The sequence below is a fragment of the Ahaetulla prasina genome, chromosome 13 (assembly GCF_028640845.1).
Source record: "Ahaetulla prasina isolate Xishuangbanna chromosome 13, ASM2864084v1, whole genome shotgun sequence".
Classification (NCBI taxonomy): domain Eukaryota; kingdom Metazoa; phylum Chordata; class Lepidosauria; order Squamata; family Colubridae; genus Ahaetulla; species Ahaetulla prasina.
Genome location: NC_080551.1, coordinates 20,762,387 through 20,832,967, shown reverse-complemented (window position 1 = coordinate 20,832,967; position 70,581 = coordinate 20,762,387). Strand labels below are relative to the sequence as shown.

Sequence of the window (70,581 nt, the reverse complement as noted above, 5' to 3'; positions counted from 1 at the left end):
CAACCTGGAATTAAGGAGAAATTTCCTAACAATGGGGACAATTAACCAGTGGAACAGCTTGCCACCAGAAATCGTGGGTGCTCCATCACTGGAGGTTTTTAAGAAGAGACTGGACAGCCACTTGTCTGAATTGGTATAGATTCTCCTGCTTGAGTGAGGGGTTGGACTAGAAGACCTCCAAGGTCCCTTTTCAGCTCTATTCTGATTCTTAGAACTTCAGCCTATCCAACAGTATTGGCCCAAAAGTAACTGAGCAAAAAGTACCTTCATCATCATATATTTTTTTTAAAAAAAAGGGAATTCAATTCTGAAGCAAGCGAACACAACGCTAATCCATGCCTAAATTAAAATGACTCTTTGATACGACTTGTCACTTGCAGAGCTGCCAAAGATGGCGTCTGTTTGTTTATGTGTGTATCCACACAGACAAATCCATGCAGATTTTTTTTTCCTCCCGACTTTTTCAAAGCCCGGATGCCCTTGCCTTCTTCCTAGGGCAGAGAGAGGGTGACTGGCTTTGTCTCTTTGGAAGGAAGGACTAGAACGTAAGGTGTCCTGATAACCACTAAAGGGGCTCTCTGTGCTAAGATCACACGGTTTATTTCGGAATGCAAGGGCCTAGACAGCCCCATTGCTTTCCTATCATGTGAATATTTGTGGACTTTCCTGAAGGCGCCTGGGTCAATATACAGGAAAGAGGATAAGTCACCCAGTTTGGTTTGCTGTATAAAGGCAGGACTAGAATTCCCAGCTCTCCATTTCTAGCCTGGTGCCTTTAAACCAGGCAAAATGATCAAGGACTTTGCACAATTCTAGCCCAATGGATTCCCCAGTTTATAACTTATCAGGTCCGGTGAGATTTATTCTCCTAGCAAACAACTTCACTGAGGCTTCACATTTAAAGGGAAGAGCTCTCTTGGTCTACTCCAGAGGTCTTCAAACTTGGCCGCTTTAAGACTTGTGTACTTCAACTCCCAGGATTCTCCAGCCAGCATAGCTTTTGGTCAGGTCTTATTTTGGGGGAAAGACGGTACTAAATGCATCCGTCTGGCTGACAATCTTAACTGGGTCTTATTTTGGGGGGCAGGGCTTATATTACAAACATCTTGAAAAATCATGCTAGGACTTATTTTCCGGCTGGGTCCTATTTTAGGGGAAACAGGGTAGCAAAATTCCCATGATAGCAATTATTATCTTCCCCCTCCCCCACCTTGATCTAAATCAGAGGTCTTCAAACTTGGCCACTTTAAGACTTGCGGACTTCAACTCCCAGAATTCTGGAGAGTCTTAAAGCGGCCAAGTTTGAAGACCTCTGGTCTACTCAGTGCCACCCAGTTTGGTGCAACTTATTGCTCCTGGCTCAGCTGGGAGAGAAACACCAGCCTTCAAAACTGTACAAAAGAAACCCTCCAAGCTGTGTAGTTCAGAGCTCCTTCCCAAAAGATTGGCCCCGGGAGAAAACCCAGACAAAAAGCTGGTTTCTGTAGGAAGCAGCTAATTCAAGAAACTCTTCAGAAGACCCTTAAGACTTCCAAGAATGAATAGAAACACAGGGCATTTTAGCTATCGGGGATTCTAAGAGGCTGGAGAAAAAAATCGGCCCAGTTCACAGCTTCATTCAGAAGCGCAGAGTAAGCATCTGGTCACCTCCATCCCTCACCTTTTTCTCCCCTCCCCTCCCACCCCAGTCCTCCCCCCTCCAGCTCTGTGACTTAGACCCTTCAACAATCTGGTTCTTAGCCTCGCCCTCGCCCCCCTCCCCTTCAGATTGGGGGTCTGGTTCTGGCTTGCTTGGGACTCTGGTCGGTTTCCTTCACGAAACGCCCATTTTTCCAGCTCCAGAATCCTCGCCCCTTCCCTATTTCTTTAAAAGTTGGGCGGAACCTTGCTGGGACTGCGGGAGGGAGTGGGGGTCTTGGGACCCAGGGACTGGGCCAGGGCCGTGTTTGTGGGGGGCAAATCCTACAAGCAGCCTCAGCCCGACAGAAATAGCCCCTTTCTCTTTTTTTAGAGTTCCAGCCCTCCCAACGCCTTGTACTCTGGGGTAGCCTGCCCCTGCAAGAAGTGGGGTGTGAAGGGGAGGCTCCATTTCGGCCACTTGGCTTTTACCCAGAGTTCTCCCGCTCGCTTGAATCGGCTTCCTCCTCCTCCTCCTCCTCCTTCGGAAACTCGTTAGAGCAGCGACCCGCTTCCCCAACCCCTGAATCTTGTGGCCGCGAATTCCGCAAGTACGGCTCTTCCGACGGAGTCCTGCGTCCTACCACCTTCCAGCCTGATCCGTTGAGCGGGACAGAGGCTTCCCAAGCGAGGGACACGTTGGGACCCTCCGGAAAGCGCCTTTCCTGCTGAAAAAGACCCCTCCCCGGCGCCTGGCAAGGGGCGCAGCGCCCTTTGGCTTTCAAGGGGGCCCTGAAGCTTCCTCGTCCCCAGCGGATCCCTCTTTCCCCTCCACGGCGCCCTACCTGCTCTCGGGGCGCACGCTAAGCAGGTAGCTGCGCCTATCCGGCCGGTACTCCACCAAGGGTCCGTTATCCTCGCCATCGCTGCCGGGCCCGGGGCAGTACCCCAAGGAAGACCCGTTGCCCGAATAGGAGCGGCTTAGTGGTCTCCACCGGGAGCCCATCGCGATCAGCCGGCAGTGGAGCTTGGTCCGTCGAGCGGGGAGCAAGGCAGGCAGCTGCGCGCACAGGCGGGGGGTCCCGGGCGGCTCCCAGTCGGGGCTGAGTGCGCTGCGGGGGCCGCTCCGCGCAGCCCCAGCGCCGCAGCCGTCAATCACCCCGGGCGGGCCGCGACCCGGCTATTTATAGTCGGCCCACTTGGGGCCGTCACTCAGGCGGAGCCGAGGGGGCTGCCCGGTTGGGGGCTCGGCCAGTCGGCGCGGCCGGGATACGGCGGGCCCCTCGCGAGGCAACAGAGACCGTCCGGGGGTGGGAGGTCTCTTGCGCTGCAGGGAGGTCGCAGCCGGTCGCCTAAAAGGGTCTTTGACTCTCCTTTTTTTTTTTTTTATTTACATTTATATCCCGCCCTTCTCCGAAGACTCAGGGCGGCTTACAGTGTATAAGGTAATAGTCTCAATCTATTTGTATATTTTACAAAGTCAACTTATTGCCCCCCCAACAATCTGGGTCCTCATTTTACCTATCTTATAAAGGATGGAAGGCTGAGTCAACCTTGGGCCGGGCTTGAACCTGCAGTAATTGCAGGCTGCTGTGTTCTAATAACAGGCTTCTTACCAGCCTGAGCTACCACGGCCCCAGCGCTTGTTCCGTAGCAAGAAAACTGACCGTCCTTCCCACCCACCCCCGAACTCTGGATCGAGGCAAGTCCAAAACAGATAAAAGAATCACCGAGTGGGAAGGGACCTTGGAGGTCTTCTAGTCCAACCCCCCCCCCAGTGGTTCTAGTTCAACCACCCCTTGCAGTTTCTTGCCCTCCTTGTTAGGGTGGCGGCACCCCGACTGCCTCGCTCTTCCCCACCCAGTGTTGTCCTCTCCCTTTCGAGTAACCTGCTTACTTAACCGTGAAGACCACGAGCAATGTATTAATAGGAGCGCATTGGAGCTCCGGGTAGCTGGTTTTCAGGTTCTTTTCACTGGAGAGAAATGCCCAGATTTTGCACCTAGGCGATGGCTGACACAACTGTAATGACCTAATGGGTTGAGAACACCTGATAGAGTTCTCTAGGAGACAAATTTCTCTCTCTCTCTCTCTCTCTCACACACACACACACACAACATACACAAAGTGCAAGGAAAGTGGGATTAGGTCAGTGGTGAAATCCAAATTTGTTTACTACCGGTTCTGTGGGCGTGGCTGGTAGGCGTGGTGTGGCTTGGTGGGTGTGGCTTGGTGGGTGTGGCAGGGGAAGGATACTGCAAAATCTCCATTCCCTCCCCACTCCTGGGGGGAAGGATATTGCAAAATCTCCATTCCCAACCCACTCTGGGGCCAGCCAGAGGTAGTATTTGCCGGTTCTCTGAACTACTCAAAATTCCCACTACCGGTGCTCCAGAACCCGTCAGAACTGCTGGATTTCACCCCAGGGTGAGGTCCTGCTGTAATGGAACAGTAGCCTTGAGGTTATTTGGAGGATTGTTTCTTTGCATTCCTTCTATGTTCAAGATGCATTGCCCAGATCCTATTCTTTTGGGATACTCGGAGTATTGTTGGAGGACTACCTGGGGCGGAGGGGGTAAAAGGGTTAAAGCTAGCAATGGCCAACCTGTGATCCTCCTGTTGTGCATCCCCAAACCTATAAGCCCCAGCTAGCATGGGTCCAGCTTCCAGAACCTCACACTTGGCCCCTTCCCCATTAGCCCAACCGCCTCTCTATCGCATTTCTGGCTGGGATTGGCTCCTTTGGGATTCAGTAGGCCATGCAATCCAGCCAGCCAGTGAAATGACCAGATGACCTGTTCGGCTGTGAGGTTAACTCCGTTCAACCCTCCATTGCGTGAATGGAGCCAGTGGGTGGGTGGGGAGAAGCCCCCCAAGGAAGCGTTCAGCTCCTGTTGTTATTTTTTGTTTTAATTCTTGCATTACAATCCGATTCAACAAGACCCACTTTAAGCTGCATCATGTGCCGTGGGGTATGCCGGAGGGAGAGCTGAGCAGAATGTCTCTTGCGTCAGCGCCCTGGCTAGCTGCCCTCCCTGAATCTACTACCTCTTTGGATTCCCTGCCTTTGGCTGGTACACTTGTAAATTTTAGGAGCTGCGAAATGCAGCAGGCATGCCGGATGGGTTCCTTTTCTAGCGGATTAAAGAAGCTAAGAGTTTCTTTCCTTACAGCTTAATTGTGCGTGGCAGTTTTATGAGCCGTGTCCACGGGGTAGTGGGGTTGAGAGATGGAGGTGATTTAAAAGGGTCCGTGCAGGCAGCAGGATGATAAAACTCCTCTCGTGCATCAGGGAGGAATTATGCAGTTCACACCACGTCGACGTGTGCTTTGATCTTGATCCTTCTTTTAAAAAAGATACCTTCCTCCAAGGGAACCCTGGTCCAAATTTAATCTCTCTCTAGTCTCCGGGGGCCTGATAAAAGTCTCCAATTGTTCTTGGCTCCAGAATCAAAGCGAAACTTTCCCCTCTTGAGTTCTCTACCCTACAAAACTCCTTGCGATTTCGACTCCGCTTCCTGCAACCTATCCAAACAAAAACCATCCTTTGCAAATTGCAGCAGATAGATTTTGCAAAGCATGTTGAGTCACGCTGGAGCAAATCAGTTTTTGGCGTGGGCTATGTTAGGGAACGCCAATTTCAGGAAAAGTTTCTTCACTCTTAGGAATCTTCCTTTGGAAAGAACCCTTAGCCTATCCTCCCCGTCTATATGCACACACATACACAAACACACACGTAACACTGTGAAGGGCAGTGGTATCATCTTTTTGGCAGATGTTTGGAATCCCAAATGGAACAGGACTGGCTTCCTGTATCTTCAAGTAAGAGAAGCATGATCAATAACATCTGGCTCCATAGGATAATTGGAAGGGAATCCCTACTTCAATATGTGCATACGCTACAATATAAAAATATACACCCCTTTACAAATACTACAACCCCTCCCTACTCCAATCTCTTAACACACAATGTCTTGAACCACAAACTGAGCGACTTTAGCAGGCTTTTCACTACCCAACTGGGTAACGAAGTTTTAGCACTGATGAGATTCCCTTGTTGGGTAATGCAATGTTTGCAGAGAAAACAACCAAGCTCGGAGCGCACCAAAGAGCCCCTCATTTCAACCCTGAGCTACAAAATATTCTCCTTTATCACTAACTGCATTTTAACCCGTTGTGCTACATATACGAATCCAGCTTGAGTGATGAGTTTATCATTCAGGCTGTGTTGTCTGAACCCAGAGAATGGGACGAATGCAATAAACCAGTGGTCACCAACTGGTGGTCCGTGAGAAATGTTTGATGATCCACAGAAAAATTATTTGCCTTTTTTATATTGCACTAAATCAGGGGTCCTCAAACTACGGCTCCTGAGCTGGATACGTGCAATGAGTGCTTGTGTTGCTGCAGAGTGTCTCCCCCTTTGGGGTCTTTTTGTGTGGGTCAGAGGGGGGCAGAAATTCTGACTTGGGGTCTGCTTCAGCTTCCTGGTGTGGGGCTTTGGGCGAAGGCTGGAGGGAAGCGCTGCTGGTGGCGAAGAGCCGGAGGGCCTTGTTCCAGTGGGACTGCCTCATGGCCTGGAACTGGCTGACCATCTCAGCCCGCTGAGCCTCCGGGTGCCGGTACCTGGCCTTGCACTTCTGCAGGTCTTCCCTCTGCTTGGAAAGCCTATGCTCCTAGTCCTCAGTGAGGTGCTTCTGCTGAATCTCCTTCTCAGTCAGAGGTGCCCCTCGACGTGAGTGACATCGAGTTGGCCACGCCCACCCAGTCACATGACCACCTAGCCACACCTACCCACCCGGTCATTAAGCAGATCATCTTAGTGGTCCACGGGATTTAAAATTATGAATTTAGTGGTCCCTGAGGTCCAAAAGGTTGGGGACCCCTGGACTGAATCGTTAACCATGTGTGAGTTGGACATCCATATAAATTTGTTTTTTTAAAAAAAAAAAAATCAGGATGAAGTTAACCAGCCTAAAACTAGCTAAGTGCTTCTCTATCTTAGAGAGATTCTCTCATTGCATTGTTAAAAAGTGAGTTGGGGTCCCGAAACAGTCAACATGCATGAGAAGAGGCCTGGAACAGTTCAATCCAAGTCATTTTTTTTTCTTCCAAACCAAGAATTAGCATGTGCTGACCCCAGGTGGCAGCTGTGGGGATGTGGCTCCTCCAAAAAGGAGGAGTCTGTCTAATCAACAATTACACATAAGGCAGAAGCCCAAGGCTGCAAATGCTCATGCCATGTTTAGAAGCCATTACACATCTATTATGTCTGGATTGGTTCTGCAACCCAACAAGACAAACACAGAGGATCATTAGAACTGCAGAAAAAACCATGGCTACCAACCTGCCTTCCATTGAGGACTTGTATACTGCACGAGTCAAAAAGAGGGCTGTGAAAATATCTACAGACTCTCACATCCTGGACATAAACTGTTTCAACTCCTACCATCAAAACAACACTACAGAGCACTGCACACCGGAACAACTAGGCACAAGAACAGTTTTTTCCTGAATGCCCTCTGCTAAACAAATAATTCCCTCAACACTGTCAAAGTATTTACTAAATCTGCACTACTATTAATCTTCTCATTGTTCCCATCACCCATCTCCTTCCACTTATGACTGTATGGCTGTAACTTTGTTGCTTGTATCCTTACGATTTATATTGATATTGATTAGTTCCTGACTGCTTATTTGTATCCTATGACTATCAAGTGTTGTACCTTATGATTCTTGATGAATGTATCTTTTCTCTTATGTACACTGAGAGCGTATGCACCAAGACAAATTCCTTTTGAGTCCAATCACACTTGGCCAATAAAAAATTCTATTCTATTCTATTCTATTCTCACATATGTTGGACATATATGAAGGCAAGAAAATACAGGACGAAAATATGCACATGATTGGAAAAGACAATTAAGCAGCATATAGATTTAAAGCTAGAAATATTTTGATTAGGTATAACACCAGAAAGCTATGATAAAGGAACTATGTACTTAATGTTTCATATACTGACAGCAGCGAGAATTGTATTTGCACAATATTGGAACAAGGAGAACACCCCACCAGAAGAAAATATAATTTGGAAAATGTTGAACTGTGCAGAGATGGATAAATTGACATTAAACATAAAAGATAAAGGAGGCACAGACTATTATTCAACATGGGATAGGTTTTATCTGTGGTTAGGTATAAGAGATAGAAGTAGGAAGATTATTGTTATGTGTATGTAAAAGATTAATGTTATTTATGATTAAAAGCATGCTAGTATAATTATGATTACAAATTAGCTAATATAACTATAATTGCTATAATTACTATGTATATCTCTTTTATTCATTAAACATGAAACTCAGTCAACTGGACGTTCAAAAATGTGTCACAAATACCACTGACTGGTGCTAATGGTTGATACGGGTTGCTGCCAGTGTCCTAGATATCAACCAAGTATCTTCTTAAAATATATGAAAAAAGGACAAATATAAAAAGTGGAAAGAGGGGCAAATAACTAAGGCAGAATATCAGCAAATAGCCCGAGCCTGTAAAGATGAAGTGAGGAAAGCTAAGGCTCACAATGAACAAAGGCTAGCGACAAAAGTAAAAAATAACAAAAAAAGCTTCTTCCAACATGTTAAAAACAAGAAAAAAGTCAAGGAAACAATTGGCCCATTGCTGGGAGAAAGTGGCAAGAAGATGACAAGCAACAGGGAGAAAGCAGATCTACTTAACTCATTTTTTGCATCTGTCTTTACACAAAAGGAAAAAACAATCCAACCTATCAAAAACAGCACTACAAAAAACAGATTAGAAACACAAGTTAAAATAGGGAAGAAAATGGTAAGTGAACACCTGTCTACCCTAGACGAGTTCAAATCACCAGGACCGGATGGATTACACCCCAAGGTTCTGAAGGAACTGGCAGACGGATCTCAGAACCACTGAACTATATCTTTCAAAGATCCTGGAGCACAGGGAGCTGCCAGAGGACTGGAAAAGAGCTGATGTAGTTCCCATCTTCAAAAAGGAAAAAACAGATCCAGGAAACTACAGACCTATCAGTCTGACCTCAATACCGGGGAAGATTCTGGAAAAGATAATCAAGCAACGAATCACCGAACACCTAGAAGCAAACAAAGTAATAACCAAAAGCCAACATGGGTTTGTCAAAACAGATCATGCCAGACTAATCTTATCGCATTCTTTGACAAAATGACAAAATTAGTAGACCAGAGGAATGCTGTCGATATAATTTACTTGGACTTCAGTAAAGCATTTGATAAAGTAGACCATAACCTACTACTAGATAAAGTAGAAAAATGTGGGTTAGACAGCACCACCACCAGAAGGATTCGGAATTGGCTGACCAACCGCACTCAACGTGTAGTCCTCAACGGAACTACATCCACATGGAGGAAGTATGCAGTGGAGTACCCCAAGGCTCTGTTTTAGGCCCAGTACTCTTCAACATCTTCATCAATGACTTGGACGAGGGATAGATGGGGAACTCATCAAATTTGCAGATGACACCAAGCTGGCAGGAATAGCCAACACTCCAGAAGATAGGCCCAAGTTACAGAAAGATCTTGACAGACTTGAACATTGGGCGCTATCTAACAAAATGAAATTCAACAGTGAAAAAAGTAAGGTTCTACATTTAGGCCAAAAACAAAATGCACCAGTACCGTATATGTGGTACCTTGCTCAATAGTAGTACCTGTGAGAGGGATCTTGGAGTCCTAGTGGATAACCATTTAGATATGAGCCAGCAGTGTGCAGCAGCTGTTAAAAAGCCAACACAGTTCTGGGCTGCATAAACAGAGGATAGAATCAAGATCACGTGAAGTGTTAGTACCACTTTATAATGCCTTGGTAAGGCCACACTTGGAATATTGCATCCAGTTTTGGTCGCCACGATGTAAAAAAGATGTTGAGACTCTAGAAAGAGTGCAGAGAAGAGCAACAAAGATGATTAGGGGACTGGAGGATAAAACATATGAAGAACGGTTGCAGGAACTGGGTGTGTCTAGTTTAACAAAAGAAGGACTAGGGAGACATGATAGCTGTGTTCCAATATCTCAGGGGCTGCCACAAAGAAGAGGGAGTCAGGCTGTTCACCAAAGCACCTGAGGGTAGAACAAGAAGCAATGGGTGGAAACTGGTCAAAGAAAGAAGCAACTTAGAACTAAGGAGAAATTTCCTGACAGTTAGAACAATTAATAAGTGGAACGACTTGCCTTCAGAAGTTGTGAATGCTCCAACACTGGAAATTTTTAAGAAAATGTTGGATAACCATCTGACTGAGATGGTATAGGGTTTCCTGCCTGGGCAGGGGGTTGGACTAGAAGGCCTCCAAGGTCCCTTCCAACTCTGATGTTATGTTATGTTATGTTATGATGTTCTGAGTAGCACAGTTTTTTACAGTTCTGCTGATGTTATTGCAGGAAGCTGCAATTTCTTGATGTGTTGTGTAAAATTCTTGGACATGGTACCAAGTGCCCCGATGACAATGGGTATCACTTTCACGTTCCATCCATAACTGTGTAGTTTCAATGGCCAGGTCGCAATGGCATGGCTTGGCAGGGCATGGCAGGGGAAGGATACTGTAAAATCTCCATTCCCTCCTGATCAGGAGGGACTTGGGAGGCAGAGAATAGATGGAGGCGGGGCCAGTCAGAATTTATACTACCGGTTCTCCGAACTACTCAAAATTTCCACTATCGGTTCTCCAGAACTGGTCAGAACCTGCTGAAACCCACCTCTGGGTTATGCCCAAAGAAACACAAGTAATCCTTGATGTATGACCATATTTGGGACCAGAACCTCTGTTGCTAAGCAATGCAATTGCTAAGCAAATCGTGCCTGGTTTTATGAGATATGGGGTGTTTTTTTCTTTTTGCCACCATTGTTGCAAGTCTGGCTTCTCATCCCGGCTTATGGGCGGAGCAAGAAATTTGCGAGATTGATGCCCGCCTTACAAGATACACCAGATAGGAAACATGACCAGATGAGCTAATTCTACTTTATTTGTAAAACTACATGAACATGATACTCAGATGATACTCAGCTGTACCTTTCCACCCCGGACCACCCCAACGAAGCGGTTGAAGTGCTGTCCCGGTGCCTGGAAGCTGTACGGGTCTGGATGGGGAGAAACAGACTCAAGCTCAATCCCTCCAAGACGGAGTGGCTGTGGATGCCGGCACCCCAGTACAGTCAGCTGCAGCCGCGGCTGACTGTTGGGGGCGAGTTAGTGGCCCCAAAGGAGGTGGTTCGCAACTTGGGCGTCCTCCTGGATGGACGGCTGTCCTTTGATGAACATCTGGCGGCCGTCTCCAGGAGGGCCTTTTACCAAGTTTGCTTGGTCTGCCAGTTGCGTCCCTTCCTTGACCGGGATGCCTTATGCACGGTCACTCACGCTCTGGTTACATCTAGGTTGGATTACTGCAATGCTCTCTACATGGGGCTGCCCTTGAGGTGCGCCCGGAGGCTACAGTTAGTCCAGAATGCGGCTGCGCGAGTGGTAACGGGAGCCGCTCGTGGCTCCCACGTAACACCACTACTCCGTAGCCTGCACTGGCTTCCTGTGGTTTTCCGGGTGCGCTTCAAGATTTTGGTTACCACCTTTAAAGCGCTCCATGGCTTAGGGCCCGGGTACTTACGAGACCGCCTGCTGTTACCTTATGCCTCCCACCGACCCGTACGCTCTCACAGAGAGGGTCTCCTCAGGGTGCCGTCCGCCAAACAGTGTCGGCTGGCGGCCCCCAGGAGCAGGGCCTTCTCTGTGGGGGCACCGACGCTCTGGAACGAACTTCCCCCTGGCTTACGTCAAGTGCCTGATCTTCGGACCTTCCGTCGTGAGCTCAAAACACACCTATTTATTCAAGCGGGACTGGCATAATAGTGTCAAATTTTAATTTGGGGTTTTATTAATATTTCTAAAATTTTAAAACTAAATTTTAATATTCAGCCTTTTTGTAATTTGCTAGGTTTTAAATGTTTTAATTTGTATATATTTCGTGTTTTATCTCGGCTGTACACCGCCCTGAGTCCTTCGGGAGAAGGGCGGTATAAAAATTTAATAAATAAATAAATAAAATAAAATAAAAAAACAGCATTTTGCAAGTCTGAAAATACAACCTTCCCCCTTCCTGTCTCCTTTACAGCCCAAGGAACTTGGGAGGGTCTCTTCTGAGCTTCTTGCTATGTCCATATGACAGCTGTGGGCTCACCTGCCTTTTATCAGACCGCTCCAGAGTTGTATCTGCTCGCAAGATCATTCCCATAAATCATTCTACCAAAGCAGATAAGCTCAAACTTCTAGGAAATTATAGAACAATGCCCATTGACAGGGCTGTGGTAGATTAGTGGTTGTAATCTATCACAGCCCTGTCAATGGGCATTGTTCTATAATTTGGTTTGCCTGCAAACATTCCCAATGCCGCTTATTTCTGTAGGTAAGAATGCAAAGGAAGAGGCAGTCATCTAAAGCAGGGGTCTCCAACCTTGGCAACTTTAAGACTTGTGGACTTCAACTCCTAGAATTATGGGAGTTGAAGTCCACAAGTCTTAAAGTTGCCAAGGTTGGAGACCTCTGATCTAAAGAGCTGAAATGATGGAGAATGAGTTCCAATAAGTACTGCAGATGTCAGATGAGTTCAGGACCATGGAGAGCAACTCTGCAGCTATTGAGCAGACGTTATTCTAGCAGTATTTCCCAATCTTTCATATTTTCAACCTTTCCTTTTCAATATTTCATATCTATGGATTTCAAGTCCCAGAATCCTCAGCAATGGGGTACTGCTGACTTGGAAACTTGGGGTACTGACCAAGTTTATAACTTGGCCAGGAGAGTCCTTTGAGAAATCCCACTCAAGTGCTGAAGCTGGCTTTAAAAAACCCAGATACAGGAATTCCTCGACTTAACAATCCCAACTGAGACAAAAAAAAATTGTTTCTAAGTGAGACAGTGGTTGAGTTTTTCCCCATTTTACGATTTTTTCGTAAAATGTTGTTAAGTGAATCGCTGCAGCTGTTAAGTTAGTGAATATGGTTGTTAAGTAAGTGTGGTTTCCCAGTGGCTTGGCTTGTCAGCAAGTCGTAAAAGGTGATCACGTGACCTCAGGACACTGCAACCATCATTAATATGAGTCAGTTGCCATGTCTGAATTTTGATTACGTGACCATGGGGAGACTGCAACGGTAATGTGAAAAATGGTCATAAGTCATTTGTTTCAGTGCCATTGTAACTTCAAAGGGTCACTAAATGAACTGCTGTAAGTCGAGGACTATGTGTATCCCATTCTTGGTGGTTCTTGATATCTCAGGTGGCAAGGAGTGGAAAGGTGAATTGTTTTAGTGCCCTTCTTTGGCAAGATTTGGTTAATCAAGAATCCCACCACTGTTAGAACCAATGTAATTAATTTAATACATTTTTGAAGAAACCCACTACCAATAATTTATCCGGATGCTAAAGTAACAGAACAGGGGGGAAAGGTTTAATAGAATAGAATAGAATAGAATTTTTATTGGCCAAGTGTGATTGGACACACAAGGAATTTGTCTTGGTGCATATGCTTTCAGTGTACATAAAAGAAAAGATACGTTCATCAAGGTACAACATTTACAACACAATTGATGGTCAATATATCAATATAAATCATAAGGATTGCCAGCAACAAGTTATAGTCATACGGTCATAAGTGGAAAGAGATGGGTGATGGGAACGATGAAACAATTAATAGTAGTGCAGATTCAGTAAATAGTCTGACAGTGTTGAGGGAATTATTTGTTTAGCAGAGTGATGGCCTTCGGGGAAAAACTGTTCTTGTGTCTAGTTGTTCTGGTGTGCAGTGCTCTATAGCGTCGTTTTGAGGGTAGGAGTTGAAACAGTTTATGTCCAAGATGCGAGGGATCTGCAAATATTTTCACGGCCCTCTTCTTGATTCGTGCAGTATACAGGTCCTCAAAACTCTTAATTATGAGATTGAAGCAAAGTTCCTTGAAATATTGTCACATCAGTGTTCATTTACCACCACATGCCATCCAAGTCAGTAACAATTATTTAGAATGCTTTTGCCCTACTAAAAGAAACAGCATGGAAATTAGCAGACACATTACAAAAGGGCACATTTAAAAAGTTGGGTCTGCACCAATTTCGCTTCTTTTACTATGAATGCTAATACCCTTGCCGCAGAAGGGCATGCTTTTACAACATGTTTTAATGACAAATTCTCCAAGATATTGGATGAACATTTTGCATCTAACAAGACAGCTTTGAATCCAATATCGGCATAATATTAATGCAATCCCCTGTGCATTTATTCAGAAGGAGCCATACCGAAAACAGTGGAGTTTATTCTCAAATAAATGTATACAGGAAGTCTTGACCGTAGGGAGCCTGCCCATCATGGCCCTAATTCGTGAAGCTCATAAACTGAGTCACTCACCTACTCCCCATGTTCTTTGAAGAGTCATGACGCCCACGTATGATTTATCACTAGACATAAGGGCAATGTGCCCTCCTCATGAGGCATCGAGAAAACCTTCAGAGTTAACCAGATTTCACCCAAACACAAGCACAGATGGCAATTTCAGAAATACACACACACACAAATTAAAATCTCTTGGGTTTTCTGCTTGCATTGAGATTTTTGTGTCTATGTACGCGCACCTCAGTGTCAGGCTGATGGAAGAGGGAAGCGATTAAACCCGGGGTGAAATCTAATTTTTTTTGGCTACCGGTTCTGTGGGCGTGGCTTGGTGGCGGGGTCATGTGACTGGTTGGGCGTGGCTATGTGACTGGGGGATCAAAAGACAGAAACTCACTAGCAATGTCCTGCTGGAGCAGGGTTGGACTAGATGATCTCCAGGTCCCTTCCAGCCCTGGATTATCCTCTGAAGCTGCGTCTAGTGCCAGGTTTGTACTCCTTCCTTCCTCTCCTCCTCCCTCCCTCCCTTCCTTCCCTGCCTCCTTTCTTTCTCTCTCTCTCTCTTCAGGGAAGCCTGCTGGGAGGAAAAACGGACTCCTACCCCCCGCCCTGTTTTTTAGCTAGCACCCAGCTGAGCTGTGTGATCATCAGGGTTTTTTTTTTTTTTACTTTTAAAAGCATTTTTTCAACTGGGCATGTGGGGGGGGGCAGGGGATTTTTGCTACCGGTTCTCCGAATCAACCGCCGCCATCGCTACCGGATCGGGCAATCCGGTCCGAACCGGGAGCATTTCACCCCCGGATTAAACCCTACAGAAAATTGAGATAAAATGTGCTGCAAGAAGTCCCTGCTAGGATGTTCTCATTTTGGGCAGAAAAACAGTCTAATAAACTGCTGTTTCAACCTGCAGGGAAAAAAAACAGAGGGGGAGCTGTAGAGTTTTTTTGTCAAATTCAGTGCCACTGGAAAATTTCCGTCGGTGTTTTGTTTAGAGCAGTGTTTCTCAACTTTGGCCATTTTAAGATGACTAAACGTCAACTTCCAGAATTCCCCAGCCAGCATAGTGGGTAATTCACCCATCTTAAAGCTGCTAGGATTAAAAATACCTTTGTATCAGGGGTGAAATGCTACTGGTTTGGACCGGTTCAGCCGAACAGGTAGCGACGGCAGCATGAGGCTCCGCCCACCTCCCCGATGTCATTAAGTAGTCTGTTTTTGACATTCTGCGCATGCGCAGGCAGCTTTGCGCATGTGCAGAAGGTCCAAGCATGCATGCGATGTGTGCGCACAGCAAGTGCACTTCCAAACCGATAGGGAAGGTAAGTCGATTTCACCCCTGCTTTGTATCTTTTATTGTCGTTCAAGCTTCAGGTAGCCATAATTCTTCACATCATCATTTCCTCTGCTTTTCTGATTCTTAGAAGCTCTTGTGTGTCTTGATGTGATAGCATGAAGCCAACATCTCTTCTTTCTGTCTTTTTTTTTGTATAGTCTTTGACTAAAGCATGGCTGGTTGGGGAATTCTGGGAGTTGAAGTCCCCAGGTGTTGTGTCCTCCTCACCTCCATCCGAACGATGGCTTAATTAGCCGGCTCTTATCAGCTCTGGCAGCAAAAGAATCAGCGTCTGCCAAGAGCCCTCGATAGCTGCCAAGACGCTGGTGAGTCACAACCTTCAGCTCTAGTCAATCCATGGATTTGCCCGATACAAAGAGACACACCAGTTCTTGCTGCCTTTTATATCCTGTGGGGTGTGGCTCCGTGACTCAGCACTTCCTAGGCCTACCCCTCCCGTTTCTGTAGTTCCCTTCTCTCCTGCCTACAAAACCTGGGATTGAGCCAAGCCTGATTGCTGTCAGCTGGGTCTGCAGGCGTGGCCTGGGGGGGGGGAAGAGTCAGGAGAAGGAGGCCTTGTTATCTCTTTCACTTGGCCTGCTTCTGGCTCCTGGAGCTGATCCAGGGAGGCCGGTGCTTCCGAGGTAAGTCCCTTCTCCCTCACTGTCCAAATCACTTTCTGGCAGCAGGCCCGGCTCCAAGGCACTTTCGGGCACGGGGCCAGATTCGGGGATGGGAGCCACAACAACAGGTCTTACGGGGTACCAAGGTTTGATACTCTTGCATCAGTCTTCTCCAAAAGCCTAGACTTATAGAGTAGTCTACACCCTCAGGTGTGAGGGCGGAGGTTTGTTCTCCGTGGGTTGGTTTCCAAACCTTTCTTTACCAGGCTAGGTAACGTCTTCAATATTCATCCTACACCTGAGCTACAAATATTTGCCACTATCGCAAACTCTAAAGTGTGTTTATCCTCATCAGCGTGGGCATTGCACTGTTCTAGAAAGCAATCCAAAAACCATCTCGTAATCAACATTAGGAGCGATGTTGTGTTGTCTTTTCATCTTCTTTCTGGACTTTTTTTCCCCGCCTTGTCTGTTTTACTATCTGGGGAAGATGTGTATTTAAACTAGACGACTGTTTGGAAGGTTTTTATATGCTTGTTACATTTTACTGTGTAAATTATCCAGGCTGCAGACCATGCAAAGAGCTGAAATAAATAAATAAGCCATAACTTAGGAGTTGTTGTTGTTGTTTTTAATCACACTATGCGAAGTTAACAATAATAGTGTTGTACTTATGGCTGAGCACAATATGCGTGGCAGGCTTTTAATGCCTTATTCAAACATCCCGGTTGAAATAGATTTCCTTAGGGCATTGCATAAACTCCGTGTGTGTATACACTAAACTTACGTCTACTTATTGGCTGGGTTTGCATAACTAATGATAGCTTGAGTGGAGCATGATGCGCTCCGAGAGTTCAGCTTAGTTAATTCTGTGTGGCTTGGCATCTTGTTCAAAGCCAGACCCGCTTAGTTGGTTTCTCAAAATCTTGTGCAACAATACACCTCAAACAGGTTAATTCAGTAAGCAAGAGAGGCATATTCCTGTAACCTCAATCGCTCTGTATTCCTAATCACCAAGCCATGAGGTGCGCAGCTAATCACAAATTTTCTTATCTCCCCTTGTTGAACAGATAAAAATGAGCCCTAGAATGTAAGGTTGGAAGATTTATCGAGCCCAATGCGCTGCCAACTGCCAAAATCTTTCTTGCATTAAATTATTAAAAACAAAGAAAACAAAGGTAGCAACAAGTGATTTCCGTGTTAAATCACCCAGCTAAGCCCAGCACTTCCCACGCTGAGTGGCGACATCCTTGGTTCTAGTTTTCAGACAGTATTGTAATTGTAATTTTCATTGTTTCTATATTTATCTTTTTACTGTTTGTAAGCTGCCCAGAGTTGCCTTATCTCTGAGGTGGGGGGCATGCAAGTTTAATAAATAAATAAAGGATGCTTACGTGCTTTAAATTTCATATGGACAATCTAATATCATAGAATCACAGAATGCCCAGATTGAAAGGTACCTTGGAAATTGAGATTGATTGATTGATTGATTATGCTGCCTATCTCACTCTGAAAAGCATGAGATAAGGACATAATGGTAGTTATCTCATAATGGTTATAACATATCATATATATTATATATATATATTCCCGAACGCCATCACTCTGCTAAACAAATAATTCCCTCAACAGTCAAACTATTTACTAAATCTGCACTACTATTAATCTTCTCATCATTCCCATCACCCATCTCCTTCCACTTATGACTGTAACTTTGTTGCTTGTATCCTTACGATTTATACTGATTTTGTTTCCTGATTGCTTAATTGTAGCCTATGACTATCATTAACTTTTGTAAGTGTTGTACCTTGATGACGGTATCTTTTCTTTTATGTACACTGAGAGCATATGCACCAAGACAAATTCCTTGTGTCCAATCACACTTGGCCAATAAAAAAAATCCTATTCTATTCTTCTATTATATATAGTTATATCATAATATAATATATAATAATAATAATAAAAGGACATAATGGTAGTTAATGTTATTCTTTATGGGGTTGTGGTTATGGCTGAGAATTGTTAGTTTTTGTTAAATTCTTGTTGGTTCTTACCTCTATAAACTGCCATAACTAGAGTCACTTCAGGCAATCATTGGTCTTACGAATTGTTTGCGCAGGCAGGTAGACAGACGGATATTGGTCTGACTCCCAGATCTGCCTCCAATGATAACAGAGATCAGAAGAGACACATGAGCTCTGTTTACACAAACACACACTGGCATAGCCTGCTTAAGTGTGTTCTATCCAAGGCACCCGCGATTAGGTCACGCAGCCAACGAAACGATAAAGCTACAGCTGAGAAACCAGAATGGCCGAGTTTACACACAGCACGCTAAACCACAAACAAGCCAGACCCAACTGTGGTTTAGCATGTTGGGCAAACCTTACCGATAAGACCAGCAAGCAAGAGGTTGAGCAAACCTAACTGACAGACTAGTAAGCAAAAGGTTCGGCAAACCTTACCGACAAGACTAGTAAGCCCAGGCAAGATTTCCAAATCAATAATGAGAACCGCAAAGCTACATTTCATTGTTAGGATGACTGGCCCTGCTGCCTGTGGAAAAAAAACGGGAGTAATTAAGAATCCCATCATTTTAGAAATCAGAAACTTTCTTCGCTGCGGGGACCAGTGGCCACCAGAACTCTCTAAACCCCCATTGTGTCTTCTTGAAAGCAACTTGATGGGTTGGAGAGAGAGGCTTGAAGCTATAGAAGCTGGAGCTGACATGATGCCAGCCTTCTCTCCGAGCCCCCCAGAAACCCTCCATTTTCAGAGATAAAAGAAGTCATTAGCAAGGCACAAAAGGGCATCACAATTATGTCAATGTGCCTCTCCTTTGAAATGAATAGAATAACCTTTTACATAATCCCATTAGCATTTTCAGGGGGGAAATGGTGGCATTTGAGCTGATAGTTAAAAAAGAACGCTGCTTCTTGTCTTGGCAGAAAGGCCAAAAGTATTATCTGATTTACTACCTCAGAATTGATATTCAACAATGTTAAGAGAGCCTGGAGTGAACAGGGAGTCCGCTCCAACCTACTAAGAGGTTGGGGTTTTGTTTCTGTTTGTTTGTTTTTTGCAAAATATCCTAGCTGCATTTTCTCAGTAAGAGAAAAGTTTGAGAAGACTTTGTAAACTTAATGTAACTACTGCCATTAGTACACAAATAAAATAAATAAATAAACAATGATTGTTTGATTATGAGCCATCAAGTCATTTCCCGCTTCTGTAGTAGATGTCTCCTGTTTTTTTTTTCCTTCTTCTTGGGCTACTGGGTCTTTTGATTTACTTAAGTTGTTTTGGTTTGTGTGTTACTCAGTTGGGTAATGAAATGTACTCAAGCCAACAACCAAGCTCAGAGAGCACCAGACTCCACAATTCAACCCTAAGCTACAATTATCCTCTTCTAGTATAACTCTGCTTTGTTTTCATGTGGTTCTTCCCTTGCTATTTGTTTTGGATTGGTATCTCTGGACTAGGGTTACATTCTGGATCTTGGATCTGGATTTCTGATGTCATTTTTCTTATGAAATGTTTTGGGAATATCCTGTTCTGTTCAGTTCTAATCCTTGGCATACCTAATCTGGTTTGCTCAGGCAGTTCGTAGCATGAAGGCGGCCACTGACCTCATTCAAACACAGATCACAACGGGTAAACATTTGACCCCACCCTGCAAAAGATTTAAGATATCCATTTCTCCCCTTAGTACCCCACCCCCAAATGGATCCCAGGCCCCATCACCAACCACCCTTGAGAGTCCACTCTTTGACATGATGTTCAAAGTCTAGCTTCCAGAAACTGGGGATGAAGAAGAACGCTCTCAGCAACATGAAGTGTGTAAAACCATTCACGCTCCCCATACTATGAACTACAGGTAGTCCTCGACTTACGACCCCAACTGAGCACATTTCTGTTCTTAAGTGAGACATTTGTTAAGTGAATTTTGCCCCATTTTACGAACTTTCCTGCCACAGCCGTTAAGCGAAACACTGCAGTTGATAAGTGAGGAACACGGTTGTTAAAGTGGATCTGCCTTCCCCCCCCCCCCGTTGACTCTGCTTGTCAGAAGGTCATAAAAGGGGATCATCACGTGACCTTGGGACACAGCAATGGTCATGAGTATGAACCAGCTGCCAAAGGTCTGAATTTTGATCACATGACCACGGGGCTGCTACAAAAGTCATGGCATGAAAAATGGTCATGTCACTTTTTTCCCGGTGTTGTGACTTTGAACGGTCACTAAATGGAATGGTTGCAAATCAAAGACTATCTGTAATAAAAGATAACGTAAGCTTTCCAGCTCTGTTCTTTTAAATAAAAATAAATAAGGCATTCGAAATATACATTCTAATAAGCTTCCAGGAGTCACTGCGAGTGAGCGAGGGAGGCCATATAAAATTTCTGAAATAAATAAATAACATCCGTTTCAAAGAACTGTACTGTTCATAAGTGAATCAAGGATTATTATCTACAATAAACTTCCTGCGTTGGACAGAAAGAGAGACAGAAAGAGGAAGAGAGGTGTATTATGACCAAAAAAAAAAAAAAGATGTTTACTATGAGTTCTTGGCATAATTGAAGATCTTATTAAAACAGAATCCCTCAAAAGAAATCAAAAGAGCACTTAAGATTTTAATTGCAAGATGCTAGCTGCGTAGCCTCCACCTGTCTGGAATTTTCAGGCAGCTTCTTGGCACAAATTGGAGCTGATAATTGAAATATTATCTACGATAGCTTATGCAAATAAATCGGGGAATTAGAACTACTCAGAATAATTTAGCCTCTGCTTTCCTTATAGACTGGCTCATATCAAACACCTCAAGGCAATTCACAATAATAAAATCCAATATAAAAATCCAGTAATGATGAAAGTAAACCATATCACGTCTTACAAACAGCGATAATTGAGCAGCTGGGGAGGCACCAGCTTCCAAACATGACTAAGACAGGTTCATGCCATGGTGGAGTCAGGAACTGGGGCCAAGGGTAGTGTGGTCCTCACATTTTTTAAATGCAGGTGGGTTCAACGTGACACACATCACCTTACAATGGTCCTGAGGTCAAACAAAGCACCAGTGACTGCTAGGACTGTTGGAAAGCTGGCATCGTTACTACCACCCATCTTTGCACGTTCCGCAGCTTGTGTGGCTCTCCACCTTCTGGAGCGAACACCAAAGGTGCTGGACTACAAAACCTAGCACTTCCCACAGCATCAGGGGCTTGCTGGCAGCACATGGGTCTCTCGGGAGATTTTCCCAAGACCTTTTTGGTGATCCATTCAGGACCAAGTTGGGTTCAGAGAGGAGGAAAGGAGGCTCCCTTGAACCCTGGATGGATCAGAACTTCAGCAGCCATGCTGGGTGCAGAGAAGGTGAACGAAGCTGCTCTGCAGGACACCCATGTTTTGCTGGGTGTATGTACGGCCAGGGTCTATGCCATGCATGCCATGCCTTGACTACAAATAACATGCCATGACTCTAATGCCAGGCCAGCCCACAATAACATGCCATACCTGCCATGCTCTGCCAGTCAGGGTCATGCCATGCCTGCAATAACATACCATACCGGCCATATTATGCTAGTCAGGGCTATGACATGCCTGCAATAACATACCATACCATACCGGCCATACCATATGCCAGCCAAGGCTATGACATGCTCGCAATAACATACTATGTCATACCTGCTATGCCACTCAGGGCCATGTCATGCCTGAAGTAGCATACCATACCCGCCATGCCATGGCAGTCAGGTCCATGCCATGCCAGCAATAACATGCCATACCATACCAGTCAGGGCCATGACATGCCTGCAATAACATATCATACCCACCATGCCATGCCAGTCAGGGCTATGCCATACCAGCAATATCATACCATACCAGCCATATCATGCCAGTCAGGGCTATGACATGCCCACAATAACATACTATGTTATACCTGCCATGCCAGTCAGGGCCATGCCATACCAGCAATAACATACCATACCATACCTGCCATATCATGCCACTCAAGGCCATGCCATGCCTGCAATAGTATACCATATCCACCATGCCATGCCAGTCAGGGCTATGCCATACCAGCAATAACATACCATACCATACCTGCCATATCATGCCACTCAGGGCTAGGACATATCTGCCATGCCAGTGAGGGCCATGCCATACCAGCAACAACATACCATACCATACCTGCCATATCATGCCACTCAAGGCCATGCCATGCCTGCAATAGTATACCATATCCACCATGCCATGCCAGTCAGGGCCATGCCATACCAGCAACAACATACCATACCATACCTGCCATGCCATGCCAGTCAGGGCTATGACATGCCCACAATAACATACTATGTCATACCTGCCATGACAGTCAGGGCCATGTCATACCAGCAATAACATGCCATACCATGCCAGTCAGGGCTATGACATGCCCGCAATAACATATCATACCACACCTGCCATATCATGCCACTCAGGGCTATGACGTATCTGCCATGGACTATGGACCATGTCATATCTGCCATGCCAGTCAGGGCCATGCCATACCAGCAACAACATACCACACCATACCAGCCATACCATATGCCAGCCAGGGCTATGACATGCCCACAATAACATACTATGTCACACCTGCCATGCCATACCGGCCATAACCTACCACGCCTGCAACGCCAGGCCGAGCCCGCCACCACCACACCACGCCATGCCTTCCTCCCAAGGCCGGAGGGAGCCGAGGCTGCCAGGCAGACCCGGCGCGCCCGCTCTCCCCCCCCACCCCCGCCCGGCCTCCTCCATCCTGAGGCAGTTAGTTCCCCGGGGGACCCCGAGCTCCTCAGGCCGCACCGCGGGCGGGAGGGTCCCGGGGTCGCCCTGTGGGGAGGGATCGCCGTGTGTGTGTGTGTGTGAGAGGGATCGAGCGGGCGATCGAGGGAGATCAAGCGATCGCGGCGGCGGCGGCGGCGTCCGTGAGGCGAGCGGCCCTGTCCTGTCCTGGGAGGCCCCGCCCCTCCCCCTCCCCCGCGCCCGCCCCTCCCCCTCCCCCGCCGCCGCCATGTTGAGGCGGTCGCTGCCCGGCGCTGCTGGGTGAGGCCTGCGCGGGGCCCGGGCGGCGGCGGCGGCGGCGGAGGAGCAGCCCCGTCGGTAAGTGCGGGAAGGGCGGCTCGGCCCGAGGGCGGGAGGGCGGGCGATCGGGCGGGGGCGGCGGGGCAGCCTTCCGGGGCCTCGGCGTGGCCGCTCTTCGGGGGCCCTCCGCGGGACAGACAGCCACGGGGCCCGGCCGCTTTGGCAGCCCAGCCCGCGGCGGAGCGCTCGGCCTCGGGAGGCTGGCAACTGGGGGACGGCGGGGGGGCGCCTGGCAGGGACCCCAACCGGGCTAGGGCGTGTGTGTGGTGGGGGGGGCGTCGGAGGCTCCGGCCGACCCGCTGGGCCAGGCTGGCAGAGGCGGCCTCCCTCCCTCCCTCCCTGTCCGCAGAGAAGCGGCGGCTGCCGTGCCAGGCTGGGTCGCCTCTGCCCCGGCTGGGGGTCCTTGGGTGGGGGAGGCCTGGCCCTCCTTCCTGGGCTCTTTAAACCTCTGCAAAACACCTCCCCCCAATGAGTAGTTTCGTCCTGCAGCCAGGTTGGCATTTGTGCCAGGCTGGTACTGGAAGACCTGCGCCAACTTTGGTGGCAGCTGCCAGGCTCAGCAATGCCCCTTTCTTCTTCCTGCTACTATCCTCATCCTCCTGACCATCGTCGTCATCACCATCATCACAGATCCTCCTGACCTCTCAGTTCCTTAGCAGAGCTGCCCCCACCCCACCACGCCACCCCCCCACCCCAATACTGAAAGGCACTTCTAACCAAGACCCCGTTTGCAATTCCCCCCCCAATGTGCATGCATTGCAGCCCCAGCCCATCCCCCTCACCCCATGCTGAAATGCCCTTCTAACCAGGACCCCCGTTTGCAACCCCCCCATGTGCGTGCATTGCAGCCCCAGCCCATCCCCCTCATCCCATGCTGAAATGCATTTCAACCAGGACCCCGTTTGCAACCCCCTCCTCATGTGCGTGCATTGCAGCTCCAGCCCATCCCCTCATCCCATGCTGAAATGCACTTCTAACCAGGACCCCGTTTGCAACCCCCATGTGCGTGCATTGCAGCCCCAACCCATCTCCCTCATCCCATGCTGAAATGCATTTCTAACCAGGACCCCGTTTGCAGCCCCCTCCCTCATGTGCTTGCATTGCAGCCCCAACCCATCCCCTCATCCCATGCTGAAATGCACTTCTAACAAGGACCCCGTTTGCAACCCCCATGTGCGTGCATTGCAGCCCCACCCATCTCCTCATCCCATGCTGAAATGCATTTCTAACCAGGACCCCTGTTTGCAGCCCCCATGTGCTTGCATTGCAGCCCCAGCCCATCTCCCTCATCCCATGCTGAAATGCATTTCTAACCAGGACCCCGTTTGCAACCCCCATGTGCGTGCATTGCAGCCCCAACCCATCCCCTCATCCCATGCTGAAATGCACTTCTAACCAGGAACCTCCCCCCCCCCGGTGTGTGCGTGCATCACAGCCACTTTTTCTACCATACACTCGTATCGCACCACCTCCGTCAGCCGTGGCTCCGATGGGCATCGCTTTGCTTCCACGTCCCTTAATGGCCCCGCTATCTGCAGAAGATCAGGAACAGTTTGCAGACGGCATTGGCCCATTTGGCGCGCACCGAGGTGTACTGGATGGTTACCCACTGATCCGATGGCCTTTCTAGGCCACCCGACTCCCAGCGGGCTCTGGGCAAGGCGGATTTGGCCAAGGAAAGCCATGCCCCCCCCCCCATCTAGACTGGCAGCTCCATAGAGGGAAAGCCCCAGGGGAGCTGTCCATATCCGGCTTGTTCTTGTCACCCCTGTTTCTTTTTCACCCAAGTCATCTTTTATTAAATGTTTCTCTCTTTCTGCTCGTAGTAAAATATGCTGGAATATTTTCTTCCGATTTAATGCATGGCGTTTTAGAGCTGCAGCCTCTAATGTTTATGTGGGTTTAGCGGAGGAACAAGAGACCATGATAATTGTGGTGTGTTTTTTTTTTTCCTGCCCCCATAAAGGGAACTTGTTATATAATGGACTTCAGTTCGCAGGCTGCAAAGCTTTTCACATTAACTAGTAAAAAATAACTCGGAAGAGGCCAACGTCCCTTCCCTCCAACATCAACTGAAATCTTGTATTTCTGCAGAAAGATCAGTTAGGTATGAAATCTTGTAAATAATGCTGGGTTGTCCTTTATTTACCTTCCAGCTGTTGAAATGAACCACCATTTGCACACAGTATGGGGCTATTATTAATCTATATTAGAATAGAATAGAATTTATTGGCCAAGTGTGATTGGACACACAAGGAATTTGTTTTGGTGCATATGCTCTCAGTGTACATAAAAGAGAAAAAAAATACCTTCATCAAAGGTACAACATTTACAACACAAATGATGGTCATAGGTTGCAATTTAACCCTTAATGATAGCAACAAAAAGTTACAGTCATACAGTCATAAGTGGAAAGAGATTGGTGATGAAAACGATGAGAAGATTAATAGTAGTGTAGTTTTAGTAAATAGTTTGACAGTGTTGAGGGAATTATTTGTTTAACAGAGTGATGGCCTTCGGGAAAAAACTGTTCTTGTGTCTAGTTGTTCTGATGTGCAATGCTCTATAGCGTTGTTTTGATGGTAGGAGTTGAAACAGTTTATGTCCAGGATGTGAGGGATCTGTAAATATTTTCACGGCCCTCTTCTTGATTCGTGCAGTATACAGGTCCTCAATGGAAGGCAGGTTGGTAGCCATTGTTTTTTCTGCAGTTCTAATGATCCTCTGAAGTCTGTGTCTGTCTTGTTGGGTTGCAGAACCAAACCAGACAGTTATAGAGGTGCAAATGACAGATTCAATAATTCCTTTGTAGAACTGGATCAGTAGCTCCTTGGGTAGTTTGAGCTTTCTGAGTTGACGCAGAAAGAACAGTCTTCGTTGTCCTTTGTTAGGTAGCTGCATTATATTATCCCAATATGTGCGATATCAATAGTAGGTGAGGATGTACATGAGGCTAAGATTGTCTGCAATCTGAACTACAGCTTGGGAATTCATGAACTGATTGTACTGGTTCAGGTGCTGGCCTAGAAACCAGGAAACGTTGAGTTCTAGTCCTACCTTAGGCATAAACAAATTGGCAGGATGACTTTGGGCCAGTACCTCTTTCTCAACCCAGCCTACCTCACAGGGTTGTTGTGGGGGAAATAGGAGGAGGAAGCAGTATTAGATATGTTCGCCTCCTTGAGTTACTCATAAAGTAATAAAAGAGGGATTAAATTCTCATAAAGAATAAAGTGGAGTTCTATACATGTTAATAGAATAACAGAGTTGTAAGGGACATTGGAGGTCTTCTAGTCCAGCGGTCTCCAAGCTTGGCAACTTTAAGACTTGTGGACTTCAACTCCCAGAGTTCCTTAAAGTTGCTAAGGTTGGAGACCCCTGTTCTAGTCCAATCCCCTGCTCAAGCAGGAGACCCTCTACTATTTCAGACAAATGGTTGTCCAATCTATTCTTAAAACCTCCAGTGTTAAAGCACCCACAAACTTCTGGAGGCAAGTTGTTCCACTGATTAATTCTTCCAAATGTTCGCTGTCCCTTGCTCCCAAGTTAAGTAGATTAAAGCACAGGGGCTTATTATATTTATGTCACTGTTTTTCTGGGTAGTCAAAGGATGTTGAGTTTCCAAGCAGTTTACTCCTTTATTGGTAAACCATATCCAGATGTGTTCAACTTCAGCCAAGGTGGCATTATCACAGTTTTCATGCGATTGTCACATGAAGACAGACTCATGCAGCCGAACGCTGACCCTATTTACATTATCACCGTAAGCAATGATTTATGGAACAAGCTATCATGATCTGCATCGTATATCACGGCAAGCAGTAAGCCACAGTTCAGAAGCACAATGGTTGGCTCACGCAGCATGGTGAACTAAACCAGATCCGAACCCAGCAAATAGGGAAGGATAGGCAAAAAATTCAAGGAAATACCTTCACTCTTGGCTGCTGGTGAATTCAGCTTTAAAAATGGACCCGGAAGGCTTCTGAACAAGGAACGTTTCTCCTTGTTTATGATTTTATCCTTGAACCGGTCCTTTTAAATTTGTGTTGATAAAATATTACCTACCACAAAGCAGTCCTTCGCTAGGCAGCGCTTTTCATAGTTTTCAGCCTACTTCTGGGTAAGATTTGTTGTATTGTTCGGCCCTTCTGTTGTTGGAGGAAAATTGGCAAACGGTGAGAAATGCCTGAGTTCACACAAATAAGCGAGCTATAACGTGGTTGGTTTGTTTTTGGCAGTTAGGTCGATGTTGAAATTGCCCATTATGGCTTGGTGTGTAATGTGCAGCCCATTATGGCCTGTTCCATCAAATTGTGCTTATAAGATGTTAAGCTTGACGCGAACACAGTAAGAAAGTGGAAGATGACCGGTGTTTTATTTTAAAAACAACAACGCTATGATGTTTCTGCATCATTTGCTATTTTTTTGGGGGGGGGCGGAAATGGTGGGAAACTATAGAGTCACTACAGAGTGATAAGAAAGCTCTCCTAGCTGAACGAATATAATGGGAATAAGCTGAGATTCTTTGATAGGTCGCTTGAGAGCCCCAGCTTCATCAGAAGCACCTTCAGGCGAGATAGGGAACCTGTTATCTGTTTGAATATTCAGAAAACTTAACTCCTTCTGACTCTAGTTCCTGCATCCCATTAAGCTGTGGGTTGTTTTAAACATAGTTCACTGAAGATACAACCACTACTGTAAGTGATTCTGTACTTGCAAAGTTGTGTGCACACACAACTCCATAGGTTGTGGGTTCACGCCCATCACTGGAGGTTTGTAAGAAGAGGCTGGAGAACCATTTCTCTAAAATGGTACAGAGCAGGAGTTTCCAACCTTGGGAATTTTAAGACTTGTGGACTTCCACTCCCAGACTTCCTCAGCCAGCTTTGCTTTGCTAACTTCTGCAGCTTTGCTGGCTGAGGAACTCTGGGAGTGGAAGTCCACAAGTCTTAAAAGTTGCCAACGTTGGACACCCCTGGTATAGAGTCTCCTGTTTGATCAGGGTGTTGGACTAAAAGACCCTCCCCACCCCAGGGTCCCTTCCAACTCTGTGATTCTGTATATCTGGGTTGACGCAACATGCTAAGCTAGAATCAAACAGACTGCATGGTAACTATGGCTTAGGGAAAGGGTGAGACTCCCCGAGTAGCCACCCTGAGACTATTTAGACGGATTTACTTCCCCTCCTCAATTTCAGAATTTAGGAAACACGGGAGCAGTGGCGGGTTGCTCCCGGTTCTGTCCGGTTCTTCAGAACCGGTAGTAAAAACGGTGGGAGGCTCCGTCCACCCACCCAGATAACATAATTGACCATCTGCGCATGCTCAGAAGTGCACATGCGTGCTCCCTTTGTGAACTGTATAGGTAAAGGTAAGTAGAACCCACCCCTGTACAGGAGAATATACAGTACAGGTGTGGGTTAAAGCCCAGTCGCAGATGTGCCTGTTCAGAAATACAGTAATCGCCATTGGGATTCATGAAATCAAAATCCGTTAAGTTTGGAGTGGACTTGGAATCGTATTTATTTATTCATTCGTATCCTGCCTTTATTATTTTTGCAAATAACTCAAGGTGGCGAACATATGCAATGTACTTCCCTCCTCTGATTTTTCCCATAACAACAACCTTGTGAGGTGGGTTGGGCTGAGAGAGAGAGAGAGAGAGAGAGAGAGAGAGAGAGAGAGAGAGAGAGAGAGGCCCCAAAGTCATCCAGCTGGCTTTGTTCATTTGTTAAGATTTAGGTGATGTTTTTCCATCCTCTGCATCATCAGAGTTTGGTGGGAAAGGGGGAGACGGGATGCTGACTCCCTCCTCAGCCTTTCTGATATTCTCATAAAAGCTGCATCACCTCTGATATTAACGACAAGATTAGCAATCGGGGGGGGGGGGGGAGATTTTTATTTAATTTTTTTTACAGTAAATGAAATTTGAGACGCAGAAGGATGGGAGCTTTAAATCTTGTCCTGCTTAAGCCTTCCCTTCTCACCCATTAGCACCCACCCTTCCTTGGGCCTCCAGGGGATATCATCCCGCTGGGTTAGTGGTGATAATGAAAATTTCAAAACAAGAGAAAGTTTAAAGCTATCTCTCTCTCTCTCTCTCTCTCTCTCTCTCTCTCTCTCTCTCTCTCTCTCTCTCTCCCCCATTAGGCAGAAACGCTGAGGGCTCATTTCCTCCCTCCTTCCCTTCCTGTTTTCTTTCTTTCTTTTTCAATTTTTAAAATCCCAACTCGATTGTTTCGTGATTGCCTGGCACCAAGGGAAACCTTAAGCATGCCGTTCCAGCGCCTGGTGAGTTCGCAACAAGAAAATGGAAGACTTCCTTGTTCCTGTGACCGGTCAACGCTGACCGTTCCGGAAGGAAGGTCGCCGAGGCTGGCTGGCTGGCTCTCCAAGACCTTTGTACTGTACCATCCAGGGCCGAAGGTTTTTGACTTGTTTTGTTTTGTTGTTGTTTTTTTCCCTGCGCATGCAACCCCCACCCCCACCCCCCCCACCCCCGGGGAAGATCAAGCGTCCCCATTGTTTCACAGCCCTCTGGCAGCCGAGAGGGAATTTGCTCTGATGCAGATTTTGGCAGGGCTTCCCTCGTGGCTCGGGCCCAACGGCCAAAAGTCAGTCGTACTCAACGCACACTTCGATTTCTTCCACTCCTTCGCTTTGGCCCAAACCGGCAACGAAAAATTTGCCGATGGCACCAGCAGCAAAGAAGGACAACAGAAGAGCGATGCGGGATAATGATAGGAAATGGGATGGGGGGGGGGGTGGAGATGAAACTGGAAGATGTCTGTTGTAATGGGAAGGGGAGGGGAAGTACAACTACTGTCGCTCTTGACAACAGAAATTTTGGACTCAATTGTGATCATACGTCGAGAACTAGTTGTACTTCCGTTCCCCTTTCCATTATGGAAGTGACTTCTGCTCCTGTTTTATGATTTTTCTTGCCGCAGTTGTGAATCTGGCTTCCCCATTGATTTTGCTGGTCAGAAGGTCACAAAAACGGATCACGTGACCCCGGGGCACTGCAACCGTCATAAATATGACTCCGTTGCCAAGGGTGTCTGACTTACGCTCACATGGCCGTAGGGATGCTGCAACAGGCGTCATTGTGAAAAACGGTCGTAAGTCCCTTTTTTCAATGCCGTTATAACTTTGAAGGGTCACTAAACAAACGGTTGTAAGTCAAGGACCTCCTATAAAACGCAGCAATCTACCCTTCTACGGGAAAATTCCAGCGTCGGTCTCTGCTGCACACATCTCCCAGTCATGTTTACGTCCACATTGAAAAAGCGATGCTTCAGGAGCTTGCTTGGCAATGTGCAGAGAGGTCATTTTATGGTTTCCCATCCTTCTCAGATGCTTCTCCTGCGGGAATAGGCCAACTCACCACAGCCAACTCGCTGCTGGATAAGTCGCCATGGCCAACACGCCATGGGACAGTTGGGATAGGATAGGGGAGGGGAGGAGAGGAGAGGAAATATGGAATAGAACAGAACAGAAAATATGGAATAGAATTGAATGCTTTATTGGCCAAGTGTGATTGGACACACAAGGAATTGGTCTTTGGTGCATATGCTCTCAGTGTACATAAAAAGACAAGATTCATTTCTCAAGAATCATAAGGTACAACACTTAATGATAGTCTAGAATAGAATAGAATAGAATAGAATAGAATAGAATAGAATAGAATAGAATAGAATAGAATAGAATAGAATAGAATAGAATAGAATAGAACAGAACAGAACAGAACAGAACAGAACAGAACAGAACAGAACAGAACAGAACAGAATAATGAAGAATAGAATAGAAGAGAGGAGAGGAGGGGAGGGGAGAGGAGAGGAGAGTAAAGTAGAGGAGAAGAGAAGAGGAACGGAGAATAGTATAGTATAGAATTGAATTGAATTGAATGCTTTATTGGCCAAGTGTGATTGGACACACAAGGAATTTGTCTTTGGTGTATATGCTCTCAGTGTACATAAAAAGGACAAGATACATTTGTCAAGAATCATAAGGTACAACACTTAATTATAGTCATAGGGTACAAATAAACAATTGAATCATACTAGGAAACAATCAGTATAAATCGTAAAGATACCAGCAACAAGGTTACAGTCATACAGTCATAAGTGGGAGGAGATGGGTGATGGGAACGATGAGAAGACTAATAGTAATAGTAATGCAGACTTAGTGAATAGGTTGACAGTGTTGAGGGAATTACTTGTTTAGCAGAGTGAAGGCCTTGGGGAAAAAAACTGTTCTGGTATCTAGTTGTTCTGGTATCCAGTACTCTATAGCATCGTTTTGAGGGTAGGAGTTGAAAGAGTTTATGTCCAGGATATGAGGGGGTCTGTAAATATTTTCACAGCCCTCTTTTTGACTCGTGCAGTATCCAGGTCCTCAATGGAAGGCAGGTTGGTAGCCATTGTTTTTTCTGCAGTTCTAATGATCCTCTGAAGTCTTTGTGTCTGTCTTGTTGGGTTGCAGAACCAAACCAGACAGTTAAGAGAGGTGTAGATGACATAACTCAATAATTCCTAATTAATTATTTTAAATAAAATTATTTTAATTATTTTGCCATTCGCATTTCATTCTGTTGCATCCTCCTGTTGCATCCTTCCTTTAAAGATTCTATTCCACCATTTCTTTGATATTAGTGTAACTCTCGTCCTGCAGCGCGTTGGCCATGGCGAATTGCCATTGACCCTTCTCTTGCTGTGTCACTTTCAGTATCGAAAAGGAAAGAAATATGGGCGCTTCTTTTCCCTTGATGGTGCAGAGAAGAGGTTTAAATAAGCAAGATGTCAGCGTTCCAGAAAAAAAACAACCCACTCCCAAGTAAAAACTCCGGAGCAAGCATCTTTCTATTTACTAGGATAAGAAAACTAGCACATCTGGGAAATATCGACTCTAGAGAGGTCGGGTTTTTCCCTCAGTAAATCGAAAGCCCCAAAACCATCCCCTCACTCCTCAGCCATCTCGAGACAGCATTCCGACTATTCCTTCTCCAGATGTAGGATCGCCCTGACCTTGACCGACAGGAAGAATGTTGTTATGTCTAAAGACAACCCCTCTACTAAATCCCCCCTCCTACTTTCCCATGAGAAGAAAGTGGCAGAACGGAAGCTTCCAGTCTAGTATGGCTTCCAAAGCTGACAGGACTACAGGAACAGGCATGGCATCCTCAAATGCAAGACTGCCCTACCTTGGCAACTAAGACTTGTGGACTTCAACTCCCTGAATTTCATAGGTCTTAAAAGTCCACAGGTCTCAAATTTGCCATGGCTGGACACCCTTCTTCGAATGCTTCGTGCTGCCTGGGGAATTCTGGGGAGTTGAAGCCCACCCATCTTAAAAGCTATCTATCTTGAAGAACACTGCCGAATAAAACAATTTTTATTGTGTCAAGAGTTCAAGCTTTCGTAGGCTGGAATCGGCTGCCTCTAATGAAGCAGATTTTAATGTGCATGCTAAACCAACAACAAATAAACTATATTATAGCCCTGAAGGATACAGGGAGTAGTCAACAGTTGTAGTTTATCATCTTCATTCTTCAGTTACAAGATATAAAGGCAGTTAGTTTTTGTGAAAACAATTTGAAGTGTGGGAGCAATTCCCCGAAACCAGGACTTCGATGCTAACAGCCCTGCCAGCTAGCAGTTAAATAGGGATTGAAAGCCAGTGTATCTGGAAGGTATCAAGTAGGGAACATTTTTTGCTAAAATACGAGAGCTGATAATGCAGCTCTTGACTCCCTAGAACTCGCATCTGTCTGGGTTGAAAATGGGTCGCTTTCAACCCCAAGTTGCTCTACCAAAGGTGCTTTGTCAAAGGACAACCAGACTTTGGTTTTCCTTGAAGATGTTTCGCTTCTCATCCAAGAAGCTTCTTCAATTCTGGCTGAATAGTGGCGGATGGAAGGATTTATATTCCTTGCAGTCAGCTGGTCATTTGCATCCTTTTAGAGAGTCATTGAGGCCACTTGGAGGTTTAATCTGTATCCTCAGTTGTCCCAAAGGTGCTTTTTCAAGCAACTGGACCTTCTGGTTTTTCTTTGAAGACGTTTCGCTTCTTATCCAATAAGCTTCTTCAGTTCTGGCTGAATGGCGGAGAATGGAAAGATTTATATTCCTTGCAGTCATCTCTGGTTGTTAGCCTTCTTTCTGGGAGTCATTGAAAATTTATCTGTGCCCTCAGGGTCACCTGAACAGTGCAAATGGGCCTGTGGAGCCTAAAATGCTATACAAGTAGTCCTTAACGTACGACCACAATTGAGCCCCCAATTCCTGTTGCTAAGCAACAGTTATCAAGTGAGTGAGTTAAATGAGTTTTGCTGCATTTTGCGAATTTCCTTGCCATAGTTATGAAACAAACGGCTGCACTTAGTTAAGTTAGTAAACACGGCGGTTGAGTGAACCTAGCTTCCCCATTGACTTTGCTTGGCAGAAAGTCCCAAAAGGAGAATCACACGATCCTGGGACGCTGCAAACATTATAAATATGAGCCAGTTACCAAGGGGGGGGGTGTCCAAATTTTGATCACATGACCACAAGAATGCTACAGAGGTTGTAAGTGTAAAAAACAGCCATAAGTCACTTTTTTTAAAGTGCTGTTGTAACTTCGAATTTAAAGAATGGTTGTAAGTCAAGGACTGCCTGTATTTGTAGGAAATGTACATTCCCAGTCGCTTCTGATGGCCTTTTTTTTTGATTCGTAGTTTTCATCATGGGGGACATGAAAACTCCCGACTTCGATGATCTGTTGGCTGCTTTCGACATTCCTGACCCAACCAGCCTTGACGCCAAGGAAGCCATCCAGACAGCCGGCGAGGAGAACGACAACCATCTCAAGCAGACAGGCATCGGCATAGAGGAAAACGCCGCTTTGTCCCATGCTGCCCCTCCGGCCTCCGACGTTCCCGTCGTGAGCGTCATTGTGAAAAACACTTGTCGCCAGGAGTCCTTCGAGGCAGAAAAGGATGGCAACCACCTCGCACCGGGCCTGTTGCACAACGGATTCCGCAGCTCGGATCTGCCACTGGAGACTCACGGCTATAGGAAATTCGATTCGGCGTTCGTCAATGGGGACGGCTTGAGGAACTACCCAGAGAAGTTGGAACCCGCCAAATCGGAGCCTTTACCGACTTTTAGTCAGTTCAGTCCCATCTCCAGCCCGGAGCCGGACGACGTCCTCAAAGAAAACAGTATTGTAGACAAACCTAAACTTGCCCAAACTCCTTATTTCCCACCCCATCCCATGTATATTCCGTCAGGCTCGTCCGTGTTAGATTTGCTCAGTAGGACCCTGCCGGAACCGGAATTCAGTAGGTTTATATCCACTGGCCCATCGCTGCTAGATCTCTTAAGTAAGAAACTGCCCGAACCGGAGCTGAGTATGTTTGATCAATATTGTAAAAGAGACCCGAAGATCGACCTACACGGCCTTCAGGAGAACAGGGCTGACGTCGCCACCAAGAGAGAGCATGACAAAAGTCCAGAGAAATGTGACGGGGCTGGCAAAGATCTCATGGACACCCACGGTTCCTTTGGTGAAGGGCTTCCTCTTGGCCACTTCCATGGCAATAACCTGGGGGAAGGTAAAGGTTCTGTGCCCGAGATGACCTTCTCTTCCTCCGTCCCACCTCGCCAGCGTCTCAAGCCCACTCACTCCAAACTCTCCTCTTGCGTCGCTGCCCTGGTAGCCCTCCAAGCCAAAAAGGTGGCGGGTATATCCAAGGAGGATCAGGTGAACGTGACCAGAGAACCTCCCGCCTCCTTTAAGGATGGCATGAAGGGGAGCCCCAAAATGCCCAAATCGCCCAAGAGCCCCAGAAGCCCACTGGAAATAGTGAGAAAGGTCAACAAGCAGCCCGACTCTCCCCGGAGCGTGTGCAGCGACAGCAGCGGCAAAGGTTCTCCTTCAGTGGCCACCGGCTCCCCTCCGGCCATTCCCAAAGTCCGGATCAAGACCATCAAAACCTCTTCGGGTGAAATTAAAAGGATGGTCACGAGAATCTTGCCCGAAGCAGACGAACTGGGCAAATCTCCTCACGATTCGCCTGCAGACGGCTCAATGGTTGAATCCTTCCCTTCTCCAGAAGCGGCCTCTTCCCTGGAAGCCGAGCCAGGCAAGGATTTTGCAAAAGCAACCACCCCGGAACCAAATTTAGCCAGCCCCCAAATCAACCCTTTGATTTCAGACATTCCCTTAAGCGACATCCCCAGTGCGTCGCATGTGGCCAACAGCGGGACGACGAAAGTAGGTCTTGTGGGACAGCCGTTGAGCAAAAAGCAGCAGCCGGGCACCGCGGCCCAGGTCTGCAACCCCGCCAGCCTCCTCCCCAAGGCCGTGCACCTGGCCAATCTCAACCTGGTGCCCCACAGTGTGGCTGCATCGGTGGCAGCCAGGTCCTCCGTGCAGCGGCGCGGCCAGTCCCAACCGACCCAGGTGACGGTGCCGCTGATGCAGCAGGTCAAGAAGACCGCCCCGCTCGTGGTCGAGGCGTTCAACAAAGTGTTGCACGGTGCCAACCCAGTGCCAATCTACACGCCCAACCTCAGCCCTCCCCTCGAGAGCAGTATTCACGTTCCTGCCGCCGGCTACGGCTGCCTGGAATGTGGGGATTCGTTTGCCTTAGAAAAAAGCCTGACGCAACATTACAGCCGGAGGAGCGTGCACATCGAAGTCGTGTGCACCCAGTGTTCGGCCACACTGCTGTTCTTCAACAAATGCAGCTTGCTCAAACACGCGCGGGATCACAAGAGCAAAGGCTTCATCATGCAGTGTTCGCAGCTCTTCATGAAACCCATTAATGTAGACCAAATGTTCTCGCCGTCCCCCACCAGCTCGTCGGCCTCGTCGAGCCCACCCACCGCACGGTTGTCCTCTCTGCCCCAGAAGCCCTGCGTGACCCCAGGAAGTGGGGCGGGCAGCACGAGCGCTACCCAGCCAGCCCTGCCTCTTTACACAGACCCTTTGAGACTCATTCGTTATGGATTAAAGTGTTTTGAATGTAATAAACAGGCCTTGGACTATATCGCCCTAGCAGCACATTATCAGAGGACATCGGACGATAATGAGGGCCTGGTAAGTCACGTTCGGGGCTCCACGTTAATTCCTCTCACCCACCCACCCTCCCTTTCGGTTTCTTATCGCTGGGAAAGGACCGCCAGCACATAACAGGTAGTCCTTGATTTATGACCGTAACTGAGCCTGAAATTTCAGTTGCTGAGTGAAATATTTGTTAAGTGAATTTTGCCTCATTTTACGATCTATCTTGCCGCATTGGCGGGCAACAGCCGTGGTGGCACAGCGGGTAGAATGCAGTATTGCATTTGACTGCCGACTGCCAGCCGTTCAGCAGTTCGAGTCTCACCGGATCAAGGTTGACTCAGCTTTCCATCCTTCTGAGGTCAGCGAAATGAGGACCCAGATTGTTGGGGGGCAGAGGCTGACGTTGTAAACTGCCCAGAGAGTATGGTAAAGCACTATGAAATGGTATAGAAGTCTTAGCGCTATTGCTAAGTTAGGAGGGAGGGAGGGAGGGAGGAAGGAAGGAAACAGGGAGGGAGGGAGGAAGGAGGGAGGGAAGGAAGGAAAGAGGGAGGGAATCAACCTTGGGCCAGTCGGAATCAAACTCCTGACAGTGGGCAGAATTAGTTTGTAATACTTGCCAGAAGGTCGCAAAAGATTATCACATGACCCTGGGACGCTGCAATTGTCATAAATTTGAACCCTTTGCTAACCATCCGTATTTTGATCACGTGACCATGGGGAAAAATGCTGCAATGGTCTTAAGTGTGAACAGTGATCATAAGTCACCTTTTTCAGTGCCGTCGTAACTTCAAGCAGTCACTAAACGAACTTGTAAGTTGAGGACTATCTGCATTAAGCCCGGAAGGGTAAAAATAAAAATGTGTAGTTTTCAATAAAGTAGATGAATTTCCAGGTGTGATCTAGTGTACCTATGGATGGATCTGAAGTTGGTTTTAATGCTATTTAGCACAGCTGTTCATGACGTGATTCCGTTTGCTCTAGAAAACAGCAGCCCTGCAGCCCCTCCTATGCCGCTGAGTTTCCCATGGAACCTTTTCCGAGTTCATTTCTTTTTTCTGTGCCGCCCTCCTCAATTTACATTTGGGAGAGGAAAAAAAGGGCCGACTTGTTTAGCACAATCTATAGATAACAGTTTTAACCCGTGTCGGAGCTCCGGTGGTCATGAAAAAACAGGCAGCTCTCCTTGCTAAGGCCCCAAGAACTACAGCCGACATAAATCAGGAGCCCCTCCCACCCTCTAGTTATCAGTTGCGTGGTGGTTGTGAGTTGGCCCCTTTGCATTTTGTTGCTTCCTTTCAGCGAAACCTTCAGGTAACGGGTTCCGATGGTTTTGACCAATTTCCTGTTCGTTCTTGAGTGGTGCACCTTGAAAGTTAACCTCTTGGTAGAAGGCGGACTTCCATTAGCTGTGCAAATGTGTGGGGCTTGCGTGCAACTCCTTTTTTTTTTTTTCCTGTCTGCGTAGGCTGCTTGGAAGGCAGTTCAGTGTTATAATTGTGGTCTCGCTGAGGCTAATCAGCTTCAAGAACGCCGTCGTTTACAGGAAGAGGCAAGAGCCCGTATTGCGAGTCTTCAGAAATTTGTATAAATGAGATTAAAACGACAGTCAGGCAAAACAGTAAGGGACGTGGTGACTCAGTGGCTTTCGATCAAAAGGTCGGCAGTTCAGCCGTTCGAATCCCGAGCGCCGCGTAACAGGGGTGAGCTCCCGTGACTTGTCCCAGCTTCTGCCAACCTAGCAGTTCAAAAGCACCTAAAAAATGCAAATAATAATAATAATAATAATAATAATAATAATAATAATAATAATAATAATAATAATAATAATAATAATAATAATAATAATTTAATTTGTATACCATCCTTCTCCCGAAGGACTCAGGGCGGTGCACAGCCAGAATAAAAATACAAAGAGAAACAATACATATAATATTAAGAACACCCCTTAAAAAACTTATTCAATTGGCCAAAAATTTAAAATACAATAACACCCTATAAAAATTTACAAAAATTTAAAACCCATAAAAGTAAATTAAAATTTTTTAAATCAAGCCAGTCCAGCTAGACGGAATAAATAGGTTTTAAGTTCGCGGCGAAAGGTCCGAAGGTCGGATAGTTGACGAAGTCTAGGGGGAAGTTCGTTCCACAGGGTAGGAGCCCCCACAGAAGACCCTCCCCCTGGGGGCCGCCAGTCGACATTGTTTGGCTGACGGCACCCTAAGGAGTCCCTCTCTGTGAGAACGCACCAGTCGCTGGGAGATAGAAGATGGCAGTAGACGGTCCCATAAATATCCTGGTCCTAGAAGTAGAAAAATAGGGACCACCTTTGGTGGGAAGGTAACAGCGTTCCGTGCGCCTTTGGCGTTGAGTCATGCCGGCCACATGACCACGGAGACGTCTTCGGACAGCGCTGGCTCTTCGGCTTTGAAACGGAGATGAGCACCGCCCCCCTAGAGTCGGGAACGACTAGCACATATGTGCGAGGGGAACCTTTACCTTTAAGGCAAAATTAGTGTTACAGCCAAGTGGCAAGCAATCCAAATTCTGCATAGAATAAGTAGGGGAGATCACAAGGCTGAAGATTTCCATGGGCAGCTGTAGAGGGTAGTCCCCGACTTACAACCGTTTGTTCAGTGACCGTTCAAAGTTATGACAGCGCTGAAAAAAAGTGACATAGGATCGTTCCTTTTAGTTACGGCTTTTCCAGCAGTCCCCACGGTCACGTGATCAAAATTCAGATGCTCGGCAACCGGTTCATACTTACGACGGTCGCAGTGTTTTGGTGGGGGTCACGTGATCCCCCTTTTGCGACCTTCAGACAAGCAGAGTCAATGGGGAAGCCCAGATCCACTTAACAACCGGGTTCTTAACTTGTCAGCTGCAGTGAACGGTGGGAAGAAAAGTCATAAAATGTGGGCAAAACTTAACAAACCTCTCACTTACGGTCGTACGTCGAGGACTACCTGTAAAGCACCGAGAAGGGAGCACTCCTAATGGAGTGAAGCTTGGGACACCGGTTTTATTAAATTTAAATCGGTACATTTGTCCATGAATTTATTTTTATTTATTTTTTTAAAGATTTAACGGGTCTTTCATAGATCTTCCTTTAAACGGTTAAAAGAACAATTAGGAATAGGCTGTTTGTTCCCCAGGCCTGACATTTATTGCAGCTTTATGGGAAAATGCAGCCGGCTGTGTTGGAAGAGGACTACATGTGATATCCTCAGGAGTGGCTGAACATCTGTCTTTTGTCTTCCTCCCTCCCTTCCCTTGAAGCTCCGACATCTGGGAAGCTCCACGTTCCAGCTCCAGATTCTTAGAAGCTGCAGCCTTGAAGGCTGTTTCACTCCCACGTTTTGTTCTGTTTTTTTTTTTTTTTTCCCTTTTCTCTCTGCCTCTGCTTCAGTCCAAACGGCTTTTTAATATCTCATCCGGTGAAGAATTGGGACAGTGGTGAAATTCAGCCGGTTCTATCCGGCTTGGGCAAACCCGGCAGTAGTGCCGGCAGCGGGAGGCTCTGCCCACCCGCCCGGACGTCATCACGTCCCGTTTTTGACCCTCTGCACATGCGCAGAAGGCTCTGCGCATGTGTGGAGGAGGGGCGCACGAGCGTACGCGTTCACATTTGCGAACCGGTAGCGAAGGTAAGTAAATTTTAGCCCTGGATTGGGAGCTGGAGCATTCATTGGCGACCCTTATATGCAAAGACAAATTTTAAATGCTGTGGCTTTACACATAATCCTCGACGTACAAACGTTCGTTCAGTGACCATTCAAAGTTACGACAGCACTGAACAAAGTGACTTAGGACCATTGTTTCCACACTTACGACCATTGTGGCATCCCCATGGTCACGTGACTTGGATTTGGATGCTTGATACTGACTCACAGTTATGACAATTGCAGTGTCCCATGTTACGTGATCCCCTTTTGCGACCTGCTGGCGAGGAAAGCCAATGGGGAAAGCAGCCGTTAACTGAACAACCATGGCAAGGAAGCTCGTAAAACGGGGCAAAATGCACTTAACAGATGTCTCCCTTAGCAACAGAAATTTGGGGCTCAGTTGGCAGTTGTAAGTCGGGGACTGCCTGTACTGTGATGGGTAGGCGGGGGCCACTCAGTAGAACAGCCTGGTCGTCCTTTTGCATTTTGGGAAACTTAACTACTACTACCCCAGGACCATGCAGTGCAAGAGGTCTTGCCAACCTGAAGATCTCTGGCGAGAAGACAACCTGTGGTAGAAATGCTTATGAGCCTCCTTCGTACAATTTGGAAAGCTGTATTTGTTCTGAAACTTAGAAAACGATGGGGTAGGAAGGAGAGAGGGTGGAGCATGCAAATGCCCTGGATTTAATCCATGCTACACAGCAGTGTAAAAAGGACGTAAAAAACAGTTTTCCAGTGTAAAAAGGATGTATAAGGGACGCGATGGCTCAGGGGCTAAGAAGCTGAGCTTGTCGATCGAAAGGTCGTGCAGTTCAATGGTTCGAATCCCTCGTGCCGCGTAACAGGATGAGCTCCCGTGATTTGTCCCAGCTTCTGCCAACCTAGCAGTTCGAAAGCAGGTAAAAAATGCAAGTAGAAAAATAGGGACCACGTTTGGTGGGAAGGTCACAGCATTCCGTGCGCCTTTGGCGTTGAGTCATGCCGGCCACATGACCATGGAGACGTCTTCGGACAGCGCTGGCTCTTCAGCTTTGAAACGGAGATGAGTATCGCCCCCTAGAGTCAGGAACGACTAGCGCATATGTGCAAGGGAACCTTTACACAACAGCGTATGCGTTGACTTCCTAATAGCAACCGTCAGGGAGCTGGCAATAAAATCTACAATGAAAAATAAATACAAAGGGACAAAATAAAGCCATAAATTTGAACAATCTGCTAGAAACACCGCAAAGGAAAAACAGCAGAGATAGAACTGGCTTTAAGGAGTGTTTCTTGCGCATTTGGCTGCATTTTTCATCAGGTTTTAACCAAGCCAGTTTCAGCTTGTTGCTATTTTGTCTAGGGAAAGGTTCTAATCTATGCAACCTTTATTTGGGAAGGGTTTGAGCCTACCTTTATCAGCCGGCTTTGGTGGGCAAAGGATCTGAAACACGTCAATAATCGTCATACGATTATGGCAGCAAAGTACAAGAAAGAATTAAGTGTTCTGGGATTTTTTTTAAAAAAACCCACGAGTGATACGGTAGCAAAAAGAAAATAGAACGGTGCTAGATACGTTTTGGAGAGTATTGCAGAACTCAGGATGGGGGGGGGGTTAGGTTGACTTTTTCTCTTCCCCCCCAAAAAAATGTTATTAATGTTCCGCAGGTTAAATAGATGTTATATAACTACACCCTTACTCCACAGATTGTTTAGGCAGTTAGTCAATCGAAATACCAATTTACAACAATGGCAAGGAAAAGGTAATTTCAGCAGATAATTCTCCTGATTATTCTGCCCTTAAACTCCGGGCTGGCAGGATCGCTTTATATTTGGGCTATCATTGTCATGCATTCCCCTTCCCCTGTCAAGGTTAAAATTAAATACCTGATTAAACCAATAAGAGTTTTTTGTTTTTTTCTCATCCCAGACATGCAGAGTGGTTAGGGAAGAAGCGTGTTTGCTCTCGAGGGGCATAAATAGATATACAGGCGGCTTTGGCATTTGTTCAGAGAAGGGAAAAGTTCCCCTAATTTATTTATTTTATTTATTTTTCATATTTTTATACCGCCCTTCTCCGAGGACTCAGGGCGGTGTACAGCATAAATAAAACATAAATATCGAAAAATTTTAAAATACAATATTCAATTAAAAATCTGATTCAGTAGGCTGCATGTTAAAATTACTGAATAAAAAGTTAATAAATAAGTTAAAACCCCTTAAGAAACCACTAAAAACCCTCAATATTAAAATTATATTGGAGTTCTCATTACCTCTCTGAGCTGGGCATACTTTCGTGCTTAACAGCCAGTGCAGGATTTGGGCACTGTTATCTTTTGTCGTCGTTTTTCCTTTTGGTCAAACCAAAGAAGCTCTTTCAAAGCAGCTCCTTCCGGGAGGGATAAAAATCGATGATTTTTTTTATAAAAAAAAATCAGATTTTTTAAAATTAAAATCAGATTTTTTTATTTAAATCAGTTTTTTTTTATTTTTATCAAACCTATCAAATAAAAAAAAATCTATCTAAAATAGTTTTTTATTTAAGATACATTAATAATTTAGTTTATTCCGCATGAAATGGAGCTTAGTTACGTAGCAGGGGGCTGTATATTCTGCAATATTTACATTTTTGGTCAACTGATTCCAAGCTCTGCAAGCTGAGATAATAACCTGCAACTGCATTGATCCATTCACACAGTTTCACAGCAGAGATGACAGTTGCTCTTGGGAAATTATGATTTAAATCGAGTCAATTTAAATCAAACCTTTTTACTAGCGATTTAAATTGTGATTTAAATCGATGTGATTTAAATCAAATCCACCCTGTCTCCCGCCTTCATGTAGAAGTCTGAAGATAACAACTCCGCCAGCCAGCAAGGATCTGCTGGTGGATAGCTACCATTCTGAGGGGCCCTTCGTGATCTCTGAGCTTGGTTAGTTTTCTTGCAGGCCTTTCATTACCCACAGTCTAACCCTGATGATGTTACCTAGTCTGCAAGAAAACAACCAAGCTCAAAAGAGCACCAAGGATCCCTCATTTCAACCCTGAACTAGAAATGCTGTCATCTCTTGGAGCTAGCATCCCATAGGAGTAGCTGAATAAGACCTGGAGTCTCCCTCTGAGACAGTTCCCCAATCTTGGCAAGTTTAAACTATGCGAACTTCCACTCCCAGAATTCCCCAGCCGGTCAGTGCAAATCAGTCACTCAAAAGGTGCCTCTCTATTTCCTCTCTCCTAGACATGCCAAGTGTGTCAGATGCTGTTGCCGAACAAATGCAGTTATTGTGCTCATCAAAGAATCCACACCCATAAATCTCCCTATTGCTGCCCTGAGTGCGGGGCCATTTGCCGGTCAGCTTACTTCCAAACCCACGTCAAAGAGAACTGCCTGCATTACTCCCGCAAAGTCGGTTACAGGTCAGTGCTAAGTCTGAGGAGGAGGAGGAACACGGGGTGGGATGGGGGAAGCAAGATGCTTTTTTATGCATTTAAAAAGAGAAAACCAGGAAGAAGGACCTCAAACAGTTCTTCCTCCTCCCCTCCTTGGAACTTTTTAAGGATCCTTTGAAGATATACATTCTAAAGCCATGTTGGCGAGCCTATGGCACGTGGGCCAGAGGTGGCACACAGAGCCCTCTCTGGGCACGCGCACCATTGCCAGCTGCTCTTCGTGGGTGCTGGAGCGCCGGAAAAAAGCCAAAAAAACCAGGCTGTCTTTGGGCCTTTTTTCAGGCAATTTTTCAGGCCAAAAACGGCCCAAAAACCGGTCAAAAATGGCCAAAAAATAGGCATGTACACGGGCCAGCTGGTGTTCGGGTTTCCAGCGCATGCACATGCCTGCGCATTCCAGTTTGGGCACTTGGTGCCGAAAAGATTCGCCATCACTGTTCTAGAGCCAAGATGCAAGAAAGTTGGCTTTTTTAAAAAAAAATTATCAAAATGACTTGAGCTTTTGGGGCAGATTGCAGGAGTCTCGCTTAAGGATCCATTCCTATTTTTTTTTTAGTTGCGATACCAACCATCTTCCAATTTTTTAATTTATTTTTTTTTGCCGACCACAAATAGAAGAAACTTCAGGGTAGTTCTGTCAGAGGTGATTTCTCTAGCCTTAACACCTGTGAAAAGGGATTTTTGTTTTATGTTTTTCATCCGCTGACTTTCTCAGAAACCCCGATGTTGCAGCGAGCGAACCCTGTCTCACAGTTACTCACTTCTGGCAAATGAAGGTTCTTTTCTCCTGGTGCAGGAATGGCCGGCAGAGAAGAAGGAGCAAGGCTTTAACTCAGATTAATATTTGCAGCCTGGCTGCTGTCCGGCTTCAGAGAATTGATATGGTGGGCTGGATCTCATCGTTTCCTTCCCTCTTACTCCAACCGGTCAAATCTCAGCCTCTGATGCCTCGCCAGTTATCTGCAGCAAGCTGTCTAGGTTGCTATCCAGTAAAGCAAACCTGGGCCTGTCCCCATTTCCTGACTTCTCTCTAGAAATGATGCTGGCAGATGTTGTGCCTTCCAGCTGAGTGTATCCTCTCCTCCTCCTCCCCAGATGCAGCCACTGCGGGGTGGTTTTCATGTCCCAGGCTATGTTGAAAGTCCACATTCACGAGAAGCACTGCGAAGTCTTCCACAAGTGTTCATTCTGCCCCATGGCCTTCAAGTCTGCAGACAGCACCACCGCACACATTAACAGCCAGCATCCTGCAGAGCCTCACAAGACATCTCAGTAAGTGGTCTGCCCCGAGTCCCTGGGCTTGTTTTTACGTCATTATACAGTTCTGGAGTTTCTTTGCTTCCTTCATCTGAGCCATGGTGGTGCAATGGTTAGAAGGCGGTATTATAGACTGCCCACTGCCAGGAGTTTGATTCTGACTGGCTCAAGGTTGACTCAGCCTTCCTTCCTTCGTTCCTTGTGGTTAGAATGCAGTATTACAGACTAACTCTGCCCACTGCCAGGAGTCTGATTCTGACTGGCTCGACTCAGCCTTCCTTCCTTCCTTCCATCCTTGTGGTTAGAATGTAGTATTACAGACTAATTCTGCCCAGTGCCAGGAGTTCGATTCTGATCGGTGCAAGGTTGACTCAGCCTTCCTTCCTTCCTTCCTTCTGAGGCCGGTAAAATGAGGAGTCAGATTGTTGGGGGCAATATGTAAACATCTGGGTGCTCCAGATATTTTGTGAACGGATCCAAAGTGCCTATGACTCTATTTAACATAATTAACCATATGATTATTATGGTTTTTCTCACAGTCAACCAGATGTTTAGACTAGGTTTGGCACCAGTTGAATCCAAGGACCTGGGAAAGGCAGATGTTGTTTGATAGTGTTAAAGGTATCCTCTCAGAGCGTAAAGCTGCCTTTTGTAATTGACCGATGGTGAATTTGTCAATGCCAATGGTGTCCAGAGGTTTTAGAATTGCATTCAGTGCGCCTATGAGTGTTGGTGCTGTCTTTGCTTTCTGTTGCTACAAAACCATACCTGCCTATCCCAAGAAGGACTCAGCAGATAGATAAAAGTGGCAAATCCAGTCTAAACTTTTTTTTAAAAAAATGATGATGATTTAAATGTATTGGTTGCCCAACTCCAGTGGGCTCTGAAGTATTGGTCTGTTTGCTTTTCCCAGTTCGTTCGTTCATGAATGCTTCTCATTTTTCCACATCCAACCGTTCCAGGGTGATCTACAAATGTTCCTGTGAGACAGTCTTCAACAAGAAGAGACTTCTGCAAGAGCACTTCCAGCAAAACGCCAACCGGCTGATGGTGGGCGTGTTCAAGTGCCCCCACTGCCAGCTGGTGTATATGCAGAAGCTGCAGTTAATGCAACACGTCAAGGTTGGTGGTTCAGGCTCATCCCTTGGAAGCTCTTGGGCTGCCTTTTCACTTTCCCACATCTGGCCGACATGTCCTCATCCGCAGCCTCTCCTCCTATTTGTCTCTTAAGATTTAGGTTGCTTAACTGTCATTTAAACATCAACCACAATGGACTGGATTTAAAGAAAAAGCTAAGCCTATAAGTTGCAGAGCAGAGCGTCTGGGTTGGCATAGCCTGCTTAGTCTAGACCAGATGCATTACAACTTAGTATTACCAGGAAAGCGTCCTAAAATCACCTTATTTATTTATTAAGAGCTGTGGTGGCGCAGTGGTTAGAATGCAGTACTGCAGGCTACTTCTGCTGACTGCTAGCTAGCCGCCTGCAGTTTGGCAGTTCGAATCTCACCAGGCTCAAGGTTGACTCAGCCTTCCATTCTTCCGAGGTGGGTAAAATGAGGACCCAGATTGTTGGGGGCAATAGGCTGACTCTGTAAACGGCTTAGAGAGGAGCTGTAAAGCAATGTAAAGCGGTATATAAGTCTAAGTGCTATTGCCCTTCCTTCCCTCCCTCCTTCCTTCCTTCCCTCCCTCCCTCCCAGTGGTTACAATGCAGCATTGCAGGCTAACTCTGCCCACGGCCAGGAGTTCAATCCTGATCAGCTCAAGTTCGACTCAGCCTTCCATCCTTCCGAGGTGAATAAAATGAGGAGCCAGATTATTGGGGGCAAGAGGCTGACTCTGTAAACCGCTTAGAGAGGGTTGTAAAAGCACTGTGAAGCAGTATACAAGTCTAAGTGCTATTGCTATTTATTTATTGAGCATCTCTGTGTCAGCAGCCTGTAATTTATAAACCTCACCTGATACAACGTCATGCCCTCAAACGCCCTTCAATTCTCTGCGTTTGTGATGGATCTTGAACAGGGAGTTACCGATTAAAGCTGGGTGTTACGATCATATTATGCATCTATTGTGCCAACTGTCTTGATTTCCAGGCCAGTTCTGGAACCCAGTTCAAAGTTCTGGATGACCTTTTAAATCAGAGGTCTCCAAACTTTAATACTTGTGCACTTCAACTCCCAGAATTCCTCAGCCAGCAGAGTTGAAGGCCACTGGTCTTAAAGTTGTCAAGTTTGGAAGATTTCAGATTTAAAAGATCATCCAGAAATTTGAACTGGTTTCAGAAATCGGCACAATATATGCATAATATGTTCATAACACCCAGCTCTCGTGTTCTGACCCAGCTCCCCAAACACCACAAACCCTCTAGTTAAATCAATGATTCCTTTATTGGGAGCGCCAGCAGCTCCGGCAAAAAGTTTCTCTCTCACTGCAGAGGCTAACAAGTCCATCTGTCCGGGAGATGAATAGTTGTCTGCCACACCTATTCATCTCCGCCCCCTGCCTTTTATCCCCAGAGCTGGGGGGTGGGGCTTCGCTAGCAGCGGTGGCTCTTCCATCCCAAGGACCGGCCCATAGATTTCCACTGCTCTCCTCTCCTCTGCCTTCTGTGCATCCATGAATCAGGCACCGGACCCAGCTGTTCCTCTTCTTCCTCATCAGCCACCTCCTGACCTGGGGGCTGTTGACTCTCCATCGGAGGGTTGACGGATGGCCCAGCCTCTGTTTCTGTCTCTCTCTCACAGATCCATTCCCTCTTCCCCCTCGGAGCGCTCAGGTTGCCTTGATGCTGACTCTGACTCCCACATCGCCATCGCCGCCGCCTCCTCTGATTCTGCTGCTGGAGGGGCCGGCGGCCGACAGGTCACAACACCTAGTTGGTAACCTGGTCTAGATGGTAGATCTAGAAATAGAGAAGTTACTGATATCCTCAGCAGTTGGTTGCTGGCTTGAGTCGTTCCACGCTCTGGCCTCTCCGTGTGGATCTGCTTGCTAGCTGAGCTCAATTCCTTGGCTTTTTACTAGAGCATCCACGGAGTCCCGGAAAATCCCGAGGATTTCACCAGCGCTCGGCAGAAGGTTGAGACGACCGTCACGAGCAGTCCCGTCCTTCCTACGTCCAAGGAACTGTCCATTGTCAACGGTACTTCTCAGCCGACCTCTCTGCCCACGAAAGGCGGAAGCCCGGAATCCAAGCCAAAATCCAAAACGGGCAGTTGGACTTGCCGGGTGTGCTCGCAGTCGATCCCTGATCGTGAAACTTACGTGTCCCACATGAGGAAAAGCCACGGAAAGGTAAACCGCCTGCCCGAAGCGTTAGGAGCACCTGGACTTTCTCCCCATCGTTTCAGTACGGTTGCGTCTTCTCGCTTCCTAGCTTCGCTCTGGAAACGGGAAGGAGGAGAAGATGCCTGCTTGTATTCTTCCCCGTTCTTCTGATTATTTTATGCCGTTATTTTATGTTATGTTTATGTTATTCTGACAGAATGCAGCATTAAGTGTTTTGTTTTTATTTCTCCCCGTTTCTCCTGGTTGTTTCATTTATTTTGTATGGCCTGACAGAATACAGCATTAAGTGTCGTTTTTATTTTCGGTACTCCTGCTGAATGTCTTTGGAGATTCTCAAGTCATCCAGGTCATGTTTGTCCCCAAGGTGCTTTTTTTTTTTTTTTCAAGAAGCAACTGGACTTCCTTGTTTTTCTTCGAAAGAAGTTTCACTTCTCATCCAGGAAGCTTCTTCAGCTCTAACTGGACGGTGGGAAATGGAAGGATTTCCTCAGGGGTGACACAGACAAGCCTCCAAGTGGCCTCAGCGACCCTCTAAAACAGCGGTTCTCAACCTGTGGGTCAGGACCCCATTGGGGGTCGAATGACAATTTGCCAGGGGTCACCTAAGACCATCAGAAATATGGGAAGTATACTTGCAAGTGGAAGAATCGCGCTCCAATGGTTGACTCCACAAGCCAGCTGCAGGCTCTTCAAATTGCTAGCCGAATTCGGCTTCAGGCGCGATGAATTAAAAAAGAGAGAAATCTTTGCTCTGATGCCTCCCTCTCAAGCCAGCTGCAATCACTCCCAATCGCTAGCCTAATCTGGCTTCAGGTGCGATAAACTTAATAGGGGAGGAGTCTCCGCTTTAATGCCTCCGTCCTCAAGGCAATCGCAAGCAATTCAGATCGCTAGCCAATACGGCTTCAGGCGTGATAAATTCAAAACGAAAATAATTTTACGGTTGGGGTCGCCACATCGTGGGGAATTGTATTAAAGGGGTCGCCACATCGTGGGGAATTGTATTAAAGGGGTCGCAGCACTATAAAGGATGAGAACCACTGCTCTAAAAGGATGCAAAGGACCAGCTGTCTGCAAGTAGTATAAACCCTTCCATTCCCCACCATCCTGTCAGAGCTGAAGAAGCTTCTATCCCTCTGCATCAACAGAGGGATAGAATCAGGATCACGTGAAGTATTAATACCACTTTATAATGCATGGTAAGGCCACACTTGGAATACTGCATCCAGCTTTGGTCACCACGATGTAAAAAAGATGTGGAGACTCTAGAAAGAGTGCAGAGAAGAGCAACAAAGGTGATTAGGAGGCAGGAGGCTAAAACATAAAGAATGGTTGTTGGAATTGGGTATGTCTAGTTTCATGAAAAGAAGGACCAGGGGAGACATGATAGCAGTCTTCCAATATTGGAAGGGCTCCTACAAAGAAGAGGGAGTCAAGCTATTCTCCAAAGCATCTAAGAATAGGACAAGAAGCAACGGGTGGAAACTAACCAAGGAGAGAAGCAACCTAGAACTAAGGAGAAATTTCTTGACAGTGACAACAATTAATCAGGGGAACAACTTGCCTCCAGATGTTGTGAATGCTCCAACACTGGAAGTTTTTAAGAAGAGGTTGGATAACCATTTGTCTGAAGTGGTGTAGAGTTTCCTGCCTGGGCAGGGGATTGGACTAGAAGGCCTCCAAGGTCCCTTCCAATTCTTGTCATTCTATTTCTAAACTGACTCTTCTGATCCCCTTGCAGAACATGAAGAGGTTTCCCTGCCGGCAATGCGAGAGGTCATTCGGTGCCTCCAACAGTCTGCACAGACACGTTCGCAATAATCACGACACAGCAAAGAAACTGTACCCTTGCTGGTGAGTCCAAGAGGGAAGAAACGGTTCTTGCACACGTCACGGGGGTCTTGCCTGGTCCTGCCTGGTCCCTCAACTGAGGGATCACGTGCTATTTACCTTGGATCCTTTTCATTTCCAGGAGATCCCGTGATGATATTACCGTGTGTTCCTAATAATGGAAGCGTTCTAGCTACCTCTGGAGGAGCTATGATGAGTTCCGAGTGCGCTCGCCCTGTTTCAATGAGAGCAGCAGCTCTTTCCTCTTAATTTAATGAGCCCTGGTGGCACAGTGGTTAGAATGCAGTTGTCAGGGTTCCAAGTAATACACCCATAGCTAACAAAACTCAGAGGCAGGTAGATTCCTCAAAGAATAGTTTTATTGGATATATCCTGTTGGCACAGTTCTGATGAAAACCGACTCTGAAGGTTCCTGCGGTTTTCGCCTAATTAAAAAGTAAAAGTTTTCCCCCCCTTCCCCAAACTATCAGTTACGTAGTCCAATCCAGCAGGGATGAAATCCAGCAGGTTCTAGAGAACCGGTAGTGGAAATTTTCAGCAGTTTGGAGAACTGGCAGCGGAAATTTTGAGTAGTTCAGAGAACCGGCAAATAACCACCTCTGGCAGAGTGGGGTAGGAATGGGGATTTTGCAATATCCTTTCCCCAGGAGTGAGGTGGGAATGGAGATTTTGCAGTATTCTTCCCCTGCCACACCCACCAAGCCACACCACGCCCACCAAGCCATGTCTACAGAACTGGTAGTAAAAAAAAAATTGGTTTTCACCATAGCAATCAAGGTGCCACCTGCTTGCCTGGTAACTTCACTCCTCCTCTCTCTCTGACCACCTGTGAGAATGTCCTTGGTTCCCAGGAGAAAGTTTTGGCTACAAAACCCCAGCTATCTCTATTCCCCACTCCCTATCCTCCAGCTCCAGTGTGGCAACACTGAAGCTTCAAAATAGCTTCAGTCAGGTCAGTTTTAGGGTTGACGGTAGTATTGCAGGCTAACTCTGCTCACTGCCAGCAGTTCGATCGTGACCAGCTCAAGGTTGGCTCAGCCTTCCAGCCTGCCAAGGTTGGTAAAATGAAGACCCCGATTGTTGGGGGCAATGTGCTGACTTTGTAAACCACTTAGGGCTATGAAGCTCTGTGAAGCGGTATATAAGTCTAAGTGCTATTGCTATTAATTTCAGAACCGATTGCAAGTGAAACATTTGCAGTTTCAGATTTAAGCACTCACGGTTTCAGGAAGAAAAAATAACACAAGGGCTGCATCTTTCCCTTCAAATTAATCTCCAGGAAAGCAAATTTCCAGGAAGCAGGTGGCACTTCAATTAATGGTTTGTTTTTAATATTTAATTAAAACTATATATTTTTAGTACATCTTAATTACTCAACAGCTCCTCTAATTTAGGGTGTTTTCTGGCAATTATTCCTATAAACCCGCAAGTCGTTCTCTTTGCAGCAAAAAGCTGCTTTCCATCACTGATCCCATTTTGTGGTTTTAGTGTTCCCTTAATTTACCCTTTCAAACGAGAAATAAGACTATCAGAAGCCAGTCTTAGAAAACCTACCTTGGCTACAAAAGATTCCAGTTTAAGAAAGGCTGTTCCACATCAAACACTCACTACCCACAACTGTTTCTTTGTACTTCTGTACATTTCCTTCTCTAACTGGCTAGAGGGATTTTCATTCACGTTAAGTCGGTCTGGCTAATGGGGATTCTTTGTGGAGTTTAAATCCCTACCAAGACGCCCGCCAACTGACTAAGCTAGAAAATGGGGCAAAGTTATTTTCCGTGGAAGCTGTTTCAGGTTACAGTTCGTCCCCGCTACTCTTCCCATGGAAAGGAAATTTGAAGGAGAAGGAGAAAAAAGTTGTTATTTTAATTGAACTACAGATGGGGAATTCTAAGCGTTGCTTTAAGTGGTGCATGGAACAGAGCCTGTCTCTGTTCATATCTAATCTTGGGATTTTAAAGGCCTTCTCTCAGGGGGGCCTCCTGCATTCCTGCCACAGGTTGTTAAGAAATGTAAAATTGTGACTCCCACCAAGACCCCAAACGGAACATTAACCTTCCCAGGACAAACCTTTGTTTTCCCTCTGGAAAAAGAAGCCGTTCTTATCAGCTCTGAAGCTGAAAATCCAAGGCCTGGATTTTGATATCCCTGGAATTCAACACAAGCTTCCCAGCTACCAGAATCTTTGTCTCTGTATGTAGGTCTTAGAAAAAGGGGTCTTGCTCCTGGGAGCTTTTGCTGGGAAATCGCAACATTTGTGCTGAAAGACTTTCTCACAAACAAAACTTAGCTCGCCAGTTCATCTGTTGAGAAAGTTGCACGAATGTCCTTCAAGGACGTATTCAGAAGATTATAATTCAGAACAGATGCAAGTCACGATCCACATATTGGCTTAGTCTTAAGATTTGTTTATTTGCAGTAAGCTTGTGTTGTGTAAATGCACGTTCCCTATTTAGGATTGAGGCAAGAATGCCACACCCTAAAAAAAAAAATGATAACCCTCCAATCTTCCAATTCACATTGCTTTTCCAAAATTAAGAATTCCGCAGTTTCTCTTTCCAGCATTTGGGAATCAATTTCGGAGTCATTCCTTCTGCTGAGTCTTATGAAGAGAGCCTGAAAGAAGATGAACAAGTCCTGTTCTATGTGGTCTCAGTCTTAGCAACCTTAAGATGTGTGCTGGGAAGGGAAATCCACAAATCTTAAAAACGTTGCTAAGACATAGAAACACACTCTGAGAATTTAGGATGTGGAATAATGGACTGAAAAGGGGTCACAGTGGCTCAGTGGTTTAAAGACGGCGAGTTTGTCATCTGGAAAGCTGCTAGCCCATGTTTGAGACCCGAGCGTTATGCAACAGGGTGAGCTCCCGTTCCTTGATAGAGCTCCTGCCCACCTAGCAGTTTGAAAGCATGCAGATGCGAGTAGATAAGTAAGTATCACTCCGGTGGGAAGGTAACAGCGTTCCGTGTGCCTTTGGCGTATGGCCACGCTGGCCGCGTGATCACAGAACTGTCTTCGGACAATGCTGGCTCCCTCAGCCAAGAAACAGAGATGAGTACGGTGTTAGGGTTCCGAGTAATAACCCCAAAGCAATCAAAACTCTGAGACCTAGAGTGTCCTCAAAGCATAATTTTAATTGGGATGTCACATTGGCACAGGTGGCGAAAACCCAACTCTGAAGGGCCCAGGGTTTTCCCTGCCCAAATCAAAACCCAAAATTCTTTCGCTCCTCTTTTATTCCCTCTGGGAGGAGCCATTCATCATCCATCTGTGGCCTTACTCCCAAGTCAACCTTTGTTCTTCAGCTGTTCCCTTTGTCTGGCAACTCTGTGCATGCGCACACTGGGAACAGGCTCCAGCTGTTCGTCTGCCTCACTGATGTCCGACTCCGAAGGCAGCTGATAACTGGCATCCGGCCCTGGCCCCCTCTCTGCCTCCGACACAGAGCCGTCATCCAAGCCTTCCCCTGACTCCAGGACTGGCCCTTGTTCCTCTCCCAACCTCCTCACTGTCCGAATTCGCTGCCAGCTCTGCTGGCGGGCCACAACCCTCCTATCTGGATCAGCATAACGGACTTAATGGTCCCCAGGTTCTTTCCAACTCTGGGCTTCTGTGAAAATTGGGGCAGGCGGGCTGCAGAGCGAAAATAAGAGATGGGGTAGCAAGTGGGAGAGAGACTGAGAAACACAGTTGTACTGATGGCCCTTTTTGTTGTTGTCATTGTGTCTTTTGAAGGTATTGCACAGACGAAATCCAGACATTTCCTCAGCCATCGATGCTGGAGAGTCACATGAGCCTCATGCACGGCATCAAAAATCCAGATCTTTCCCAGATATCCAAAGACTTGACAAAAGTAATCTGCGGTGCTTTAGTTAAAATACAGAGGCGGGGCGGGGGGGTAGATCCCATTCTGTCTTTTGAATTTGCCCTTGTTTGGAAGCTGCCTTCCAGGAGAGACACACACACACACACACGGTTCTCTTCCTAAGAGGACCACAGGCCTTTAAATAAAATGTAGACTGCTTTCCCTTGTCAGTTCTGAAGACAGTGCCAGCCCTATCCAAAGATATTTCTTGTACTGGAATGAAAATTTACCCGTTTCTGCAATCATTTGGGTGTAATTTAACTCTAACCTTTTAAAAAAAAAATCCCTTTAGCCTGTTTCCCCTAAGATAAGACATCCCTTGATAATAAGTGCAATCGGGTTTTTGAGCGGATGCCCCCCTCCCCACCCTTGAAAATAAGCCCTCCCCAAAAATATTTAACGGCATGCGCAGCCGGTCCGCGCCATTTCCTCTTGTTAGGGTTAAGGAGACAGAGCTGGAAATCAGGTAAGACGGCAAGAGGAGCCCCGTCTAGTTCCACGCGCCCCAAAATAATAAGACCTCCCCGAAAATAAGGCCAAGCGCTTATTTCAGGGTTCAAAAAAATATAAGACAGGGTCTTATTTTGGGGGAAACACGGTAGTACTACATTCCAAGATATTTGGTTCCAGGCAGACCCAAAGTAACTTACGGACTATATTACATCCCAAGAATGTCTGTCTAAAACCCCTTAACAAATTTTAATATCACCAGCACAAAAGATGCAGCTTTATGTCAAGAGTTAAATGAAAGTGTTAATTGAAAATCCTAGAAAAACCTCCAAGATTGACAAGTGGTAACCAGTGATATGAAGAAATACAGCCTGGAAAAAAATTAATCCTTAAGGCATTGTGTTTGCATTTGACTCTGGTTATCTTCCTAGCAAAGCGCTGTGGGCAATTATTCAGTTAAATTATATCTAAATCCCTTCCCACCCCAAATGGGAAGGAATGGGACAGCAGGGCTGTCAAAGTCTATTTCACTGAGGGCCGCATCAGGGTTGACCCCCGAGGGAGGGGGGCACCTTCACTTGTGTCGGGGGCGCCTGTGGTTGCCCGAGCGCTCTGGGGTTCTGTTTTCGCTAGCAGAAGGTTGCAGGAGGCTGTCCCAGCCGAAAACGGAGCTTGGGAGCCCGTTTTCGCTGGCAGAGGCATCGCAAGCCAGTCCTTCACTATTTCCAGGAGCCAGAGCCAGGCCCTGGGCCTTGAGTTTGACATCCCTGACCAAGCCATGGACAGCTTGGTGGGAGGAGGAGGAGGAAGAGATAAGGTTCTTACTGCTCTTAGCAGGCATCGTTTGGCTGGTGGGCTGATGGGTACGATAAGCCGATAAGCGTACGGCTTTGTTTTTCAGACAAAGTCTCCAAAGAGAGTAACCGCCGATGGTCCGAGTCCGATGGAAGCCTCCGCCTCCGGATCAGACGATCCACCAGCAAAGAAACTGAAGGCAGCCCGCTGGAAATGTGCAAAGTGTGGCTTTGCGACGGGCACGGAGACTGAATTTCTGGAACACATACCTCGACACAAGTCAGACAGTTCCACTTACCAGTGCCTGCTCTGCGGCTTGTGTTACACGTCGCATCTGTCTCTGAACAGGCACCTCTTTATCGTTCATAAAGTCAAAGATCCGGAAGAAGAAGAAGAAGAGGAGGAGGAAGAGGAGGAGGAGGTAGAGGAGGAGGAAGAAGAGCCAGAACAAGAGAATGCAAAAAAGATCCCGGAAATGGAAACGAGAGAGAATGGACTGGGTGAAGCCAGCAGTGAGACCAGCCACAGCAGGGCAAAAGGAGATCCTTCCAAGAACAAAGACTCTGAGTGCGACCCCGCACCCTGCAGCAAAGAGAAAAGCAGTTCTCAGAACAAACCCACAAAGTCTCCCTCTATTTAAGAGTCCGCTCAGCTGCCCCAGAAATCTTGCTTGAAGGAAGGGAGGGAGGGAGGGAGGGAGGTTGTTCATTTGATGGGCATAAGGTTCAGTTCATTTTGATCGGGAAGGGGAATTGACAACGCACCCAATTGCCACCATCTCCCTAGCACTAAAGAGAAGGGGAGGGAAAAGAGAGAGAGAGAGAAAAATTAGAACAGTCTTTCTCAATCATGGACGCATTTAAGAGGGGTGGGGGCTTCAGCTGCCGGAATCCCCCGGCCAAGCTTTGCTCAAAGTTGAAGTCCACACCTCTTAAAAGCGGCCAGGATTGAGAAAGACCCGGCAGATAGGATAATCATGGCAAGTTTTCCCCAGCAAAAAAAACACACGAAGCATTCACCTGCTGCCCAAGACTTTTTGCCTATTAGCTCAGACTTTTTTAATTAACTATCCACCCCCTTCAGCCCCCTCCCCACTCTCTTATTCCCCAGGATGCCAGGAAGCTTCTGGCCACACCATCGCTCACTGACGGTTCTTTCCTTTCAAAACAAAAACCCCCACCCCCCCACCCCCCAGCCTGAAAAATTACCTCTCAGACACTCTGTGAATGAAACCTGATTTTGTGTTTTCCTCCTAGAAGACGCGTTTCCAGCACTATTCAGTAGCCGGTTTTCTTCTTCCATTTTTGAGAAAACATTACAAAAGTGGAGGGGGGGGCTGCTTAAGCTTTGTTGTAGGGGGAAAATCAGTTGCATATCCCCTTGAGGATTTGCCCCCTCCTTACACACACACACACACACACACACACGCCTGGAAGTATTGATCAGATACATGGCAATGGATTGATTCTAAGACACCCTTTTCTCTCTCGCACCTAGGATTTTTCATAAAAGTTGGAGGCACAGGTATTTTTTTTAAAAAAAACCTGCCCAAGTAAAGATTCATCTGTTGTAAGAAAGAATAAGAACAAAACAAAAAAAAAATATGTGAGGCTTGCACTTCTGCACCTTTGGGCAGTTTTTTTCTCTTCCACGGTTAGCACCCCCCCTTCCTCAGATCCGGGGAGCGATGTCGATCGCTCCCCTGACTGTCAACGATCAGTAGCTGCTTCCAGTCCTGGTTGAAAAGTATCGAGGGGCAGACCGGCTTGGTTTTTTTTTTCCAGTTGGGATGGAAAAATTTGGAGGATAAAAGAAACCGGAAGTCTTGTCTTGATCAGGGGTGAGCAACTACGGGGATGTTAGGACCTGTGGATTTCAACTCCCAGAATTCCTGAGCCAGCATGGCTGGCTCAGGAATTCTTGGGGTTGAAGTCCACAGGTCCTAACTTCCCCCTAGTTGCTCCCCCCGCCTTTAGAAAGTCCTCTGTTTTGTCGGTTCAGAAAACACAAGAATTTGGGGCTGATGAGGTTTATTCCATGAGGAAGGGGCTGGGTGGGGAATCGCAGTCCTGATCCTTCCTCAAATGCGCCTGCTCTTCCAAAGCACACCCTTTCTTTCCCTCCTCGCCCCTTTCCAGTTTTTGATCTCGGTTGCCCCCCTCCCCATTGATTGGAGATTGCTTTCCTCCCTTTAACCTTGACTCAATTCCCCCATCTGTGGCTTCCGCCCGCACTCCCGCCCCGCCCCATGTGCTTTTCCTCACGCTTCGTATAATATTTACTTTTTGTTTGTTTGTTTGTTTGTTTTGTTTTAATACGGTTGTTATGTTTCAAGTCGGATACCCTGCTCATGGTTTACTATAAATAATTTAAAAAGGAAAAAAAAAATTTACCCTATTTATCATATGGCCATTTGAATTGCTCACTTTCTCGTCCGGACGTGTTTTGATAAAACCCTTTGTATTTTTTGATACCGTGTACATTTTAGTCTAGGGAATGTTTTACAAGTTAGCCTAGCTATAGTTAACAATAGCAGGGGGCAGGGAGGACATTCCTCCCAAGCCATTCACATATCTATTTAATCTGCAGTGGCATCTGTGCCTTGCTATAATGTTTACTTCAAAGTATTTCAAATAAAACCATCTAATAATGGAGTGGCTTCCAACCTCCCTTCTCTGACCTTGCAGCTCTCTCCCAAATCCACAGGGACCCTTCAGACCAGTGGTGGGTTGCTACCGGTTCGGTCTGGATCTGGCGAACTGATAGTAATGGCGGCGGGAGGCTCCGCCCACCATTACTCCGCCCACCTGTGTCTGTCATCATAGGCACTCTGTGTATGCGCAGAAGCAGCATGTGCAAGCAAAGTGCGTGCGAGAAAGCCCGCGCATGCTTGCGCTCCTGTTACGAACTGGTACAGACCCCATGCTGGACATACATAATAGAGCCTCAAGTACCGTAGTTTACCTTGATCTCAGTGCTTAGACCAGGGGTGTCAAACTCAAGGCCTGCGGGCCGGATGCGGCCCACCGGGTGCTTAGATTTGGCCCACGGGGCCGCCCTGGAAACAGCAAAGGACCAGCCTGCAGTGCCTCTGCCAACGAAAACAGCTCTCTTTTCATTTGCAGGAGGCCCCTGCAGCCGAAAACGGAGCTCGGGAGCCTGTTTTTTCTGGCAGAGCGCTTAGCCAGGGGTCTGCAAACTTGGCTCTTTTAAGACTTGTGGGCTCTTTTAAGACTTGTGGACTTCAACTCCCAGAGTTCCTCAGCCAGCTGAGGAACTCTGGGAGTTGAAGTCCACAAGTCTTAAAAGAGTCAAGTTTGCAGACCCCTGGCTTAGGGCACCACAGGTGACCCTGACATGAGTGATGACACAAACACACACACACCCAAGGTCAAACACAACCCTGATGCGCAAGTTTGACATCCCTGGCTTAGAGGCTGTAATGCAGAATACAGGTAGTTCTCGGCTTACAACCGTTCATTTAGTGACCAAAGTTACAACAGCAGTGAAGAAGGTGACTCATGACCGTTTTTCCCCACACTTAACGATGTTGCGGCATTCCTCGCGGTCAGTGAGCCAAATTCAGATGCTTGGCAACTGTCGCATGACGGTTGCCGTGTCCCCGGATTCATTTTGCTACCTCCTTACAAGCAAAGTCAACACCAGGTTAACAATTGCATTCCTAACTTAACTCCAGTGGTTCGCTTAAGAACTGTGACAAGAAAGGATATAACGTGGGACAAAACTTAACTCTCTCGCTTAGTCACAGGAAATGTTGGGCTCACTTTTGGTCGTAAGTTGAGAACGACCTGTGTAGCCTTTCACAAGAATACTACCGGAAGACAGATCTTCCCTGAAGTAGGTACATTCTGCACACTGCATTCATAAGGCGGTCAACTACAAAGATAATAGAATAGAATTTTTTATTGGCCAAGTGTGATTGGACACACAAGGAAATTGTCTTTGGTGCATAGGCTCTCAGTGTACATAAAAGAAAAGATACCTTCATCAAGAATCATAAGGTACAACACTTAATGATAGTCCTAGGGTACAAATAAGCAATCAAATCATATTAGGAAGCAATATAAATCGTAAGGATACAGCAACAAATTACAGTCATACAATCATAAGTGAGAGGAGATGGGCGATAGGAACGATGAGAAGATTAATAGCAATGCAGCCTTAGTGAATAGTTTGACAGTGTTGAGGGAATTATTTGTTTAGCAGAGTGATGGTGTTTGGGGAAAAACTGTTCTTGTGTCTAGTTGTTCTGGTGTGCAGTGCTCTATAGCGTCGTTTTGAGGGTAGGAGTTGAAACAGTTCATGTTCAGGATGTGAGGGGTCTGTAAATATTTTTTTTTTTTGAATTTATATCCCACCCTTCTCCGAAGACTCAGGGCGGCTTACATTGTCTAAGGCAATAGTTTCATTCATTTGTATATTATATACAAAGTCAACTTATTGCCCCCCCCCCAACAATCTGGGTCCTCATTTTACCTACCTTATAAAGGATGGAAAGCTGAGTCAACCTTGGGCCTGGTGGGACTCGAGCCTGCAGCAGTTGTAATTGCAGGCAGCTGTGTGTTAATAACAGACTGCATTAGCCTGTTGAGCCACTTCCCAGCCCTGTGAAAATATTTTCACAGCCTTCTTTTTGACTGGTGCAGTATACAGATCCTCAGTTGGTTGTTGTTTTTTCTGCAGTTCTAATGATCCTCTGAAGTCTGTGTCTGTCTTGTTGGGTTGCAGAGCCAAACCAGGCAGTTATAGAAGTGCAGATGACAGACTCAATAATTCCTCTGTAGAACTGGATCAGTAGCCCCTTGGGCCTGAATCAATTATATCTTAGCCGATTGTCGTGTGAACCGTTGAGCAGACATAATGTGTGTTGTGGGGGGAAAAAGTAGAGAGAATATTACTTGGTGATCTTTCAACTGGTTACATTTGCATAGGGGTATAAATATTGCTGAAGCATGAAGACGGGGGAAATAAGGCTGGCCAGCCTTTAATAACTAAGGTTGTGTCAGGCACAAAGACCAGATCCACACTTAAGTGATTCATTGCTAAAATAAACTAATCTTCTCAAGGTTAGCACCTGGTTGCAGTTAAATAAGATTCTGCTGAGAATCCTTTGCAGCATTCATCTTGTACAAGGTCAGGTCTGGATTTGGAGGGAGGAGAGAAACTCATTCTTGCACTTAAAAGCATTTAAGTGAAAGAAAAATATTTTTTTTAAAAGCATCTAATAATTACAATACAATGTTCATCGGTTGCTCAGTTCAAAATACGGCAAAATTATTTGCTAATCAAATTTTCACCAGCTCTGGACATAAGCACACATCATGACTGATTGGCTGGGTAATTCTGGGAATTTTAGTCCATGATTCTTAAAGTTCCCAAAGTTTTTTTCTCAACATACCTCTGGGGAGGTTGGGGGGGAAAATGTATCGGCAATGGCAGACTACTTGTCAATTCTAACTAAAAAGGCGCTTCCTCAAGTCACCAAAACTCCCATCTATTGTTCAAAGCAGGGCTCTCCAACCTTGGCAACTTTAAGCCTGGAGGACTTCAACTCCCAGAATTCCCCAGCCAGCAAAGCAAAGCTGGCTGGGGAATTCTGGGAATTGAAGTCCGCCAGGCTTAAAGTTGCCAAGGTTGGAGAGCCCTGGTTCAAAGGACAATTTTCGCCTTTCACTTCAAAGACACTGGAACTCATTAAGGATTTTGCAGGGAAATTTTATTGCATTGCAACAAGGCACGCCAGGTCCGCCTAGAAATTTCACTTGAAATCCGATTTTCAGATTAAAGGAGAAAAAAAAAAAAATAGCCGGGAGGACTTCGCATCAAGCCCTCCATAGCAAAAAACGCCGCTCTTATCCCCCACCCGCCTTTACGCTCTACTCCTCGTGCAGAACCGGAAGTGACGTCGCGTCCCCCCCCGCAGGCTTCAACGCGACTCGTTCGGGCCGGTCTAGGCGGGCCTCGAGATCTACGTTCCCCCTCCCCTCCCCCACCTACACACACACAGACCAGCTTGGCCGGATATTGGTGTCGGCGGCCGGAAGCGGAAGCAGTGCGAGGCGGTCGGGTTTCCCCGGCTGCAGCCATCTAGACCGGCGGGATGCTGTCGCTGGACTTTCTGGACGATGTTCGGCGGATGAATAAGCGGCAGGTTGGCGGGGGGGCGCCGGGTGGAGGAGGAGGAGAGGGCGGTGGTCGCGGAGGAAGGCTGCCGGGGGGCGGTCCCAACGCGGGGTGGGGCGGGGGCTGCTGGACACCCCCCCCCCTTGCTCCTCCACCGCTGCCCGTTGAGTTTGCAGAACTGGTATGCATGCTGGGTGCATGTCACGTGACCCAGAGGGACTGGCCCCTTTCTCCTGCGAGGACAGCCCCGCCTCCTTCCAGGGGGGGGCTGGGACTACAGATCCCATCCTCCCCAGCAGGCGTGGCCGAAGAGCGTGGAAGGTTCAGATCCTAGGAAGACGCAAGAGGGCCAAACGAACCAGTGGACGGGCTGATATTCTGTCCTTTCTGCATTCTGTATTGGTGCATCAGAATAGCCAAGAGTTGGAAGGGACCTTGCGAGGTCATCTAGTCCAGGCGGGAAACCCCGGCACCAATTCAGACAAATGGTTATCCAATATCATCTCGAAAACCTCCAGGGTTGGAGCATTCGCAACTTCTGGAGGAAGTTTTTCCACGGGTTAATTGAGTTAGGATTAGAGAATAACAGAGTTGGAAGGGACCTTGGAGGTCATCTAGTCCAACTCTCTGCCCAGGCAGGAAACCGTACACTACTTCAGACCAACGGTTTTTTGTTTGTTTGTTTTTAATTTTGCATCTATATCCCACCCTTCTCCGAAGACTCAGGGCGGCTTACACTGTGTTAAGCAATAGTCTTCATCCATTTGTATATTATATACAAAGTCAACTTTTATTGCCCCCAACAATCTGGGTCCTCATTTTACCTACCTTATAAAGGATGGAAGGCTGAGTCAACCTTGGGCCTGGTGGGACTTGAACCTGCAGTAATTGCAAGCAGCTGCTGTTAATAACAGACTGTCTTAGCAGCCTGAGCCACCAGAGGCCCTCCAACCTCTTCTTGAAAACCTCCAGGGTTGGGGCATTCGCAACTTCTGGTGGCAAGTCGTTCCACTGGTCAGTTGTCCTCCCTGTTAGGAAGTTTCACCTTAATTTCAGGTTGCTTCTCGCCTTCCTTTGGTTTCCGTCAGTTGCTTCTTGTCCTGCTGTCGGGTCCTGTGTTTTGGGGCAAAATGCAGCGATTAAGTATGTTCCTCGCCTTGAATGATAAATAAAAAGGAATAATAATAATATGATTGATGTGGGAGTGCTATGACGGAGCTTGAATTGCACAGCAAAAAGAACAAGCGGGCTGATGGCCGCGGATGGGAAGGAGATGGGTAACAGAAACCAAGGTCCTGTCACCTTCCTGATCCAAATCTTACCAAAAGGATTTTTCTTGAACCCCATCTTCATTATGTGTGATTCAAGGCGATGAACATACCTATCTAATGCTTGGGCCATCTCTTTTTCTCAGAACAACAATCCTGCGAGGTGGGTTGGACTGAGAGAGAGGGTTGGCCCAAAGTCACCCAGCCAGCTTTCATGCCTAAGGCAGGACTAGAACTCCCAAGACCCCTGGTGATTGGCCCAAAGTCACCCAGCCAGCTTTCATGCCTAAGGCAGGACTAGAACTCCCAAGACCCCTGGTGATTGGCCCAAAGTCACCCAGCCAGCTTTCATGCCTAAGGCAGGACTAGAACTCCCAAGACTCCTGTTATTGGCCCACAGTCACCCAGTCAGCTTTCATGCCTAAGGCAGGACTAGAACTCCCAAGACCCCTGGTGATTGGCCCAAAGTCACCCAGCCAGCTTTCATGCCTAAGGCAGGACTAGAACTCCCAAGACTCCTGTTATTGGCCCACAGTCATCCAGTCAGCTTTCACGCCTAAAGTGGTACTATAACTCACCTGGTTTCTAGCTATTCTTAAGAAATCAACTAAAACACATGTCTGCTTGGAGTCCCTAGTGCAGGGGTCGGCAACCTTAAACAGTCAAAGAGCCACAACGGTCCTTACCAGAAGCCCCCGTTCAATTCTGGAGGCGACTGGAAATCCAGTTCCATCATTGTAGAGTCTCCTCCTAGCACGGTGTCCTTTTTCCTCTGCTGACCAGAAGTCCGGTTCCCCCACCATAGAGTCTCCTACTGCAGCATCCTTTTTCCTCTACCTGTCTTAACCGAAAGCTCTATCAACTGTGGAGCCGACCGGCGACAGGGAGCCGCAGCAGAGGGATGAAAGAGCCACACGCGGCTCCAGAGGAGCTCCAGAGCCCCGGGTTGCTGACCTCTAACAAGACTTCTAAATTATGGCTTCTCGTTTGGAAGGGTGGGGGCATTGCCTTTGAAGATACACCCAAAGAAAAGTGCCATGCATGAGGGAGGGGGGTGTCTTTGTGTTTTGCAAAGGACTGTCTTGAATCCCCATCATTAATCTTCCCCTCCCCCTCACCTCTTCCCAGCTGTACTACCAGGTTCTGAACTTTGGGATGATCGTTTCCTCAGCGCTGATGATCTGGAAGGGGTTGATGGTGGCAACAGGCAGTGAAAGCCCCATCGTCGTTGTACTGAGGTAAAACATTTCCGGTAACCTCGGGCTCAACCCATCCTACTTGTGTGAGATTAGGAAGGACGAGGCGGCCATCGTAGCTTGCGGGACGTGGCTCCTGCTAACGTAACGTAATCTTTGAACAAGCATGAGTTTGACAAAAGGACAAAGTTTAGGTTTACAGCCTGGTCTTGTGACTTGGTTCTGCTTAAGTTACACGGCCATCCTTCTGTCAGAGGATCTGTTTTCAAATATAAATAGTCCTCGGCTTATGACCCCAATTGAAGCCAGAACTTCCATTGCTAAGCAAGGCGATTGTTAGCCAGTTGCACCTGATTTTTACAGCCTTTTTCTTTTTGACCATCGCTGTGAAATAAACCCCTGGGGTTATTAAGCGATCAATGTCGTCATTGTAACTGTAACTTTGGACGGTCGTTAAATAAAAGATTGTAAGCCAAGGACGACCTGTACTGACTGAATAATCAATACAAAGCTGATTGTTTTCCATTTATTTGGAGCAAGAATATCCGTAGGCAGCTGCCTTTGAAGCAGCTGCCAGCCTTGTAAGGGATAGTGATACAAATACATTCCAGATTATATAGCCTCTAAAAACCTAATGTGCATTCAGCACAAAGCTCTCTACTCCCCCTACCTATTTTTTTACAGAAATGAGAAGGTAAGGGTACTCCTTACCTTGCGACTGAGTTGATGTGACATCAGAGAGAAAACAGATGGGCAAGAATAGGAAAGAAAGCATTTCTTTGCATGCTTGAAACGAGGAGGAGCTGTTATCGAGTATAAAATGAGCAAGCAAAACACTTCCATCTGCTGGGGAAGGCAGAATCCGTGTGCAACCAATTGGCACCTGCAGTACAGAGTGGGCTACACGCTTTTGTGCCAGAAAACCAGAAGGCAGCTGCCTTAATCTAATGCCTCTAAGAAATGGACCCAGGGTGTAACTTTCTAGTGTTTCTTCCAACTCCTAAAGTCCACTTGCATGGTTTAGGGGCGTGATGGCGAACCTACGGCATGCGTGCCAGAGGTGACACGCAGAGCCCTCTCTGTGGGTACGTGTGCCGTCGCCAGCTGTTCTTCTGGTTTCCGGCACACATCTTCGCGGGCACCGGATCGCCGGAAAATGGCCCAAAAAACAGGCCGTTTTTCAGGCCGTTTTCATGGCTGTTTTCAGGCCCTTTTGGGGGCCATTTTCAGACTGGTTTTCAAGCCGTTTTCAAGGCTGTTTTGGGGGGCTTTTTTCAGGCCGTTTTCATGGCTGTTTTCAGGCCTTTTTTGGCTATGCTGGCTGGAGAATTCTGGGAGTTGAGGTCCACAAGTCTTAAAGCTGCCATGTTTGAAGACCTCCGCTCTAATCTTTGAAAACTGACAGGGCCAATACCCACCTGAAGGCAAAATGCAGAATTTGAGGTGTTGTTTTTTTTTAAATTAACCGATGCTTCTTAATCTTCCAGCGGCAGCATGGAGCCTGCCTTTCACAGAGGAGATCTCCTGTTCTTGACCAACCGCATTGAAGAGCCAATCAGAGTCGGGGAAATCGTGGTCTTTAGGATAGAAGGCAGGGAAATTCCAATCGTACATCGGGTCCTGAAAATTCACGAAAAGTACGTCTCGGGCTTTGGATGTTGATAGTCTGTTGCTATGTTTCATGGTGTCCTTCCACAAGGGCTGTCCTTGTGCCAGTCTTTACGATGGTGTGGAGAATTGGAAACGGGTTTTATCTAGTGGTGGAATTCAAAAAAATTTTGCTACCAGTTCGGTGGGCGTGGCTTGGTGGGCAGGCGGGGGAAAGATACTGCAAAATCTACATTCCCAGCCCACTTCAGGAGAAGGATACTGCAAAATCCCCATTGGAGGATGGGAGCAGAAAATTAAGGACGGTTAACATCTGAACGCAATTAATATGGTTTGGATGAACTGACATGAAGGGGGTCATTTGAGGAAGGGAGCGGGTGCTAACCTTAGATTAGCTTTGCCAAATGTTTACAATCCTGGATTTTAGCGTGGGATCCATATCTGGGCCTAGGATCCTAAAATAGGTTTAACTTGGCTTAGGATCGGGTTATTTACGAGACCGCCTTCTGCCACCGATAGCCTCCCAACGACCTGTGCGCTCCCACAGGGTGGGCCTTCTCAGGGTGCCGTCGACCAAACAATGTCGGTTGGTGGCCCCCAGGGGGAGAGCCTTCTCTGTGGCAGCACCGGCCCTTTGGAACGAATTACCTCCGGGGTTACGCCAACTCCCCGACCTCCGAACCTTCAAGTGGGAACTGAAGACCTTACTATTTAATCGTGCGGGACTAGCCTAAGTGCATTTTAATTATAATATTAAAGGGTTTTACGTCGGTCTACGACCGTTTTAGTTAATTAGGCCTATCAAATATTCCTTTTTAAATTCGTTTTTAAATTTGTTATTTATATTATGTATATTCTGTGTTTTTAATGTGGCTGTAAACCGCCCTGAGTCCTTCGGGAGAAGGGCGGTATAGAAATTAAATTATAAATAAATAAATAAAATTAAAAAAAACTTTGTGGAAGGAAAAAGAGGGGTAACCCCAGGCACCCACACTCTTGCAAACCCCCCCTCCCCCCAACAAAGCTTGTCGATCAGAGAGTTCGGCGGTTTGAATCCCTAGTATAGGTCTCCTGCATGAGCAGGGGGTTGGACTAGATGACCTCCAAGGTCCCTTCCAACTCTGTTACTTGAGGCTGCCTAATGGGGTAAGGTAACCTATTCACTTGGCATCTTCTTTCCTTGTCACGATGTGATTGCATTCTGTTTTGCCCGCTCGTTAATTGTGGTCTCCCCCCCCCTTCCTCCCCATGCCAGACAAAACGGCGACATCAAGTTTTTGACCAAAGGCGACAATAATGCAGTTGATGATCGAGGCTTGTATAAACAAGGACAACACTGGTTGGAGAAGAAAGATGTGGTTGGAAGAGCAAGAGGGTGAGTGAGGCGCCAGCCAGCGGCTGGGCATGGTAAAAAATGGCCGTTCCTTCCTGGCGTAACCTCTCTCTTGCAGAGTTCAGTCCTGTCCCCTGCAGTTGGTTGTTACCTTCCTGTTTTCCCAAAGGGCACGAGGTGGCTCAGTGGCTAAGACGCTGAGCTTGTCGGTCGAAAAGGTCGGCAGTTCAGCAGTTCGAATCCCTAGTGCTGCCGCGTAACGGGGTGAGCTCCCGTGACTTGTCCCAGCTTCTGCCAACCTAGCAGTTCGAAAGCCTGTAAAAAATGCAAATAGAAAAATAGAAACCATCTTTGGTGGGAAGGGAACAGCGTTCCGTGCGCCTTTGGCGTTGAGTCATGCCGGCCACATGACCACGGAGACGTCTTCGGACAGCGCTGGCTCTTCCGCTTTGAAACGGAGATGAGCACCGCCCCCTAGAGTCGGGAACGACTAGCACGTATGTGTAAAGGGAACCTTTACCGTTAAACATTTCACTTCTCATCCAAGAAGCTTCTTCAGTTCTGACTGAATAGTGGGAGTGGACGGATTTATATTGTTTGGAGTTATTAGCACTCAGAAGGTTGGTTTTTAAGGGAAAAAAACCCAAGAATGTCCAGTTGCCTTTTGAAAAAGCACCGTTGCAATAATCACGACCTGGATGACTTGAGAATATTCATAGACATATCTCTCTCTGTTTGTTTCTGCCCATTTCCAAGATTCAAAAGATGTTATTCTTGGAGCTTTGACTTTACCTCGCTGTCTTCATGAACTCTCGCTTCCTTTTACATCTAGGCTGTGGATAAATTAGGTCCTCTGGTTTGGGGCTCCCCTCTTCTGTATAATGCATTGTTTCTGGGTTTCATGAAGTTTCGTGAACTTCTACCCTCAAAACGATACTGTAGGGCACTGCACTCCAGAACAACTAGACATAAGGACAGTTTTTCCCCGAATGCCAAAAAACTAATTCCCACAACACTGGCAAATAATTTACTAATACTATATTATATTCTTCTTCTCACCCTTCCTAGTACCTATCTCTTCCCACTTGTGACTATAACCATGTTGCTTGTATCTTTGCAATTTATACTGTTTTATTTGTTTCCTAGTATGATTTGATTGCTTATTAGTAACCTATGACTATCACTAAGTGTTTTACCTTATGATTCTTGATGAATGTATTTTATTCTTCTTTATGTACGCTGAGAGCATATGCACCAAAAACAAATTCCTTGTGTGTCCAATCACACTTGGCCAATAAAAAATTCTATTCTATTCTATTCTATTCTACTCTACTCTACTCTACTCTACTCTACTCTACTCTATTCTAAAAACCTGTGTGTGAGGAAGAGGGAGGCTTCCCACTGTCTATCAAAAATCCTACATCTATTGCTTCTTTGTTCTCCTCTATCATAAGCCCAGGAAGTTTCAGCCAGTATATTCCAAAGATGCTTTTCCAGAAGGCAACTGGACTTTGGTTTTGTTTTCTTTTGAAGACGTTTTGCTTCTTGGATGAGAAGCGAAATATCTTCAAAGTAAAAACAAGAAAAGTCCAGTTGTCTTCTGAAAAAGCATCTTTGGGACAACCATGACCCAGTTGACTTAAGAATCTCCATGGACTTTTATTATTTCAGCCAGTAGAGTGTCTAAAGTGGATGACTTCGTTTCTGTTTTAGGTTTGTGCCGTACATTGGAATAGTAACCATCCTAATGAATGATTACCCTAAATTCAAGGTAGGACTTTCGGTTCTCTTGCTGTTTTGAAGCGACGCACTGCATTGGCAAAACAAAACCACCATTCTGTTGTGTCTGCGCCCCCCGAGCCGGGACTCCTTCCAGAAAGTGACTTGGAGCCAGGCCTTCTGCCAGAAAGTGACTTGGAAAGTGAGGGGGAAGGGCCATCAGGACTTACCCCGGGAGCACCGGCTTCCCTGGCTCAGCTCCAGGAGCCAGAGGTAGGCCAGGTGGAAGAGATAATGAGGCCTCCGTCCCCTGACTCTTTCCCCCCCCCGGCCACGCCTCCAGACCCATCTGATGGCAATCAGGCCTGGCTGGACCCTAGGTTTCATAGGCAGGAGAGGAGGGAACAACAGAAGCAGGGGTGGGGCAGGCCTAGGAAGTGCTGAGTCATACCCCACAGGATATAAAGGCAGTGAGAGCTGCTGTGCCTCTTTGTAGCAGGCAAGTCAACTGATTAACTAAGAGCTGAAGTTTGTTCCTGGGTGACTCATCGGCGTTGAGGGAGATAACAGAGACACTTGGCAGACGCGTGCTATTCTGCTGCCAGTAATTAAGCCATCACTCGGATGGAGGCGAAGGAGGACAGAACACATTCAGACAAGGCATGGTGGTGGCTGGGTTCTCATCAAATTCCTGCTGAAACATCCCAAACCACATTCAAGCAGGCAGTTGGCTCCCAATGATGGTTTGGTGCAAATGACTACTGTTTCTGGCTTTTCTAAGTCTTTAAGAATTTGGTTTGGGACCAGGGTGAAATGTTCCCGGTTCGGACCGGTTCATTCGATCCGGTAGCAGTGGCGGCAGGTGGTTCAGAGAACCAGTAGCGATGGTGGCACAAGGCTCTGCCCACTGCGCGATTTGTTATTACTTCCTGGTTTTAACCAGGAGCTAACCTGTTTTTTACCCTCTGTGCCTGCGCAGAAGGGTTTGCGCATGCGCAGAGGGTTGTGAGTGCGGCCCGTGAACTTCTAAACCACTAGGGAAGGTAAGTAGATTTCACCCATGTTCGGGATATAGATTGGGGGTTGAGAAAGGCCAGAGAACATTAAATAAAACAAAACAAAACACTGAGCTTCAAGCAAAATAGACAAGGCCCACCAAATCTCTGTAGCGGGTTTTTTTTTTTAAAGTTTGAACTCTTCAAGGAAGGATGCATGTTTGAACCACCGGCCTTGCCTTGTTTAAAGTTTGCTTTCGCTATTCGAGTCCGTCCATCCAATAAACCACCTTTTGGTTCATACATTCAAGTTCACAAATTAGTTACGGGTTATCAGTGTGCTGAATCCAACCTCTGCGAGCTTATCCTAGAAATCTTGATTAAAGTTTAAAAGGAAGCATGCTGAAGGATGTGAACCCACCCCCCAGAACTGGCAAGCTTATGCCTAAGATGGTGCCAATTGGGGTGTTTTATGATTGATGGGGGACGCGGTGGCTCAGGGGCTAGGATGTTGAGCTTGTCGATCGAAAGGTCGGCAGCTCAGCAGTTCGAATCCCTAGTGCTGCCGTGTAACGGGGTGAGCTCCTGTGACTTGTCCCAGCTTCTGCCAACCTAGCAGTTCGAAAGCAGGTAAAAAAATGCAAGTAGAAAAAAAGAGGGACCACCTTTGGTGGGAAGGTAACAGTGTTCCGTGCGCCTTTGGTGTTGAGTCATGCCAGCTACATGACCACGGAGACGTCTTCGGACAGCGCTGGCTCTTCGGCTTTGAAATGGAGATGAGCACCGCCCCCTAGAGTCGGGAACGACTAGCACATATGTGCAAGGGAATCTTTATGATTTTGCTTTCATGCCTAAATTGGGATTGGAATCACTGTTAAACTTCCTGCGTCGCATTTGAAACCATTTGGGAAAAATGCTCCAAATATTTTTCTCTTGCTTTTTTCTCCCCACCAGTACACGGTCCTTTTCCTGCTGGGTTTGTTCGTCCTCGTCCATCGAGAGTAGCCTACCACCGGCGGAGACGAAGACCACCCCTCCGAGTAGGCTGGGATGTGAAGTGTGTCCATTTTGCTGCTTCTTAATCCGGATTTGGGCGGTTTTTTTTGTTTTTGTTTTCTACGACTGCTGTGTCACGGGCAGGCTGATCTCAGTATTTTGAAAGAGTTTGTCACACTTTAGCATTTTTGTACCTCGGTGAATTTTTATATTAAAAAAAGAAAAAAAAAATAAGCCGACCCCTCCCCTTTTTTTTGTTTTGTTTTACTTTTTTCTAAGCTTACTGGTTCTTTTTTTTTTTCCCCCAACTGACTCCGTTGGAAAGTATGACAACCTTGTTTCTGGTTAATAGCTGGAGATGCTCCCAGGGAAGAGCTGTCTGCTTCCAAATAAATAATCGTAGGACCAGTGAATCGCAACTATAAATCCCAGTTATAGGCTGGCACCTCTCTAGTTTTGAGTTGAGAAGCCAGGGACCTAACGCTGGGTTTTGTACATTCAAAATTTTGGCTTTTTAATTTTCGTGTGAACA

General features: G+C 46.6%; 3 protein-coding genes across 5 annotated transcripts in view; 2 read left to right on the top strand and 1 right to left on the bottom strand.

The window, feature by feature from the left end:
• ALPK3 (alpha kinase 3) overlaps positions 1-2,783 on the bottom strand; it is a 43,940-nt gene extending 41,157 nt beyond the window's left edge. For both annotated transcript variants that reach the window (XM_058156210.1, XM_058156212.1), the window contains exon 1: positions 2,463-2,783. In XM_058156210.1, the coding sequence (XP_058012193.1) occupies positions 2,463-2,623 (161 nt within the window). In that variant the 5' untranslated portion in view covers positions 2,624-2,783. The remainder of the gene's footprint in view (positions 1-2,462) is intronic.
• A 20,258-nt stretch (positions 2,784-23,041) lies between these two features.
• On the top strand, positions 23,042-56,669 carry ZNF592 (zinc finger protein 592). Of its 2 annotated transcripts, none has more exons than XM_058156340.1 (9): positions 23,042-23,151; positions 33,847-36,215; positions 43,069-43,247; positions 44,376-44,552; positions 45,500-45,659; positions 47,563-47,832; positions 49,568-49,680; positions 53,416-53,533; positions 54,897-56,668. In XM_058156340.1, the coding sequence occupies exons 2-9, from the start codon at positions 33,855-33,857 to the stop codon at positions 55,428-55,430; spliced, it is 3,912 nt and encodes a 1,303-aa protein (XP_058012323.1). In that variant the 5' UTR covers positions 23,042-23,151; positions 33,847-33,854; the 3' UTR covers positions 55,431-56,668. The 2 variants fall into 2 exon arrangements, with proteins under 2 accessions (XP_058012323.1, XP_058012322.1); XM_058156339.1 differs by lacking the exon at positions 23,042-23,151 and adding an exon at positions 29,400-29,423 and having other exon boundaries at positions 54,897-56,669.
• Positions 56,670-60,802: 4,133 nt separating this feature from the next.
• On the top strand, positions 60,803-70,283 carry SEC11A (SEC11 homolog A, signal peptidase complex subunit). The gene is made up of 6 exons (XM_058156687.1): positions 60,803-60,962; positions 63,331-63,440; positions 64,886-65,035; positions 66,262-66,381; positions 68,053-68,110; positions 70,008-70,283. The coding sequence occupies exons 1-6, from the start codon at positions 60,912-60,914 to the stop codon at positions 70,056-70,058; spliced, it is 540 nt and encodes a 179-aa protein (XP_058012670.1). The 5' UTR covers positions 60,803-60,911; the 3' UTR covers positions 70,059-70,283.
• Positions 70,284-70,581: the final 298 nt, after the last annotated feature.

Excerpts from the sequence above, each read along its gene's own strand:
- SEC11A (XM_058156687.1), top strand. The coding sequence starts at position 60,912 with ATGCTGTCGCTGGACTTTCTGGACGATGTTCGGCGGATGAATAAGCGG. Across the intron at positions 65,036-66,261 it reads GTCCTGAAAATTCACGAAAA|ACAAAACGGCGACATCAAGT; the intron begins GTACGTCTCGGG and ends TCCCCATGCCAG. Across the intron at positions 68,111-70,007 it reads ATGATTACCCTAAATTCAAG|TACACGGTCCTTTTCCTGCT; the intron begins GTAGGACTTTCG and ends TCTCCCCACCAG.
- ZNF592 (XM_058156339.1), top strand. The coding sequence starts at position 33,855 with ATGGGGGACATGAAAACTCCCGACTTCGATGATCTGTTGGCTGCTTTC. Across the intron at positions 36,216-43,068 it reads CGGACGATAATGAGGGCCTG|ACATGCCAAGTGTGTCAGAT; the intron begins GTAAGTCACGTT and ends CCTCTCTCCTAG. Across the intron at positions 47,833-49,567 it reads TGAGGAAAAGCCACGGAAAG|AACATGAAGAGGTTTCCCTG; the intron begins GTAAACCGCCTG and ends ATCCCCTTGCAG.